At 41.1% G+C, this 72,089-nt stretch overlaps 1 pseudogene; it reads right to left on the bottom strand.

The window, feature by feature from the left end:
• Nucleotides 1–58,218: 58,218 nt before the first annotated feature.
• On the bottom strand, nt 58,219–58,336 carry LOC126428574 (5S ribosomal RNA; annotated as a pseudogene).
• Nucleotides 58,337–72,089: the final 13,753 nt, after the last annotated feature.

Below are 72,089 nucleotides of genomic sequence, written 5' to 3'. Positions count from 1 at the left end.
TTGTGTCATGCCATCTGAGCACATATATTTGCTAAGTTTTGGCCCTGTGATCTAAATTTACCTTTACTATAGTATCTGTGGTTCGCTAATTGAGTGCAAAACAAGAACATGCTTGGCGGTCCTAGGAAGATAACTGTAACTATAAAAATGTGACTTGATTTGAAAGTAAAGTAGAAATGTGATAAAGTCAGGCCAGAGTCCTGTTACCAGTCTTAATGATCAATTGATCACAAAACCTTGACATGGTGTTCTATAAGTAAAACAAGAAAATAAAGGTAATTATTTACCTAGACGTTCACAAGCAAGATGTACTAAAAATGTGAACTGTAGCACAGGAAACATAACGTTGCAAAGTCATTGGAACCAAATCTTCTAAGCTGACATGAACTTTAAGAAAAAAGTATGTTGGTGAAATAAATTAAAAAGTTAACATTTGTGGTAATGGTGACTGAGAATTAACTATGCTTAGTGAAAAGAGAGTATAATATTGAACATTAGCCATATATTAAATGGAATGCTGACTGCGATTATGAAGATGAACTTGATGACTTCCGATCGCGCTTATCGTGGTGAGAATATACGCCCCTTTCATCAAAGTAGTGCTATTTGCATTCGATATTTTAAGAGGTTTCACATTAAGATACATCACGTTCATCAAAATATTGGTTTGCTGTATCTGATATTTCCAAGTTTTTTTCCCATTGCTAAGACTTTTTCGAGAGTAGAATTTTAACTTCCACGTCAGTGCAGAAACTTCCTTAGCAGGTGCCTACGTAATTATTACATAACTGTCTTAAAAGGATTGTTTACAACCTTGATTTGCACACAAAAATCGACACTTTCAGTTCAGTCCTTCACCCCAGCATATGACTGATGCGTCTTCTTGGGACAAAGAAAAAAATGCGAGGCTAGATGCTCCAACATGCGTTTGGTGCTCTTAATGCTGAGAGATAAACTATGGATTTCTGACAGTTTTAGACACTCAGGCTTAGTGAGAGGACGTAACTTTCGTAGAAGACACATTGCTTGGGGGTTAGTAGGAGGAGTGTACAGTGAGTAATAAAACATTTTTTTCTCAAAACAGATTGGTTTTATTCATGATTCCAATATCCCATACTGTTCCCCACTCTTCCGTCCACAGAACACTATTTTTCAACATAATCCCTGTTCGACACTAGAGCCTTACGCCTATGTGCTCGCACGGTACCCCTGTACTGGTCGACGTCGGAGCCAACGTCTTGCTACATTAACAATCTCCTCATCATCCACGTAATGGTTTCAACGCAGTGCATTCTTTATTGGGCGAAACAAACGGAAGTCGGAAGGTTACATACGGGCGCAAACATTTGAGTACCCAAACTGGTGGACGAGTGTGTCAGCACCACCAAAAGAGACGCCCAGTTAAGCAATGAGATGTAAGATTGTAATCCGTCGATCACACCGAATGAAAGTCACTCACATTCCAACACTATAGGAGAACATGTGTGTGCGGGGCCAGCCGGCACCGGAGAGAGTTTTGCGGGACATTGTTGCGATGATAGCAGTCGCCTCGCCCAACGACCCACCGTGCTTTTGTTCACTGAAAGGTCTCTGTAGACATTCTGCATGCGCCTACCAATACCTGTGATGATACGGTATTTCGTCAAAAGAGCTCAAAGACAGCTCTATGTGTGGAACGCACCTCCATAACGGACTTCATTTTGAAAGCTACGTGCCGCGCGGGATTAGCCGAGCGGTCTCAGGCGCTGGAGTCATGGACTGTGCGGCTGGTCCCGGCTGAGGTTCGAGTCCTCCCTCGGGCATGGGTGTGTGTGTTTGTCTTTAGGATACTTTAAGTTATTAGTGTGTAAGCTTAGGGACTGATGACCTTAGCAGTTAAGTCCCATAAGATTTCATACACATTTGAACATTTTTTTGAAAGCCACGTATAGCGCCGCCACACACCGGAATTTCATAGAACTATAGGGGCTGAAGCGGGAAAAATGTGTTGTACTACTTACTGGAAGACCCTCATAGGGGACAAAAAAAGCACACTGTTTAAACCGTCATTTACGCTACTCGTCTGGAAGGGGAGCTGCAGACGTCTGTACTGTGCGTCCCAATCTTTATCCTCTGAATGAAATGGTGCAAATCTTGGTGCTGGAGACAGTTCTGGCTTGAAGAGCTCCTGTAGTATAAACTGCTACCGTTCGAAGAATGAACGCCGGCCGGAGTGGCCGAGCGGTTAAAGGCGCTACAGTCTGGAACCGCACGACCGCTACGGTCGCAGGTTCGAATCCTGCCTCGGGCATGGATGTGTGTGATGTCCTTAGGTTAGTTAGGTTTAAGTAGTTCTAAGTTCTAGGGGACTTATGACCACAGCAGTTGAGTCCCATAGTGCTCAGAGCCATTTTTTTTGAAGAATGAACACCGGTAGACATAAAACGGAGAATGAAGAATGTATGGGGAAGAATGGCAGTCGAAAACGGGGAAAACTGCGACATGCAGTAATGCTGCTTCATGAAAATGCCACCTCAAATGGGAGACAATCAAACACCCGCCCTGTAGTCCTGATCTCTCCCCAACGCGATTATCACATATTTGTTCCGATTAAAAAAGCCTTGAGGGACCGACGATTCCTGTTACACGAGGATATGCAGCAGACAGTTACGACTTCTTCACGCAGTAGGAAACGGTGTCTTACCAAACGGATGTCTTCAACCAGGTGCTACTGTGGAAGGATTGTATCAACTCCCACGGCGATTCTGACTGATTGGAATACCAATTCTGGACTAGACGGCCTTCGAAAGACACTTTTTGATCGCCCCTTATAGTGCATATATTCGCAACCGAAAGAGTGTCCGACTGAGATCCAATAAGCAGCCAAGTCACATATGGATAGGCGTGCCATCGTCTAAATTGCTGACTCCGGACAAAGACTTCGAGACCCACGGATATATGGGTCCAATCGGACTGTTTTCCAGGACACACTGTCTGTCGACGATAAGTTGGCCTATGGCCACAGGGTCCCGTGCAGAGCAGGGACATGGGAGATTTGTGAAAGGGCGTTGTAGAGATTTCATGGTCAAATGTAGTCCTTTTTTTATAGTACTGAACAGAAACTTAAATTCTTTTATAAACCCAACACAATGGGTAGAAAAGATATGGCATTTAAAATATTTATTAAATATTTAAAATCGTGTCTCGTGTTTTCCTTTAAGTTTCTGAATCACAATTGGCTTGCGTGTGCAAGACGGCTTCTCATTGCCCTCAGGAAAGAGATGTGTTAAATACACTCCTGGAAATTGAAATAAGAACACCGTGAATTCATTGTCCCAGGAAGGGGAAACTTTATTGACACATTCCTGGGGTCAGATACATCACATGATTACACTGACAGAACCACAGGCACATAGACACAGGCAACAGAGCATGCACAATGTCGGCACTAGTACAGTGTATATCCACCTTTCGCAGCAATGCAGGCTGCTATTCTCCCATGGAGACGATCGTAGAAATGCTGGATGTAGTCCTGTGGAACGGCTTGCCATGCCATTTCCACCTGGCGCCTCAGTTGGACCAGCGTTCGTGCTGGACGTGCAGACCGCGTGAGACGACGCTTCATCCAGTCCCAAACATGCTCAATGGGGGACAGATCCGGAGATCTTGCTGGCCAGGGTAGTTGACTTACACCTTCTAGAGCACGTTGGGTGGCACGGGATACATGCGGACGTGCATTGTCCTGTTGGAACAGCAAGTTCCCTTGCCGGTCTAGGAATGGTAGAACGATGGGTTCGATGACGGTTTGGATGTACCGTGCACTATTCAGTGTCCCCTCGACGATCACCAGTGGTGTACGGCCAGTGTAGGAGATCGCTCCCCACACCATGATGCCGGGTGTTGGCCCTGTGTGCCTCGGTCGTATGCAGTCCTGATTGTGGCGCTCACCTGCACGGCGCCAAACACGCATACGACCATCATTGGCACCAAGGCAGAAGCGACTCTCATCGCTGAAGACGACACGTCTCCATTCGTCCCTCCATTCACACCTGTCGCGACACCACTGGAGGCGGGCTGCACGATGTTGGGGCGTGAGCGGAAGACGGCCTAACGGTGTGCGGGACCGTAGCCCAGCTTCATGGAGACGGTTGCGAATGGTCCTCGCCGATACCCCAGGAGCAACAGTGTCCCTAATTTGCTGGGAAGTGGCGGTGCGGTCCCCTACGGCACTGCGTAGGATCCTACGGTCTTGGCGTGCATCCGTGCGTCGCTGCGGTCCGGTCCCAGGTCGACGGGCACGTGCACCTTCCGCCGACCACTGGCGACAGCATCGATGTACTGTGGAGACCTCACGCCCCACGTGTTGAGCAATTCGGCGGTACGTCCACCCGGCCTCCCGCATGCCCACTATACACCCTCGCTCAAAGTCCGTCAACTGCACATACGGTTCACGTCCACGCTGTCGCGGCATGCTACCAGTGTTAAAGACTGCGATGGAGCTCCGTATGCCACGGCAAACTGGCTGACACTGACGGCGGTGGTGCACAAATGCTGCGCAGCTAGCGCCATTCGACGGCCAACACCGCGGTTCCTGGTGTGTCCGCTGTGTCGTGCGTGTGATCATTGCTTGTACAGCCCTCTCGCAGTGTCCGGAGCAAGTATGGTGGGTCTGACACACCGGTGTCAATGTGTTCTTTTTTCCATTTCCAGGAGTGTATGTGTATAGGAGAACGTCTAAGCTAAGGTGACCATATTTCTTGGAGACAAAGCTGGAAGCAATTTTATAACTGCTCACAATCCTCCATAATTGTTATACATCATTAAAACTTAGAACGAAATGAATAGTGGGCACCAAATGATAATACAGCAAACATAATCCAAAACATAGGCACATTCAAAATTACTGTATAATTATAACACACTATAATTTTAAAAGTTCGTAAACACACTTGCTTAAGTAACTGAATAGCGATTTTAACACTCAGTTATTCACGCGATGAAATCATAGAATTCCGAACAACGGTATTTCAAATTGTTTTAAAAGTCTCTTCCTTCAAATGTCTCTACTTTCATTTGAGTTGTGATGTGTGTATCTTATTCATCAAAGAAAATACGCTTTCGACTGCTGCATATTTACTTGGACAAATAACACAAACTCCACAATTTTAAAAATATTTTCAAATATGCAGTGGGACATTTCTACCCAGTGCATATCAGTGCCAGTTGTTTTATGCTTTATTCCTCTATTTACTGAGATGTGGCAAACCGCTGCAAATTAACATGCTCTAGGTGCATGTCATTATCATTAATTTAGCATTGGTAACACATCTGTAAGTGATTCGTAGTGTTCTTGGACCTCATGCCATGTAGAAACATAGTGTAAAAGAAACCATTTGTAGTCTTAAAAAACATTAAATGATCCGTCCACTCTTTAATGTATATGCACTGCTATCGTGATTCACACACGGTTAACGTTTATATCCCCACAGGTTCAAGTTTCACTTAAAGCACTTCTTCTAACGTGTGGCATGAACCTAGCTTTTCGTTTTTCTGTCATATTGATTCTTAAGCCATGAAGTGTTTCTCAAATCTCTAAAACCGTAACAAACCTCTAAAACTGTAACACGTTGTCCTAACATCAATGCTAGCAGCAAAATACACTTGAAAGCTTTACGTTTACCGCTGAGCAAATCCACCTCATTAATACCAACTGCAACGTGAGTATTATTGAAGATCTCGAACTTGAATGCTTCGTTGAGAGGTGGCAGAAGCCCCCTCTCATATTTCTATCTTACTCTGAGTAATTCGATTTTCCTCTCTAATTGCATGCGGAGAAAAGTTGCTATTCCTTCACACGCGGACTTCCCACACAGTGTCTCTCGTCACCCAGGTGGTCCGGTGACAGGCGGGCGCTGCTGAGCTAGAAAGGGTTAAGCCGACGGGTGTGAGGGAGTCGAGTGAATGCTTTCCAGACGCCGACATTGTCATAATAGCGGCAGAGACATGCCCGCAGGGGCCTGAAGGAGCGGCTGAGCTAGAGATTCCGTTACTTCCCAGAAAGTTAGCGAAAACACTTTCTGGCGGGCTACCAGCGAGGCGTGGGAATTACTTGTGTCCCCAGGCAGTCTTGGCAGGCAAATTCCCACGTTTTCTGCAAAATCGTAACTGTGATTGGCTTGCTCAGGGCATAGCTCCGTGACGTAGCAAAATCGGCGCAGAAATTGGCGCCAAGAGTCTCCACTGGTGGAATGGTAGTGCTTCGGCAATAGAGTGGAATTTTCCACCGGTTTTCGAGTTGCTGATTAGAACGTTTAACCACGGCCACTATCGTGGGGGCGGGAACGTTCTGTGTTCAGTTTGTACGGGTGCTCTGGTGGGAGGTGGTTCTCGCCTTTCGGTCGGAGTAGGTTACAAGATTGAGCTCTCGCTGCTCTGGACAGCCTGCCTTCCGTTGGCTGTCTAATGTACTTTTATTTGATTGTAGCTATTTAACGAAGTTGCTGAGGTGTCGACTTCAACATAAATTTCCGAGTACAGTTGGCAATTGAGCGTTCTGCGTACAAGCGGGCTATGTTGTCTGTCTTGGGTAGTTTTGGCTAAAGTTGACTGTATCGGAGTTACTGTGTGACTTCGCTTGTTAAAATCAATCACTGTACCATCAGTGATTGTGTGGCGAGCCTTCTTCGTCTCCCTCAGAGGCGCATTTGTATTGATAGGAAGTCTTTAGTCTGGAACAACCAGACGAGGGCAATTTGTTTCGGGCTATACTCGCGACATTATCATCACTACGACGGGACGTCGAAGCATCCAGCCATCGCTTCCGGTACGCCAGATCGTGTCCTTGTAGTTAAGAAGACAGATTGGTACAATTAATGTTGAGTTGGCTGGGTGTTTCTCTTAAGATTTGCGTTGCAAGGAATTGGCTCCACATCCCACTCTGTCATAAATGCCACAACCTAGTTTATGGACAACTTCACCTTCACAGCATTTATTTGAGTATCCAATTTGATACAATTTGATGTATTGTAAATGTCTCATGTGTTTTGTTTATGATTTTGAGTTTGGTCATATTAACTCAAACTGTTATTTTGGACAGGACTTTCATTCTGTTAATCGGTGGAGCAACCATTTCATTTCTCACTACGTTACTGAAACTTTCCTCTATTTAATTAATGCCTACCAAATTAAATTATTGCAGGTGCCAAACTCTTTTCTACTCCACTTGCAGGGTCGATTACAGTCAGTTCGCGTTTCTTCTTAATCCATGTGCAACAGCAAAAGTCGGAGTTAGAATAGGGGGGGGGGGGGGGGGGGCGTAGAGCATCATTTCCATACGAAGATTCGAGAAGAATTTAGTGTTAAATACACTGCTAGCCCCGGCACCTCGCATCGTCAAATAGGCCGTGTGAACATATTTCGTAATACAATGCGTCATGGTACGCTTGATTAGGGATAAAATACGGAAATAAAGTGTAGACACTTGTTACAAATATAAAAAGCTATATGTCGAAATCTCACATGACAGAGAATTTGACTTGATTTCCAAAAAGCGGAACATTTAGGCGCCCCGGTAGAACCCAATGGGAACGAATCGGTACTGTCCCGGCCACATCGGCACGTCTGGGCACTTGTCTCTTGGTTTTTAGTACCTATGCACCAGTCCGCAATTAGTGAATTTTAATTGAACTTTTTTTACATTAATTTATTTCCAGTCACCTGAATTTCTCCAGACAAAAAAAAGGTCCGGAATAATCATGGACAGTTGTATAAAAACTCCCCAGGGCACACCACCCCGGCCCGACTCCTTCAGAACTACGACAAATGTGGGAATATCGAACGTACGACAGCGTACGCACAGCGTCGGCGGGGTAGTTGCTATAGCGCAGCACCATAAGAAGTGAGTTCTTGAGCGCAAGTAGGACTGTTTTGTTTCCCGGGTGACGTCGGATGCCAGGCCTAAGTGTTTGCCCGTGGGTGCTTTCGCTGCCTCTTAACGCTCTCAAGTGAAATCTTTGTCAGCTTATATCACTGTCTGAGCCCATAAATATAGGAGAAACGATATGTTACAAGCATAAATACTATTTTTTCCTTAATGTATGCCTAATTTTTTTTTGTTTTTGGTACAGGTAACCCACTATGGATGATCGAGCTGTCACCGTACCACGGCAACGTGCAATTACCGACGCTTCAAAAAATTCAGCTACAATACTGGCACAGGAACATCAGTGTTACGCAGTTACATGTTCACAAGTAGTTGTCAGATTAGATGGATATATCACATAAGCAAAGTACTGAATAGAAACGGAGAGAAAAGGAATTTGTGGCATAACTTAGCAAAAAGAAAAAGAAGGGATCTGTTGACTGGACACATTCTGAGACAAAAAATGGTTCAAATGGCTCTGAGCACTATGGGACTTAACTGCTGAGGTCATAAGTCCCCTAGAACTTAGAACCACTTAAACCTAACTAACCTAAGGACATCACACACATCCATGCCCGAGGCAGGATTCGAACCTGCGACCATAGCGGTCGCGCGGTTCCAGACTGTAGCGCCTAGAACTGCTCGGCCACTCCGGCCGGCACATTCTGAGACATCAAGAGATCACCAATTTACTGTTGGCGGAAAGTGGAAGGGGGTTACAAACTGTAGAGGGAGACCAAGAGATGAATAGAGTGAGCACGAAAAAAGAAAAAAGATGTAGGTTGCAGTAGTTGTTCGGAGATGAAGGTAGGGATAGGGTAGCGAGGAAAGCTGCAGCAAACTAGTCTTCAGACTGAATTTGTTCCTCTAACACAAACTGTTAAACTAGTGTTTTACAAAGATGTCCTTGAAAATCATAAACTCTTCTACATATATTTGATTTATAGAAACTGTAACATTAGAGCGATTCATCAGTCATTTAACTTCATCAATAATTATAGCGACGAATAAAGTAATATTCAAGAAAGAGGTATCGCCATAATGGATATATCTTCAGAGATTACAGGGTCGCTCGCCGTCTTCATACACGACACGGTACACGCGGCTTACTTGCACACATCTTCTATCACAGTATTAAGCGAACCAAAAATAAGCTGATCCACTAGTGCACTTAAGGTGTGAAATGAATTTATGTTTTGAACCAGTATACAGACTGAAGACTTCCGTCTCGTATTTAATAAAACAAATCATTTTTGGATGTGATTTGTGGTGCGGGTGTGTGTGAAGAAGTGACAGTCAATAGACGACCAAAATTGCCAGCATACTTGTTGCTGACTGCAAATTGATAATATAATAAAATCATTTGCGACGTGTAGCTAATCAGTCATGCTAGTGGGACTATCCAGAATTTTAAAAATTCTAGAAGTGTCGATACTGTGTGTTTGTTTAGAATGCAGTGTCAAAAAAAAAAAACAAAAAAAAAAAAAACACGAATAGAGGCATTAGTTTCTCTGCAGCTGAAACAGCCACGTCGGTCACACAAAAAATGGTGGTGAGATTTTTTTGGGACGAAAGGGGGAGAAGAGGGCGGGTGTGGCGTGTTTTTCATTGACCTACTCGTAGGAAGAACAGTTATGACCACAGAGTATTATTTTTCTTTGGTGAACAAGCTGACCCACATCTTAAGTACTAGAGAGCAGACGAGACCTAACGGACACATGATGATTCAGAAGTTGGGCCGATTGAGGTGGAAAGTGGCAGTGATGGCACATCATCATCACTGTTTGCAACTAGCACTGTCGGTTTTCTGTTTGGACCATTGAGGACTCCTTTGCACAAGGAACATTTTCGAGAAGACAATGAACTTATGGTTGTGTGTGAAAGTGGCCTATTGAACAACCTGAATAGTTTACGAGTTTTTGTTAGTGGCAAACAACTGAAGATGGCTGCAGTGCAGTGTATCAAATGGGCCATTACTTTTATCAACAAAATTTATTTACTTAGCGGTTACTATATATGGCAGTCAAATGAAAACGATACAGATGGAAGAAAGTAAGTGAGCTGTTTATTATTTCAAAAGTATTCGCCATAACTGTTAACACATTCATCCCACTGTGAGATAAGATGGTCTAAGATATTACGGAAAAATGTTCGCGGTTGCCTACAGAACCACGATCATACACACCTCTTCGTTCAAAGCAAACCGACGGCCACGAATGTCTTCCTTCAGAAATCCAAAAATATGGAAATCGCACGGAGAGAGAGGAGGGCGTGTAAGGGCTTCCCAGAGAAATTTCAGCAGCGTAGTGGAAACTACTCTGGCAACATGTCTCTGGGCGTCATCCCACAAGAGAATGATGCTGTCAATCAAGATTCCTGTGTGTTTGCAAAATGTCCACGTACCGCTGAACGTTAATTGTGATGCTGTGTTCCAAAAGTCAATGAGTAGCAGGCCCTTGCACTAAAAAAAGTCATCATGAATTTCTCGGAGCTGACATGCCTATTGTTTCGACTTTGCAGCAGAAGTATCGCTGATAAACACATACACTTCCCCATAAAGCCCCGATTTCTCCTCACACGACTTCCATATTTTTAATATCAAAAGGATGATCATCATTTGTCGCTGAAGTAGAAACCTTTATTTCTACTGCAAATCGGTTTCAATCACAGGGTGACCGTCATCAGTGCTAGTATTAAAATCCTGTGGACTCATAAATGCTAGGACTAAAACTGCAATATCTGCACATATCGATGAAAAGTACTTGTCAGACCGAAAGTACAAATGGTTCTTTTGTTATCAATACTGGTACCATGGTCGTGGTGCACGCGGCTCCTGATGGAATCCCCATTCCATATGTTTGGAGCCCTGAAGAAAGACATACGTGGTCGCCGATTTGCGTCGGTCGAAGAAGTGCACGCCGGGGTACATCGTGGTTCCGAAGGCAACCACAAATTTTTTCCATGAAGACACTGGCCGTTTTGTTTCACAGTGGGGTAAATGAATTAACTGCCCCTGTAATTACTTTTGACTTAATAAATAGTTTACTTATTTTTTAGAGTTCCGTACCTCAATGGGCGAAAGCGGAAGCCTTGTAGGATCTACTTTGTTGTCCGCCCATTTGTCTGTCTTTCTGTCAAACTGTTGAAAGCGCTTTTTCTCAGGAGCGGGTCAACGTATGAGGCTGAAATTTATGTCACATGCTAATGTCTTTATGCTCTTGGTGGCTTAGTAAACTTAAGCCTTTAAGTCACTGTAACCAAAAGATACTGCCATTTAGGTTACATGTTTTGATACTCGCAAACTCACTCATCAAAACCTATGAGGTACTTCCCGTTGGCCTAGAATCAAAAAATACAGCCGTTTATGTCACACATTTTGAAACTCGCTAACTGGCTCATTAAAACCTGCAGGGTACTGTCCGTTGTCCTAGAATCATAGAATACGGAAAGAAGAAAGGTTTCACAGTTCAACCAAAGGAAAAAAATCCCAAAATTGTTAATCTGTAATTACACCACACGAAAAACATTTGTTATCTCATATGCTATTCGACGTCAAACTTGAAATTAAAGCAATCGGTAGTTCTGCATTCAGGCTTGCTGGGTCCCAATAGCAAAAGTCGAACATTAGGGAAGAAATAAGTTTATTTCGCATACAAAACGATTCGGAATTTAGCCACCATCAGATACGCAGGAGCGATTACTGCACGTAGATATGGCGCTTTACGTACAACTTGGATCGCCATATACATATGCTGTAATCGCTCCTGGATATCTGATGATGCATAAATTTTGAAACGCGTCACACGAGGAATAAACTTATTTCTTTCCTGATGTTTGAGTTTTACCACTCGACACAGTCAACCTGAACACAGAACTACTGATTATTATAATAATGGTGGCCTGCTTGCTGCATGACTTTACGTCATATTTATATTATTGAAATTAAATATTCTCGAAAATCTTGGAATCCTTGGGACCGATTTCTTGTCGGTGTCACTATCGACGACAGGCAAGAATGGTCAAGATTCGCGATTCCCATCATGGACAGACTGTCTGTATACCAAAGACAATTAAGTTTGTACGAAACCCTCGGTGCCCAAGTCCTACTCGCATCAGACCGATTATTATCCATTTTGTCTCGTTTTCATTTGAGTGTCCCTCAATTAACGTTTTGTGAGCAGTCTCAACGTACATTGTTGTGTATGGGGTACCTATATACACGGTAAAATGAAATAAGGGAACTAATGTATTATCCTAGCACGGAGACACAGAAGCGGTAAAGGCATGGTGAATGGTAAATGGAAGGAGAATACGCGTTTGCTATTCGCGCCGCTAAAAGCCTGACTATGCTCTGGTGCATCATTTACTATGAGAGTATATTTGCTATACGCCCGGATGCTGCTGAAAAGGTATGCCAAGATACGCTGACGATCCGGATCATACAACCGTACCATTCGACAGTGGGCTTTTAACGTCTCTATTTCGACGACCGCCGTGGTGGATGAATGGCAGACTCTTTGGCAACAGGGAAGCGAGTAAGCGTCCCGGCGCACGGCCACAGGCCGACTGGCCCATTTATTTCATTTGTAAGGCTGCAATCGCGTTAGCGAAAGCTAACGGAAGGGTCGGTAATTGGGTGTGGCTGTGGAGGGTCCGCGGCCGCTGTCCCTTGCACACGCACGCTCGCACTCACGCACAAACGTACACACACACACACACACACACACACACACACACACGGCGGAATGGGTCGCCCCAGCAGCGCGCACACACACACACACACACAGCCCGGCGTTTGATTGCCCCCGCGTTGTGTTATTTGTCCGCCTGATTAATTGAATTCACTTTCGGATGCAAGGCGCGCCTTGCGGCCGGGGCTATGGAGCCGTGGCCTCCCCGCCAGATAGCGCTCGCATTCCTAGTGTCCCTGTAACGCCGACACCGGTGTCCCCGGGATGGGGCCAAGGAGAAGTTAACCAAATCTAGTTGCTTCACTAGAGATGCGGAATTCAGCTGCTAAATATATCTTAGTGAGAGAAATAAAAACTAAATTATACTTTTTATCATTCTTTTTGTCCGCCAATCTATATTTTTTTGTTCACTGACCATAACCGATTTCGAAATGCAATGAGCTTCACCCTGAGGCATTTAGTGTGATAATCGATGTATTACAAATTCACAAGTGTATCAGGACATCCTAAGGCAAAAGCCCTACCGAGGCGTGGTAAACTTGCGTCCCTGGTAAAACTGCCAACAAGGTTGCGCTTCACCCCTCCCTCCTCTCCCCAACTTCCTCTTCCTTTCTGTAATTTTCCCTTCAGAAATTTGACGAACTTTATAATTTAGGAAGTAGGAGGTTTAATAAAAGTGAAGCATTATAATGTATTATGGGTTATTCTAAAGTATTTCTGTTTGCTGATGGAGGCGAGGGATGTTGTGCGCAACATTGGCTGTGATTCAAATAGTACAGTTCATGTCTGAAGTTCACGGTTTGTAGAAAATAAACTAACGCTAAATCACAATAATACTCAGTTTTTACAATTTCTAACACCCAATTCAACAAAAACCGACGTTTAATTTCACAGAATGGGCATATGGTTCAAATGGCTCTGAGCACTATGGGACTCAACTGCTGAGGTCATTAGTCCCCTAGAACTTAGAACTAGTTAAACCTAACTAACCTAAGGACATCACAAACATCCATGCCCGAGGCAAGATTCGAACCTGCGACCGTAGCGGTCTTGCGGTTCCAGACTGCAGCGCCTTTAACCGCACGGCCACTTCGGCCGGCAATGGGCATATGATTAGTGAAGATGAACAGTTCAAATTTCTAAGTGTTCAGATAGATAGAAAACTGTCGTGGAAAGCCCACACTCAGGATCTTGTTCGAAGACTTAATGCTACCATTTTTACTATTCGAACGGTATATGAAGTAAGTGATCGCCTACTCTGCTTATTCTCATTCGCTTATGTCGTGTGGGGGTAAATCTTCCCATTCTAAAAGGATATATTTGGCCCAGAAACGGACGGGTCGGGCAATAAGTGGTGTAAATTCGCGGACTTCTTGTCGACCCCTGTCCACCAGCCTGCCTGTTGTGACATTGGCCTCTCATTAATGTGTTTCCTTTTTATGAAATTGAGATTAATCTGGGCCAATATTATCGATTCAGTGGATAGGTAACCAACCCCAGTTATTAATAATTAATGTTTGCCAGAGTCGGCACCCATAACCCACTTACGAGGGCCTATCTTTTCCCATGACGCAATCCATCGCGTAAAAAATTGAAATACGTGTCTGAGATTGTGGGGAGCGGTCTGTTCCTCTGTCAGTCCAGCACGACTGAAAGGCTTGTTAGCCCGACTTGGCACCTTGCAGAGTAAATTATATGATTTAGATGCTTGTAGATGCTGACATCCTTAGTTTTTGCCTTCAATAGAAACTATATAGTACCACCAACAGCTTTGTGTATTCACAAATAAAACTCTATAAGCAGTCACTATTGAATTTTTTTCAATTTTCGTTGTGCTTTTTGAAAAGACATCTCCATCTTGAGGTGGTGCGTTTTGGATTTATTTATTTATAATTTTCTTTGTATGTTCGTTCAGTATATGTTCGGAAACAAATAAAAAATCTGAATGTAAGTTTCGTAGAAAGAAGTTAACAAAATTTCTGAAAATAAGTTATACCAAAAATCTTGTCTCTTGTATTATGTCCACCCTGGGAGTCGTTTGCGAAACAAGACATACGAAGATGACAGTTTTTTAATTTTTTTCTTGCAATTAAAAACTAAAGCTATCTTGATATTTATGTGAAAAGTGATAATTTTTAATCTTATTTCCTATATATACTGTAACCTCCCCACAATAATTTTAAAGGAAAGACAATACTAATTAGAAATGCTAATGGACATTGCTCTAAGCGTAACCTGCCCACAATGAAATGTACTGACAATGGCAACAAAAATGTGAAATTCGCAATCTGACTCAAATATAAATTCTTCACCAAAAATTAAAGTCCATTCAGTGATAAGAAAATTCAATTAAACCGAAACATCGGTCTTTGGCCCTGTGTAAAACAATCAGAATTAGATTCTTACCTCAGTATAACTGGATGTCAAATTTCTGCTCTTATTTCAGCGCACGGCTTGGAGGAACTGCATTGCAAATAATAATATTCCTTTTTTCTGTGAATTTACTGAAATTTTTCTTCAAAAGAAGTGGAATGAAATGGGAAGTGCAACGAAATCTTTAGTTCAACAAAAAATAAAATTTTTTGGAAAATGCTTTTGAAATCAAAATTATTATTGGGGGACTTGTTAGAGATTGATTACAATAAATAAGTTTTACATTGTCTAATGATTATATTAATTAACAGTATACCTCATTCAGTAGCTTGACCAGTGTTGTCGCCAGACCACATCACGCAACCCCACTGGGCTGCCACCACTGACCGACCGCTCTGCATGACGACTATTAGCGTACTGCACTGCACGACTACTACTAGAGAGCTGCCCTCAACTAGACAGAGCTACAGACTCGCAACGACTGAAACGACTGACTCGCAACGACAGACAGACAGACTGAGAACCGCTCGCAACACTCGCGCGGTCAAGCGCATACTCTCTGGTCACAGATGCTACAATGCCTCGCCATCGCTGCTATGTTACATACGTGTTTCATAACCCTCCACTGGGGGGGCAAAAATTTGGCAGCGATGGTGAGTCATTTGGACTTGCCAAGCGCGGCAAAATTTTTCTTTAATTAACAAAATTCTACAACTTACAGAATATTTAAATGTTGTGCACACGCACTAAGTACAAAATATATCAGACAAAGACAAAATGTGAGTACAAAACATAGTAGCAAATCAGAAAAATGTATATACAAATTATTTGACAGATAACAAAGTGCACAGGCACTGAAAAAATTCTTTAGCATATTCAGAACAAATAAACAGACTGGCAAAAAATATTATGTTGACAAGTGACATGAGTGCACATGCACTGCAGTTGAGAACATATCAGTAATTGATGAAATGTATGTACAATTAGTAACAAATGGCATAAGTGCATTCGCATTAAAGTATTGAATATACAGAATAGTAGAAAACATATTGAAAAATGAGATAAGTGTACAGGCACTGAAGTTCAGTAGAAAACATATTAACACCTAACAGAAGTGCACATGCACTGTAGTTCAGAAAATAAAAAAATGTATATACAATATAAAAGACAAGAGTGTACATATACTGTACTTCAGAACAAATCGAAAAATGTCTTTAGCATTTTCGCAATAAATAAACATAATGGCAAAAAAATCATGTCCAAAGTGCACATGCACTGAAAAATGTCTTTAGCATTTTCACAACAAATAAACATAATGGCAAACATGATGTCGACCAGTGACATAAGTGTACTCGCACTGGAGTTCAGCGAATCGAAAAATGTATAACCTATGAACATAAATGATGTTACCAAAAATTTTTTTTTTCTTTATGTGACAAGAATCAGGATAGGAAAGGGAAGGATTGCATCATGGTTGTAGCACTTTAGATTGCACACAGCTGCTCTGAAAGTCCATATCTTTCCACAGAAGTACAACACCAAGTGACACAACTTGAAGTTCTTTTCCCATCAGAATTTATCAGTGTAGCCAAGACACTGAACTGTCGTAGTAATGTTCCATGTTTTCATTTTGGCAGTATATTAGGTACACCAAACAGTGGGACCATAATAACGTCTTCATTGCTCACGGTGGTGGACAGCATGTCGTGTCAACACCACGCTCTTACAAGGCACACCAACGTAGAATTAGTGCAAAAACCAAATATAGTGCTCCATGATCACTAGGATAAACAGGACAAATGGACATTGCAGTAATTCAGGGTAGTCAGCTTATGAGGTGAAGGACATCAAGTCACATAATATTGACAATTACAGTCTTCATGAGTAGTTTGTGGCATTCATAGCCTAGTTATTGAACATTTCTGTACCAAGTATGTAGTATTACAGAAAAATGTTCATTAATTGTTTTACATAGAATCAGTAGCCTTCTTTTCCTGGTTACAAAGTATTATGAAATAATCGCATTCTTTTCAGTTACAGAGTATAATTAAGAATCATTAACCTTCTCCTAATTACAGTTAATTAATCATTTGTCATTCCAATAATAATCATTAGCCTTTTCCTAATTACAGTTAATTAATCATTTGTCATTCCAATAATCATTAGCCTTTTCCTAATTACAGTTAATTAATCATTTGTCGTTAATTAATCATTTGTCTAATTACAGTTAATTAATCATTTGTCGTTAATTAATCATTTGTCATTCCAAAAGTAAGAATCATTAGTCTTCTCCTAATTACAAAGCATTATTAAACAGTCACATTCCTTTCTGGTTACAAAGTATCAACATTGGAAACAAGAGCTAATCAATGGCATAATTAATAACAATTCGTGGAGTGACATTAATTATTGGCACTCAGTGGCCAGCAAGTATTGAATATAATAAAACATAGTTCATCATTCAATATTATTCAGATCATTACGAAGTCATTATTAAAAATCAGTTAATTAGTCATAGCATTAATAATCGTGGGCATTATAAGTACTCTCATTACAATAAACAGTGTTTCTCATTCAGTAGTATTCAGATCATTACAAAGTCATTATTAAAATCAGTAAATTACAGTCATAGCATTAATAATCATGGGCATTATAAGTAGTCTCATTACAATAAACAGTGTTTCTCCTTCAGTAGTATTCAGATCATTACAAAGTCATTATTAAAATCAGTTAATTACAGTCAAATCATTAATAATCACAGGCATTATAAGTAGTCTCATTACAATAAGCAGTGGCAGTTATTAGCTAGTGACAAAGCATTATTTTAAATATATACTTTTTTTTGTCTCATTAAGAAGTCATTACTCAAGTGACATACTATTCAGAGCTAATCAGTATTATTCAGAATTTTCTCAAACTGGTATCACTACTTGGGACTGGTAATACATTTTTTTTTTTGTTAGCAATGCATTGCGTTGGGATCGTTAATTAATTGCTGAGGCATAACACTATTTGTTTTTGACCTATTGCTGCAAATGAGGATAAGTAACGTCATTCGTCATGAGTCAGCTGTAGCAAGGTCATGCAACAAGGCAGTATATGTGATCACATTTATAAATGATAAACACAAATGGGTAAAAAAATAAAATGCAAGTACTAGAACAGGTATAATAAGTAACAGGTTTAGTAAGTATCATGAAAGGCTTCTCCTGGAAAAAATACAAAATGGATTATTGACCTGAAAGAAGAAACGCACACTATGCTGAAAAGTAGTGAACTTCGAATTAACAGGTAGTGAAATGTGTATAAAAAATGTGTTCCATAGCTGTCCTTTCCAAAACTTTCTGTCATCCTACTATGCAATGTAACACCTGCTGTCAAAGCAAACTGCAACAAATACTTAAATAACTACATAGCATAAATACATAACTTCAACATTATCCTCATCTGTAAAGAAAAAAAAAAAACTTCATTATCCATATTATCATAACTTCATTATTATCATCACCTACAAAGAAAAACTTCATTATTCATAATAGCATATTCATCATCTTATTCATCAGTATTCATTATCATCTGCAAAATCACTTCATTACTCATTATACAACTATTCCTTATCTCTAGCATATTTCATCACTAAAACTAAGATGTGTAGTTCAGTCTGACAGCCTGCATCAATCACCTTGTATTCTGAAAGAAAAAATTAGTTAAGACTGCTATTCTGTGATGAGTATAGTATATTCTTGTTAATGTTTGTTAATCCTGATCCATTTACTTTTCCTCATAAAGTTATTGCATCTTCTATCGTTTATTCCGTAGGTGAAATTCCCATTTCTGTTGAATTTATCTCTTACACGCATCATTTCTTTCTGAAATTGATGAACAAAGATTAATGTCTTGCATTTAAATCCTATACCCACTAAATACTGACTGGTTTATGGTGACACAATTAACCATACAGCATAACATGACAGAAAACGTAGTATGTCAAAGACATTGACAGTGTTCAGATGCAAAAATGTACACAGAATAATACAATGCAGCATCAAAATGTAAAACAGTCACGATCTTGAGATGTCATAAAGCAAAAAATGTCAAAGTCAACTGGTGTGTGTTATATCCTAACTATTTCACAGTGCATACTAACAAAACTGGAATACAATCGTACATAAAAAGACAAATGTGACGTTCGTTGTGTTCAGCTCGTATGTAATGTAGTTAATAGAGGCGAGAATTAAAGACTTTAATGAAAAAAAAAATATAATGAAATTAACATGTCATTAGCTAACATTGCATAATTAGTCATAAAATATGTAAGTGTGTCTGAAAAAATATGCACGGTCTGATGTGTAACGACAAGAAGAGCGACCTGCTAACCTTACCTTGCCGGGCACTTGCCAAGAAAAATACGATAATCATCAGTAATTAGTCAGGTGAAATAATTGCATTAGTAAATGGCATCATAGTGTGTTGAATCATGAAGTGTCTTCATTCAATAAACGGTTTAATGTTTGAGATATGGTGGTTGCCTTTCGATTTTCTAGTTCTCAAAGTTTCGACGTGTACAACATTGGGGTGAGGGATGCTGCGAATCCGATATGGACCTGCGTATAGAAGTTCAAGTTTACTGCACTTACCTTTTAATTTGCTGGATAAATAGTGTGTACGTACTAGTATCTTCTGTCCAACGTGAAAGACGCGGCGTGTACAAACCTGTTTTTGCTGTCTTCTCCGGCGCTCTGCGGCACGTTTGATGTTGTTCAGCGCAATGTCAATTATTTCGTGGTGTCGTAATCGACGAGATGTAGGAAATGTTATTAATTCTTTAATTTTGTTAGGTGGTTCAGCATTTTTCAGTATAACAGACGGAGATAGCATAGTGGATTCATTTGGAATGGAATTAATTACATCTTGGAATGAGAATATGTGTGTGTCCCAATCAATATGTCTTTTGTGGCAGTATATTCGGCACAGTTTACCAATTTCTTTCATTAATCTTTCACAAGGGTTCGAAGAAGCGTGGTACTTGGATATATAGATCGGAGAAATGTTTCTGGCTCGTAACATGCGTGTCCATACGCTACTACGAAATTGAGATCCATTGTCAGAAATTACTTTCATTACATGCCCTACATGAGATAGAAAATGTTTTACAAATGCTTTCGAAACAGTTTTAGCAGTAGCTTTGCGTAATGGAGTGAAAGTAACAAATTTTGAAGTAAGCTCAACAGCGACAAATATGTAGCAAAAACCTCTGTTAGTCCTGGGAATCGGACCAAAAATATCTACAGCGGCCATATGTCTTAATTTAACAGGTACAATGGGATATAATGGAGGAATATGTGAAGTGGTGTCTGATTTAGCTTTCTGGCAAATTTTACAAGACGCTAAAACTCGTCGTATACGTTTCTCCATGTTAGTAAAATAACAGTTCTGTCTCAATACAAGAAAACATTTTCGTGCTCCGTAATGTGCGTAACTTAAATGAGTGTACCAAATTAGTTTGTTAACCAGTTCGTCAGGAATGCATAATAACCAATTGTTGCTGTCAGGATGAGAGCGGCGAAACAGAATGTCATTGCGCACTGTGTAGTGGTTCCTAATCGTAACATTATTCTTGTCTTGCCAAAGCTGTTTAATTTCTTTCCACACATTGTCTTTATTTTGCTCCTTTGCTATGTCCTGTAATGACGATGAAATAAAGTTTTCAAATGCAACTTGCTGAATGTACATGACACTGAAATTTGTTTTGCAGAAGTTGGTTGCTACGTCTTGCTGATTGTTGCTGAGAGAACGCGATAGTGCGTCTGCTATAACATTTTGCGTGCCGGGAATGTGAACAATCGTAAAATTAAATTCCTGTAAATAGAGTTTCCATCTGCTCAATCTGTCGTGAGTGAATTTAGCCGAAAGTAAAAATTGTATCGCTCTGTGGTCTGTGTAAACGGTGGTATGTCTGCCATAAAGAAAGTGCCGAAATCTCGTAAAAGCCCATACAACACATAATGTTTCAAGTTCTGTAACAGAATAATTTCGTTCAGCAGGTGACAGAATGCGACTTGCAAATGCGATGTTTTTAATTACTGTTGAACCATCTTCTTCTATTTCCTGGAAAATATGTACACCTAAAGCGGTGTTGGAACTGTCGGTGGCAATGGAAAAATTTCTAGTAAGATCTGGGTGCGATAAAAGTGGAGCATTCAACAGAGCCTGTTTCAGGTTCATGAATTCAGAATGAGCTTGCTTATCCCAAGACCAAATACTGTTTTTACCTGTTAATTGGCATAGTCTAGGCGTGTCTAAAGCGGAGTGATGAATAAATTTACGAAAAAAGTTAATTAAGCCCAAAAAACTGCGTAATTGTTTCTTCGTCGTAGGAACGGTAATGTCACGTAGAGCTTGAAGTTTTTCCGGATCAGGTGCAATGCCTTCTGCTGAAATTACGTGTCCAAGAAATTTTATAGAAGTTTTGCCAAAGTGCGATTTACTGAGATTAACTGTAAGTCCTTGTGCATGAAAAGTTTGTAACAGTTGTTCAAGAATCATATTGTGTTCGGACCAGTTGGCTTCTGCGATAAGAACGTCGTCTACATACGTCGTAATTCTGTCTTTAAGTTCTGTCGGAAGTATAGTGTTCAAACCGCGAATAAAAGCTGCAGAAGAAATAGTTAAGCCGAACGGTAGTTTGCAAAATTGATAACAGTCGCCGAAACAGAGAAAAGCTGTATATTTTCTGCAATTTGGATGAAGTTGAATTTGCCAAAATCCCGATTTCAAATCTAGTGTAGAATAAATAGCTGTACCGTGAAATTTCTGTAGAAGTTCCTCTAATGTCTGTGGTCGGTCTGTTTCATTAATAATAATGTCATTAATGTGACGTGAATCAAGTACAAGGCGAAGTGAGCCATCTTTCTTCTTAACAATATGCAGCGGGTTTATGTACGGACTAACTGCTGGTTCTATAATTCCTTGATCAAGCATATCTTGCAGCTCTTTTTTAACCTGTTCTCTGTGAATATATGGAATGGGATAATGCTTTGCTTTAAATGTGTCGTGCGGTTTGACTTGAAATTCATACATAAAACCGGACATAGTACCAGGAATGTTGTCAAAAACTGGAGCTTGCTGTAAAAGAATTTTGTGTAACTGCGTGCGTTCGTCGTCTGTATTTGCACTGCTCTCTTTAACTTTATCAAAAATCAATTGCATTACGTCGTAGTCAGCTTCGTCTGGAGTGTTATAGTTGTGTACGTACCTCTTCTGGCATGTATCCGTGAACAATGTGGGATTACAGTCTATGTTACGTGTTGCGGAAATGACCTCTGTGCGGTTAATTGTTTGTTCTTCCGCAGATAATGAGTGCTGAAATTCTAAAGCAAGTTGTACATTTTCATCCTTTAACATTAAATAAGAATTCTGAAAATCAATAACTGCGTCGTGTTGTACCAGAAAATTCGTACCTAAAATTACGTCTGTTGTCAATAAAGGAACAATCCAAAAATTTGAGTGGAAAGTATGACCTCCAATACAAAATGATAAATGCGTGTGTAATTTAACGTCTACACCTTTACTCGATACTGCTCCTTTCACTTTTGTTTTGCCTAAAGGTAATGTCGGATACGTATTCTCTTTGTTGCACTCGTTGAAAGTCTCCTCATTTATTACTGATATAGGTGAGCCGGAATCAATTACTGCTGAGAATTTCGATGAACCAATTTTAATTTCGATAACAGGATGTGAAATGGTTTTCTGAATAACTGGTCTTTCCTGCAAGAGAGTGTCTCTGATATCGTCAAAAGTAATTACATTTTCGTGAACAACATTTTGCGTGTCTGAATTATTGCTTACGTTACTGGAATATGCAGTCTGTGCTGTATCTGGTTAAAAATTCTATCGTACATGCTGTTATTTACGGGAGAATGTTGTGGCACATCCACTATATGAACTGTTCTGTTATTTCTTACTGACGTGTTACGCTATAGATGACACCTATTGTCTGTTTCATTCGTGATAATATGTTGTTGCTAATGTTCTTGCTGCTCATAATATCGACTGTTATTAAATGTACGCTGAAAATTGTGCTCGTTATTTTTACGTCTGTCAAGATAGTAATTTCTATACGGCGTATTGCTATGCGAGTTGAAATAGTGTGTTGTCTGTACGTAGTTATTTCTTTGCTGCCATGCGTTACTATTTGTTGGGGCTGGGACTATACGTGCACGCGGCGAAACATTAAAGTTTGGTTGACCTTGCAGACTGCATTGTTGGTTAGGTATGCTAAGCGGCTTACTTTCATGCTGCTGTAGCGAAAAACATCTATTGTTAGCAAAATGTGGTTTGCTATTGCTGATAATTTTACACATACTGATGATTACGATTTTTATCTGTTCTTTAAGTTCTTGTGATTCTGGAGTGCCTAATGAAAATTGTCACATTCGGTAAAAGATTTGTCATATCCGGTTTCATTACATACGTTTCTTAATTCTACAAAGAGCAATAGTTAAAGAGCAGTTTTGATAGATATAAAGGATAGTAGAAGAAAAGGCAGCAGTGCAGAAAACTAAAGATGAAACAGCACTACTACAGCTCGGGGCCCTATGCTCGCTACGGCACATATTCATTAAAGCGTAATGAATCCCCTGAGGTCATTTACGCACTGCAAATAAATTTTAGCTTTTGTGTTACAGGCAATAGCGGTAAAATTTCAAAGGCAAATTGCTGTATCCGTGCTAATTCAAGTTTCTGCATTACAGGTAATACTGATGAGAGTACAATAGCAAATTGTCGTAACAGGTTCAAAGCTCGTTTCTCCATTACAGGTAATAGCGCTGAAAGTACAAAAATAAGTTGTCGTATACAGTACAAATCGTGTATCTGTGCTCTGCCATTATTAAATTCTTTACATTTTCTTGCGGATAAAAATTGCTCATAATCTATGTTCTCGTCACCGAATTTGAGAACACGTTCAGGTTTGTACGTGAATCTGTTTGTCTGTGTCGTTTCGTACTTCAAGTTACGTAGCTTTTCAGATTTTAAGTCGCGTGGTTGTTGTAAATTGCTCACATTATACACGCTGCGTGACTCTGACAAATGCTCGCAACGTGGCGGTTTCTGTGACGTATTGGTAACTGAAATAGTTTTCAACTCTGTTACTGTAACACTTTCGTCAATTTGGTTGATCTGTCGAGCAAATTTCTCGTCAACTTCCGTATTCGGAGTGTGTGAAACTTCCACTGACTCTAAATTAACTTCGTCGCGAATCTGTACTGCGTTTTTAAGGCATTGTTCGGTGACTGCAATAATCTCGTTTTTATGTGATTCTGTTGTGCCTACACGTGTGCTACTTAATTCTTGTGCAACAGTGCCAACTTCTTTATTACTGTTTTTAGCACAAGCCTCAGTATCCTCACGTAATTGTTCTTTAATGTCCTGGCATTGCACGGTAATAGCTGTATTCTCTTCACTAACTTGTCTGCTCCGTCCGTTAAGGTTGTCTTGTTTTTCGTTCGTCAGTTTGAAACTTTCATTAATTGTTTCGCTAAGTTGTTTGTAATGGTTGTCGACACTTTCATCTAGTTGTTTGAAATAATTATTCATCATTTCATTCCGCTGTTTGTACTGTTCCCTAAGTTGTTTGAAATCTTCACTCTGTTGTCTGAAATTGTTGTCTGTTTTCTCACTCTGTTGTTTGATATTTACGTCATTATTGTCAAGTTTTTCATTAATTTTATTAAATTTTTCGTCCCGTTCACTAAGTTGTTTGCTCATTTGTCGCAACAAAGCCATAATTGGATTCGACTCAAATAAATCTGTCCTACTTTGTGTGATCTGTTCATTTTCATTAGACAAATTTGTCTGTACATTACTTGAGTTTTCCGAATCGGGTGTGTTAAGCTGGGCAGCGCTCATTACAATAGAGCGTTCTTCGTCATCAATTGTCGTCAAGTTAACACAAGACACAATCGAGTTCGTTTGTTCATCATTAAGGTCTACATCATTACTAATTGTTGGAACGCACTGATTGTCAGTGAACGCAGGATTGTCATCATTACACTGCGTGTCACTAGTATTATTGGTGAAGTTATTTAATTCGCTTATTTCGTTCATAATACCTCGCGATACACTATTCACAGTCTTTCGCGGCATTTTTACAATAGTCAAAATTTTTCACAAAATAAATAAGCACAATGCAAAAGCAACACAAATACAACAGAGCAACGAATTGCCGTTGACCTGTAGAAAGAAAGTCACAAGTTAATAAAAGCGTTGCACTAAATCCTAATTATATCTAAGCAAATAAGAGCAGATATCTGACTGTTGCTCAAAAGACTCTCAACGAAATTCGATCCTGGACTGGGTGTCGCCAAGTGTAACCTCCCCACAATAATTTTAAAGGAAAGACAATACTAATTAGAAATGCTAATGGACATTGCTCTAAGCGTAACCTGCCCACAATGAAATGTACTGACAATGGCAACAAAAATGTGAAATTCGCAATCTGACTCAAATATAAATTCTTCACCAAAAATTAAAGTCCATTCAGTGATAAGAAAATTCAATTAAACCGAAACATCGGTCTTTGGCCCTGTGTAAAACAATCAGAATTAGATTCTTACCTCAGTATAACTGGATGTCAAATTTCTGCTCTTATTTCAGCGCACGGCTTGGAGGAACTGCATTGCAAATAATAATATTCCTTTTTTCTGTGAATTTACTGAAATTTTTCTTCAAAAGAAGTGGAATGAAATGGGAAGTGCAACGAAATCTTTAGTTCAACAAAAAATAAAATTTTTTGGAAAATGCTTTTGAAATCAAAATTATTATTGGGGGACTTGTTAGAGATTGATTACAATAAATAAGTTTTACATTGTCTAATGATTATATTAATTAACAGTATACCTCATTCAGTAGCTTGACCAGTGTTGTCGCCAGACCACATCACGCAACCCCACTGGGCTGCCACCACTGACCGACCGCTCTGCATGACGACTATTAGCGTACTGCACTGCACGACTACTACTAGAGAGCTGCCCTCAACTAGACAGAGCTACAGACTCGCAACGACTGAAACGACTGACTCGCAACGACAGACAGACAGACTGAGAACCGCTCGCAACACTCGCGCGGTCAAGCGCATACTCTCTGGTCACAGATGCTACAATGCCTCGCCATCGCTGCTATGTTACATACGTGTTTCAATACAAAACCTACTACCGTATTTTTTAAAAGTAGTGCAGATATATAATGTAATTCCTGGACTTTTGCTAATTGAGATTTATTACCGTGTTTACATGTAGTTGTGAGACTAAAGTGAATACCACTATTTATCAAACGCTGGTAAACGTTACATAATAGTTTGCATATGCAATCAGCCTTCATACAAAGCGTATATTTGTGTACTACAATGTTGCGTTGCTTGTGGGCGCGCCCACATGTTACCGAGGTTGTTTCGAGTACGCACATCCTCCGTACTGTCCCGATCTTTCCCCGTGCGACTTCCATCTTTTTGGAGACGTGAAGAAAGAAATTCGTGGCCGTCGATTTGTTTTGGACGAAGATGTGGGCGTCACACTCACTCTTCCGGAAGAAACTACAAACATTTATGCATGAAGACATTGATCGTCTTGTCTCACAGTGGGATAAATGTGTTAATAGTTATGGCGATTCTTTTTGAAATGATAAATAGCTCACTTGCGTGTTTTTCACCTGTCCCGTTGTATCTGCCTATCTCTTATAGTTTTCAGATAGTCAACTCATTTTCGGTTATGTCATTTAGCGTACTCGAAACAGTCTTGGCAATATGTGGGCGGGCCCACAAGCAACGCAGCATTTTAGTACACAATTACACACTTTGTCGTAACTGTTTCCCGTCTTTTGATAAACAGTTGCGGAATTTGATTTATAAAACAAAAGCACACAATAGATAACATTTCCGACTGCACAAAGAGAACGATACCATCTCACCAGCTGTTCAGCATGTATTAAGCATCAGCCTTGTGAACTTAGCAAGCAAAATAGTCAGTTATTACAAGTAATCTTTTCTGGAGAGAAATACGAGTCCATTATTCATACGAAACAATTTTATATTCAAATTACTTTGAGCTAAATGCAAACGCGCCATCACACATCGTATACACGCAGACGGAAAAATAAAAATCGCATCACCGAAGGATTTGTGCGACATAAAAGTTGGTAGGCGTGTTTCTACATCCGAAAGATGATGTATATTCGAATTTCCCGCCAGTTGTACAAGACTGGCGTTAGTAACGACACTATGAGGATGCAAATCAGGTTTGCCTGAAATACAGGTTGTAACGACCGTGAAAGTTAGTTATCCTGACTGGACTTCATGACTTGATGTTATTCAAGAATGCCTTTAAGGCGACAAAGACACGACTGTGAAGAATTCACTAAGATTGGAGGTCGTGTAATAGATCTATTGGAAACAGATATTCCTTCTGCAATTTTGCACAAAAACTTGGCAGAAATATAACCACTATGCATGACTACTGGCAGCGGCGGTCACAGGAATGCAAAGTCGCACGAAGACCGGGAACCTGTGATGTTACAAAATAAGAGTGATGTTGTTATTCAATGGAAAGTTGGAAATTGAGATTTAACTAACTGTTTTATCAATCACAATTGGCGTAAGAATCATGGATTGACCATTGTCATAAAATATTGCATTATGAGATGTGAATAGTTTTTACTTGCGGTTTCGCGTGGCTTGAGGCAGTCACAACTAGCGTGCTATTGATTAAGAAGTTGCGTTATCGTCTAATTACTTCATGATCGTAGATACGATCATACCCGGTTGTGAAGTTATTGTTATGACAAAAAAATTTCCTAAGGGACCAGAAAGTTCTTAAGGGCGCAAAAACAACTGTAACATCACACAAAAGAGAAATTCAATATTAAAGCTGATGCAAGAAGACGATAAAACAGTTTTCTTTTTATCAAGGTAACACGCACATTGGACTGCTGATCTTGGAGTCTGTAATATTAGCAAAATGCATAATTAAAATGAAAATAATACTGAGGAGATAATAGAAATGAGCACTGCTAAATGATTCAGTCTTCCCAGCACAAATATTTATTATAACTAAAACATATATCGTACCTTAAGCTTAATACTACAATGACGGTAGATTTTTATGTCCATATCATGTCCATTGAGCGCTCTTTTATATAGCCATTGTCCTCTTGAGTCGCTCGTGCTTCGTCACGGTAAGTTACAACAGTTCTTCTTCCTACACTTCACTCAAACTTAAACATAACACGTTTTTATACATTTAGTAAAAAATTAGATCAGACTGCCACAGATCTGCGTCCGTCTTACTTGAGAAAAACAGTAAAAGTCTTTTTTAGCGCTCAAGGCTTCATTTGTTCTCCAGCGAACAAAATAGTGAAGGATCGCATATCCATCCGTACTTTTCTGTTTATATTGCCGCCCAAAGACGACGAATTACATTATCTAGAAAATTCCACCGTCGCCATGCGACGCCTTATTGTATATTAATCATTCTTTATAAACAAGTATTTGCCTTCTGGCTGAATTTGCTGTTTTAATTAAGCCAAAAATAGCGAATATCACATTGCCTCCCATGAGGAGAGAGGGAATGCCGAAGGATTACCTCGATCCTCATGTCCTCATGAGATATTCGTGATTTTTGGTGTGACATTTACATAACGTTACTGGCGTACAAAGTACATAAATTGAAATCACATTTATAAACATATATCAGATATTTATCATTTTTCAAAATAAAGTTTTTCATTCTTTGTTCATCAGTCACTTCATTCCATAATACCAAGATTAACATTTATGTGCATATTTAAGTTTGGTCCATATTTGCTTATAACAATAAGTGAACGTTCATTTCGCACTTCAGGGGATAGAATTCAGGAATTACTTTCTCTTGAGCTTAACAACTAATACATAAGTACAGTGAGTGCTTATTTTCACTAAACTAGAGTGGACAATGTTCGAGCATCTGTTGACTCCTTGTGGTTCAATTACAGTTTAATAACGTAGCACTACACTTCGTGATGCTTTCACTTTCTGTGTTAGCTGTCTACGGCGTTCATCATGCAGTACATCTGTCCTTTCCACTGTGGTGCCAGGAATTCAAGTGGCTTCCCGGGTTTTTATTTACAATATGAAACAGAAGAAGTGGAAAATTATTAGTATGACTTACAAGCTACTGGATACATTTGTTAAGGATCGGGACTGGTCTGGAGTTTAGGGTCTTCCTATAGTGCACATTCATTTTCTTTGTCCATCAAGAGACAGGATTATAATTCATTTTAGCAGTGTTCAGGAGTGCCGGTATTAATGGCTTTAAGGTCTGAGTAATCTAACAATCTACTTCTCACTGATCTTAACTTCAACTCAAGAAAATCGCTTAATTTACATATGAAGATGTAGTCACACAAGTGTACAAATGTCTTTCCTCCAGTATGTACGATGGAAGTCATGGCGGTTAGCAGTTTAAAGTTTGGATTGTTTCGTCACCCACACGTCAGCCACTCACAGCGGCTGCACAGTGTTGCGTGAGCTCCAACACTCAGTATCCGTTCGCGCTCAGGCTGTAACAGAGCTGCTGGTCGTCGAGTGCTCCTTTTTTTTTTGTGAACTTCGTATCACACGAGTGCATCGATACAAACACCTCGCGCGCGTTTTCCATCGGAGGAGCCAGACACTGAAGCTGCCTCCATACTTCTCTGTCAACTGCCTCCCATGAGGCTCACAGGTAAGTGACGACGAATGTTTTAGCTGTCGCTGCACTTAGAACAACACTGAACTTTGCGTTGCACCTGTTGTCGTAGCCTTGACTTCTTTTTACACTTGCAGTACAGCACTACCACTAATATACAGTGAACAGTTACTTTTATTATGCACGTCGCACTTTAGTGTGCATCTTCACACAGCATTCGTGCTTAGTTCGTTCGCCGATGGAGTTCATTTACAAAACAATCAATTTTGCACGTTTCCTCCACTGGTATAGAAAGACTTATATTCTACTATTTACAAAATATCACTTACGAGCTAATATTTACAATTAATGGTCACTCCTTTTGTTAAGTCCAGTGAACAACTGCTTTATGAATGGACTCTTTATATCTCAAGATTTGCTTTCACTAGTGAACCTAAAAATATTCTTTCAAACTTTGTTTTAAGTGCTCATCTCCTCATTATGAAAACTACAGGTTTCGCAACACTCGTTGCATTTATTCTTTAGTGCACCCAAGATCATTTTCTACTGCCACGCAGCATATCTACTACTTAACGAGTACACATTTAACGCTGAAACTTTTTTTTTTTTTTGTACTTTCCTTTGTGCTTGCCAAATTTTTTTTATATTTGAGGGCAGACTGGATAACAATAGTTCTCCCTCTTCGCTTCATGTACTCAGCAATCGTTCTCTGTTAAAAAAAATAGGGTAACGCGTGTCTACTAATTTTTTGCATGAATGGAATTACCGACAGTTCACTGGGTTTACGCAACCGGTCCATAACAAACATTACCAAAGCTAGCGAAGTTCATCACGCTACGTGTCTCATTTCTCATAAGCACTGCTTTGCTTCGAAGCACACGTGCCTTTTACAAGTCGACCCTTGGTCTGGGTTAATGAACCAGGATCAAAAGGAACGGGCACAAGGAAAATGGATTTCATAAGAGGAGTGTCTTAGGAGACATTTTTGCAATAAAATCTGCATGTAAATAAAATTATCTTAATAAACATAGGCACATATATAAACTTCAACCTCCTTCCTTACAGCATGCTTTGCTACTTCTACGTCTTACTCAGGTTATAGTCAATATTAAGTTTAAATATCACTGCATTGCTTGTTCTTTAGATTAGCCTTCAATTAGGGTATTGAATGGTCGCTAGATTACACTACAGATCTTCTGAAGATCTTTACTTGGACTTATTTATGATACAGGGGGCTTGCTGTGTGGTTATTTAGTACCTCGATTCTACTGAAATCAATTCGTCAGCTAACATTCCTTATATACTCTTTACATTGGGCTCAGATCACAGGGAAATAGTTTACTTTCATAGCAATTAGTGGCCTCGTGGAGTACTTACGCTACGTTATTGATGCTTCATGGTTTGCCTCTATTTGTACTGTATTTCACCTAACTTAGTTTACTACAGCTTATTGTCTCCTTGCGTGAACACATGTGGGTTACCACTTGTTTTTCCATTTAACAGCACGCTTTAACTGAACTTTAAGCTATTTCTTCTACTCCTGTCCACTGTCTGGACTGTTTGAACATGTACCCTTTTTTTTTAAGCAGGTAATTTGGGCTTTTACTACAGAACTTCAAGTACTTACATTACTAAAAATAAATCTATAAATATTCTTGTACCTTGAGAGAAGTGCTTATTTACGCATCCTCCTCCATTTCTCACCTTTACATATTTTATTTAGCTCCGGGCAATCACCTCGCAAGCACTTTTTTTCTTATTACTAACTTAAAATTAAATTGAAATTCTTGGTGCAACCTCAATTTCCTGCTTCAGCTTGTTGAAGAAATATCAGTTCAATGTCCATCACTATAAACAATTTTTCCATACATAGCATTTAATACTTAAAGTTTACATGTAGTAGCCGTTACCATGTAGTCAGTGCGCTGTTCAACACAATACTTATCATTAACAGTTCACACAAGGAAATTTCCAGTACGCAAGAGGCAGGAAACCGAAACAGATTTTACCTGCAGTTGAGGCTGTGTCTGTAAACTAACTCTCTGTTTCAATGGACCAATCGCTCCCGATATGGAGCAGCCCTGAATCGGCAATGATAAAACTTTTGAAACAGAAGACACCTGTCTGAAGAGACATGGTGAGATGACATTGATGTTTGCTCCTGTATCAACAACTGCTGTGAAGGGAATGTTGGCAATAGAAATCTTAATCGCAGCCTGGACCTGTTCATCATAAATGTTGTTAATATCTTGAGCTTCTTTGTCACGTGCAAGGTCATCTCGTAAGTCGGTCTCATGGTCGTACCGTATCGCATTAGCATACTCAGAGTATTTGTTAGTACCCCCACTGGAACCGGCAGCGACCTCTAGGAGGCTGAAAGGTGCTGCCTCTAATTTTCCGCAGGATGTTTAACCTGTTTGTCATTCATGGCCTTAAGTGTTTGTTCCGTTTCATATTGGTGCTGGTTATGTGGTACAAATGCCGGTGTAGAGGGGTAAAATCCACTGGGTGCATTCACTTGTGAATAAAATACTTGAGAAGGCTGATGTCGCCCGATCTTTTGGTTGCCGGCAAAACCATTTCCTTGTGAAGGAAAGTTCGCATTTGGTGCCATTTGAAAATTGTTCCGCGGTCCTCTATCCTGTGAATAGTTGTTCTTATGTTGTGCTGGGTGGCCTCCGCCTTGCCCATGCCACTTGCTATATTTCGACCTATAACTTTGATTGTACACTGGCCCATTTGAAAAATTACCACTAGTTTGTGGAGAATTTCCATACTGCTCAGGCGCAGAATTAAAGGGTGGGTTTCCGTACTGATGTTGTACCTGGTGGTTGTAAATTGGGTGGTATCTCTGCTGATTACTGTAATTGGTTTTCTGCTTCCGTTTAAAGTTATTGCCGTTTGCGTTTTGATAACCGCTGGCAGGTTGGTAACAGCGGTCGCAGTAGCTCGCTCTCTCCTTGGGCGCATTGTTGTCCGCGTGCGATGCATTCTGCTGGCTGCCAGGGAAGAATTTGCCGCTGCCAACCTTGGAGCGCACATCCTCGCTAATTAAATCTAAGGAATCCAGCATAGAAAGGAATACATCCGTGTCTTCTTCGGACACATTTACTAATTTCTCTCTAATAGACACAGGGAGTTTGCTTTTGAGAATCATAATTACGTCCTTGGAAGAAATCGGAGAATCCCAGAATTTAATTTTTGCTAGATACTTCTCAAAGTATCGCCGGAGACTTCCATGCTTCTCATTGAAAATTTCCGCACCATACACCTCCTTCCTTAATCTTTGCTGTACCCCATTACTCCAAAATTTTGCCAAGAATATTTTCTCAAACTCTTCATAATTCCTACACGTGTCTACCATTTCCGTTCCCCATAATGCTGCATCACCAGAAATTAAGCCAGTGACGAACTGAATACGCTGTCTGTCTGTCCAGCTCCTGGGAAATATGCCGGAAAAATTCTTTAGGAACACGATGGGGTGTATTTCTCGCTTCTGCGGATGAAAAACAGGAAAAGTGCGATGCTTAATCACAGTTTCCTCTTGCATTAAACTCACAATTGTGGGCGGATCATTTAGTTTCCCTACTCGGGACTCAACAGGACTGTTGTTTTGCATGTAATCAGGCGGTGAACGATAAGGAGTTGACTGACATTCGTCACCGTCTAAAGAGTTGTTCCCTATAGTTTGCGTATGTGTGTGCGGATTTTCTACCCAGTTTCTCAGCATTCTGACTTCGTCCACTACTTGCTGCTTCCACTCGGGAAGATCCCGTGTAAGTGTCCTCCGAATCTGTCCCAATTCAGAAAGTACTGTGTCTCCCGACTTACCAGGAGCAGCTAAGATTTCATAAGTTACATCCTTGACAGTCTCCCTAAGCTCCTCCCTGACCTTCTTTTCGATAAAAATATCTTTACCCTTTATCCATTCACTGTAGTGTTCCGACAATGCCTCCGCGTGTGCTTTCACGGTGCTCTTAACCTGTTCTTCGATATTGATTGAGTCTATCTGCCTCGACAGATCCTCTACTACACCTTCAATGTCAGATACTGCATTTCTAACTGAGTTTATTTCTTTGGTAGCTGCCTGAATTTTTGTGTTTAACGTTCCAGATACTTCAGCTATTTCACTTTTCACCTGTTTCTGCATTTTCTGAATTTGATCACTGATCTTAGTTTGCACCTCACCCAAATGGGTATTTAATTCAGCCGTAATTTCTTTATGCAGATCTGTTTTGATTGTGCCTAGCTCTGTTTTTAATGATTCGCTTACAGCATCTAGTCGGGCGTTAACATTTTCATTTTGTGTTTTTATAGTCTCATTTTGTGTTTTTATATTCTCATTTACTGCGTCAAACTGTTGTTTCAGCATTTCCATTAACGCACCGAGGTCATTTGTAGCTGCAGCGGGACGAGTTTGGACTTCAAGGTCACTTTCCCCTGTTACAGCCATGGTTAGTTCAGTTTCCACACGGGAACCTACCGTTCGCGATCGTAAAGGGTATGGAATACTATTAACGTCTTCACTCCCGTCTCCTGTTGTCACCTGTCTCTGTTTACTATCTGCCATTTTCGTCAGTAAATCAGGTGCTACACAAGGCTTTCGTCGTTTGTCAGTGACGTGGTGAGTCCGCTAAGAGCACCGCCCTCGCGTGAGCAACAAATGAAATTCTATCTGGCAAGAAGACAAGATGGAACCTAACCGTTTCAGACAAATGAATGAAGATGCTCTTCACTGCAAATTGCGCACACTATCCACCATGTTGAAAATGCAATACAGGTATACTAACAATGGGGAGAAATAATTTCTATTATCAGACTACGAAGAATTTTACTTTGAAAGATAAAATAAAGCAGATTTTCTATAGCGGGAAGGAGATAGAAAGGATGTGGATCGACTTGGAAAAGTAACGTTGCTACTGAAGCACTACACTGCGTATGCAAAATTCTGACTTACTTTTTGATGGCTTGAATACCGCTATGTTGTCTCAGCAAATTCACGTCTCTTTTCTCTTCTTTTCTCTCGGTAATTAAACTGCATTATTGACCGTTATTCTCACAGAGAGACGATGTGTACATGAAACGACAGAACATTTATTAACACAAGCACATAGAAAATTTTCCAAGAATTTGAACTAATTTTTGGTCAAGTCCCTGTTCGGGCGCCAAGTGTGATGTTACAAAATAGAAGTGATGTTGCTATTCAATGGAAAGTTGGAAATTGAGATTTAACTAACTGTTTTATCAATCACAATTGGCGTAAGAATCATGGATTGACCATTGTCATAAAATATTGCATTATGAGATGTGAATAGTTTTTACTTGCGGTTTCGCGTGGCTTGAGGCAGTCACAACTAGCGTGCTGTTGAATAAGAAATTGCGTTATGGTCTTTCTAATTACTTCATGATCGTAGATACGGTCATACCCGGTTGTGAAGTTATTGTTATGACAAAAAAAATTTCCTAAGGGACCAGAAAGTTCTTAAGGGCGCAAAAACAACTGTAACATCACACAAAAGAGAAATTCAATATTAAAGCTGATGCAAGAAGACGATAAAACAGTTTTCTTTTTATCAAGGTAACACGCACATTGGACTGCTGATCTTGGAGTCTGTAATATTAGCAAAATGCATAATTAAAATGAAAATAATACTGAGGAGATAATAGAAATGAGCACTGCTAAATGATTCAGTCTTCCCAGAACAAATATTTATTATAACTAAAACATATATCGTACCTTAAGCTTAATACTACAATGACGGTAGATTTTTATGTCCATATCATGTCCATTGAGCGCTCTTTTATATAGCCATTGTCCTCTTGAGTCGCTCGTGCTTCGTCACGGTAAGTTACAACAGTTCTTCTTCCTACACTTCACTCAAACTTAAACATAACACGTTTTTATACATTTAGTAAAAAATTAGATCAGACTGCCACAGATCTGCGTCCGTCTTACTTGAGAAAAACAGTAAAAGTCTTTTTTAGCGCTCAAGGCTTCATTTGTTCTCCAGCGAACAAAATAGTGAAGGATCGCATATCCATCCGTACTTTTCTGTTTATATTGCCGCCCAAAGACGACGAATTACATTATCTAGAAAATTCCACCGTCGCCATGCGACGCCTTATTATATATTAATCATTCTTTATAAACAAGTATTTGCCTTCTGGCTGAATTTGCTGTTTTAATTAAGCCAAAAATAGCGAATATCACAAACCGGAAGGCCACGTGACATTACCGAGGACGAAGACCTTTGTTTTCCGAGTATGGCTCTGCTGCATCATACTGCATCTGCAGCAGCAATCTGAGCAGCAGTTGGTACCGCAGTGGCACAACGAACTGTTACAAATCGGTTGTATGTATGTATATATGTATGTATTGAACTGGGGACCTAGAAGCGATGGAGAGGCTTCGTCTCCGCCGTAGCCCCAAGTGGTACACAACCCCACAACGGCCACAGCAGTCTACTCACCACAAATTATTATTTGCTTATTACTTTTTTTGGTGCGAATACATGGAAATGAATGAGAGAGTGTAAGCGGAACATACGTTAAAACTTAATGTCATTTTTATGTAGAACCTTCTGAAATTGAACCGTGGGAAAACTGTGTTGCACCACGATGCTGATGATGTATGTAGATGTGTGCTTGCTTTTGTAAGAGAGCAGCCAGAATAATAAGCTGAATTTAAAAAATATTTTGCAGTGCGTTCTATTTTATTAAACAACATATTAGAAATTGAAATTGGAATGAAGTAAATTACTATCTGATTAGTGGTTGCTTAGGCAAGTTTTGCCGCGAGAATAATCTGGAAGGCTCATTCTGACTGATCATTCAGATCAATAGCCAGTCAGAACGAAGCAGTTCCCGCGCGCAGATAATTAGATAGTCAGAGAGGATGGGAGCATCGAGAGAGTCGCTCGCTAACCTGCTTCGGGGTAACACCATGCTAGATGTCTCCGCGAAAATAGTATGTAAAATGAAGAGCTAGTGAGATCATTTCAAATAGAACGTGTCGTGAAAATTTTGAGGAAAGTGTGATGTTTCGGAACTGAGGTGTGATCTTTTGGTCCTCGAGACCATTCCGCGTGACATATTCCGTGTTCTATATGGAATACTTTGGCGAGCACTTCTAACATAGAAGACCACTGAGACGACCGAATGTTCAACTCACTAATAGTGGTGGTTCAGTGACTATTAGATCGCAAAATTAATCGGGACGGACTGGTAGGAATTCTGGCTGCTCTTGTATGTGAAATATGTTGGATAAACAGTGAACTTCAAATGATAGAGCATTTGCATTATTAAATACGGACTTGATAGTCATTTCATGTGCTTCCTTTTGAATAAAAAAGACGTTAATAGAATTTTCAAATGCTTACTGCAATTAAACTGCATTCTCCTACCTCCCGAATTTCGTGAAAATGAACTTCCAGCAACTGATTTGCAGCTTGAGTTACGCGGCCTCTGTGTGGTAGGTATTAGGTAGTGGTTTCATCAACGCTGCTTTACACTGCCTAGCGTGTATCTACTAATGCAGTGTGGAGGGACGTCCGAAGGAAGATATACAGAGGTACGTGAACTGTTCGATGAAAATGACTGAGAGAGAGAGAAAGGAGACGAAAGAACGACAGAACGACCCCGCCCAGCAGCAAGGCATCTCTCCTCTCTCCGCGAGAGTGCGAGCTAGCGGCCACTCGACCTCGAGCCTCTGCTTTAAATACTTTGCGTGAGTACCTAAGATCAACCACTTGCCTTTGGTGAGAGACCCAGCTCAGTTCGACAGTTGTCTGTCCTACTAAAACACCGGTAACGTTATGTGCTTGACCAACACAAAAGTCAGAGTGCGCAGGGGAAACGAAAAATCTCTTACGCTACATGAAAAGCTCTCTGTCTGCTCGTGCATGCCTAATATACGTACGACTTACATTAAAAAAGATACGAATACTAAAATATAACACAAAAATCTTGTTACACATTGTTACTGATCGTGGGTGTCACACAGCAGAAATCTTCCAGCAAGATTTCTGCATTTTACATCCGATTACGTATTGATAAAGCTTCTCTCATATCGAGATTTTCTTCTTTCGTTTTTCGTACTGTACATTATTACGGCAGGCCAAATAACTTAACTGAATACCACACAACACTTCAGTGTGACACAGGTACATGAGGCTATTTTTCAACATTGTCACAAAGCAACTGTAAACAACAGACGGAGCTTGCTACCGACCATTAAACTCCTCCACGGTACAAATCCGCTCCTTGGTCACGGAGCCATTTGAGAATCGCTGCATGAGCGTCATCATAGTCGTGAAATCTGCGATTGCTGTGAATGAGTTCCTTAATTGCCTGGACATTGTCCCCTGTTATCGGTGTCGACGGTCTTCCCCCCCCCCCCCCCCCCCCCTCGATCAGCATCACTCATGCTTATACCCCCTTGGTCAGACTATGACAGTATTTCACTAAAACTGGATTCAGAATTGCATTTGGCCCATTTACGCCCAGAATCCCGTGGTGAATCTGTGTTCACTTTAGACGTTTAGCTCACAAGAATCGTACTGTCCTACGTAATTGAAATTTGGAGTACGTTTCCAGTTGCTGTGTGCCATTTCGCTTCCATACCTGAAATGCGTGTGTAATCCGTACCGCAGCAGAACTTTGACTGCAGGAAACCCAGAACATGTAGACCTACTCTCTTCTAGCTATGAGCCACTACTGTTGCGCAATGGTAGCGTAGGACGAAACGTGTAACTCAAATGTTGAAGTTCTCTCGTTCAGTATTGCATATGTTTTGTTGTTCACACCCAGTGCTGTAGAGGTATTTACCTATGAGATCTGTCTTGCTTATGGAACCGAAGTTCTGCTTATGAAGACTTACATCGATCAGCTAAAACATTATGAGCACTGCCCACCACGACGTTGGATGCTGCCTGCTGGCGTCGTGGGTACGAGACGCGCTAACAAAAGTATGTAAGCGGAGCTGACGTGGACGGGGATCACCTAAGCGAAGATACGGGCTGCAAATGGGGAAATCCATTGAGATAAGCGACTTTGACAAAGGACAGATTATTATTACGCAGAGCCTGTGAACGAGTATCTCGGAAACGGCGAAACTGGTAGAATGTTCATAGTTTACGGAAAGAGATAGAAAGACAATGAAACTACCACTAGGTGCTAAAGGGCTGGACTTCCACGACCCTACACAGAGGCTTTTCTGCTCTGTAAAGTAGGAGGGATGGTGATATTTGGCATCTCTGCCGAAAGAGCGCAATGCTAGTGCACGCACAAGTGTTTCGGAGCACATCATTCATCGTACATTGTTGAACATGTAGACCCAAAAACATCGTCAAATACGATTGCCGTAGGCACGGGACCAATTAAGTTCGACTGTCGATTAATGGAAAACTGTCCGCCCTTCGGGCGAATCACGTTTTTGCTACACTAGGTCGATGATCATATTCGACCATCGATCAAAGGAAAAGTGTCGGCTCTTCAGGCTATCAGGTTTTTGCTACACTAGGTCGATGATCGTCTCCACTAACGCCGTCATCGAGGTGAGCACCGGCTGCAAACGTGCAGCGCCCCAAGGACGCAGGCTGGTGGGAGCAATATTTCGCTATGGGAGACATTCCCCTGCGCTTGTGTGGGACCTGTTGTAGTAATCGAAGACACGTTGACAGCTGCGAACCACTGCATCCCTTCATATTTGATGCCTTGCCCGAAGGCGATGTCATCTCTCAGCGGTATAATTGTGCGTGTCTCGGAGCCATAACCGTGCTGCCGGCCGCGGTGGTCTAGCGGTTCTAGGCGCTCAGTCCGGAACCGCGCGACTGCTACGGTCGCAAGTTCGAATCCTGCCTCGGGCATGGATGTGTGTGATGTCCTTAGGTTATTTAGGTTTATGTAGTTCTAAGTTCTAGGGGACTGATGACCACAGCAGTTAAGTCCCATAGTGCTCAGAGTCATTTGAACCAATTGAACCATAACCGTGCTATAGTCGTTTGAGGAGCAATACAGTGACCTCACGTTGATGTCTCGGCCACCAAATTCACCTGATGTAAATCCTATGGAACCCATCAGGGTTGCTATTGAGCGCCATCACCGCGTACGCAAATCAGCGGCCGGTTATTTACGCAAATTACGTGACTTGTCAGTAGACGTCTAATGTCACGTACCTCCACAAATCTTCCATCAAACTATCGGATCCCTGATACGCAGAATCAGTGATGTATTTCGTTCCAAAGACAGACAAATAAGCTATTGCGCAGATGGTCGTAATTTTTTGGCTCGTCAGTGTATTTCAAAGTTTTGCCTGCTTTATCTAAGTGGTACTTTTCAAAGTCTTGACATGTAATGTTGTAAAACATCGTGTTAACGACGGTACGTATAGGAGAAACTGTTTGCTGAAAAACTAGTTTTTCTCTTGTAAAGGAAGTCTTACCAGCTAACGGAATACAAAAAAGTAGAGTTATTTCTGCTATGCTATTCCTGTTTCAATTTTTTTCCTTTATTCAGCATTATTTTTCAGTATTATTTTTCAATTGTGTTGTTAACAAGCTTTCGTCGACAAACACTGTTTAGAAAGAGGTAATTTTAATTATCCTTTAATCTTACGTCAGAATGTTTCGGTTTTATGAGACACTGTCAGGCATTTTCTTTTGTGAATTTCCATGTCGACTGTTGTTATCTTACTGTTAAGTTCAGACGTTAAGAACCTAATTTCACTATTTCTTGTGAGGTCCGATAGAGTGGCTGTGTGATAACACACACATTTTTGCAAACAATCCTATCGGAGGAACATCCATAGCTGAGCATTATAGCAGAGGTTAAAAATACCGCTTCACTTGTAAGATTATTGATATTTATAACACGACTGGCTTCTGGCTCTTACATGCCCATCGTCAGGTGTTGTACAGAAGAAAAAGCCGGCTGGACAAAATGCGTAGACAGCAACGACTGAACGACAACGGCGTAGAGCAAATAAAACTAGGTTCCGTTACTTGTCCTATTTTCCCATAAAACTCTTGTGGAATGTAGATCGCGTTGTATGGTAAAATACTGCACCAACTTTTCGACCGTCATTACAGGTGGCCTGCATGCAGGTATGTACTAAAATATGTTCACTGAGACGTACGAACATACAAGAATGTCCTTGTTTTACTATTTACGGAAATAAATCGCTATCAGCTGATGTTAAGTTTATTTCGTGTGCCATGACCGTTTTGTCAATAAAATATGTAGCGAGAGCTTTCTCGTGGGTACAGCTTCTAGAATAGTTTCTCCGTTTTGTGACGTGTGTAGTAATAGAACAATAGAACCACACAAAATGCTTGGCCGCAGCTGCCGACTATGGTTTGTACCCAACAGCTATACCGTGAGTATCATAGAATAAATTTATTACTTTGCCTTCCAGGAAGGACCCGCAACATCTGCATGCGAGAGCATTTTGTTGGTTGCCTTTTTTACGGTTCTGCCGAGAGCATGCCGTAACGGTATCGCGTAATTGGAATCCATTTGGTGAGCGTGTTTGTGTTATTCAGTTTCCTCTGCGGTCATGAAGGTCGAAAAGTAGTGTCCCAGCAACACGGAACCATTGTGTATATTTCTGTGCCATTTCCGAAAAAAGAACAGCAAATGACGTCGGCTACATTTGCGGTTAGCGTTTTGAAATCGTAATGGAATTCGTTTGCCCTGTTTCCGCCAGTATCCTTGTGGTGAATGTATTGACTGTATTGCTAAACGACATTAGCAGAGAATAAGTAAAAAAAGCTGATATTGTTTGATTCAATTCGGTTACCGAATAACAGCCCTGAAATAATAAACCGCAGCATACTCAAATTCTGTTCCTAGAACTGTATCTGTCGAGTCTTTGTCTCCCTGTTAGTTCAGCTCGTTACATACCTAAATTGCGCCTTTGCTGTTCTGGCGTCCGACGTTCGTGGGAAAAAAAACTCGATATCTGACTCTCTCTTTGATACGAGAACTGTTGCTATTTGTGCGTTTTATTCTTCATCGCAATCACTGGGAGCGGTGGCTACAGGTGACGGTGAGAAAATGTTTCATGTTGACGTCAAATCATTAGGCAATTGGAAAGCCGCCATCTTTGTCAATCAGTTTTTTCATCCGCAGAGTGTGGTGTAAGTGCATGTTTGTCACGTGCAGCCGCGAGAAATTTGTACTGACACACACGGCACCAGAGCAGATAAATTAATCTATTTTTGCCAAGACAAGACTGCGACAGTAGTCACAAGTGTCTTCCTGTGCGGGAGTCACAGCAATTGTGCGAGAGCAGGACGTAGGCACACGGGCGCATATGGAAGTTTGAGTCGCTTATGGAGGCGTGCTCTGATAGCTGAGGCAGTTAAGGCGACCGTTAGCGTAAAGCGGGAAATCCGGGTTCGAATCCCGGTCCGTAACAAACATTCATTGTCACCAATATATTGTGCAACTGGAGTCTGATCATATTCGTAACTGCGATTACGTATCGTAATCTAAACCTATATATATTCTTCGTAAACTACTTACTTTACTTTACTTTTTCGTGTCCGGAAACTACAATTTGTTTGCCCTGTATTGGCTGTAGCCAGCTGTTGCTATTTGTCGAGGGTGCATCTGTCGGGGCAGGCAGGGCATTGTAGAAGATGTTCCATGTCCTGTCGAGTGCCGCAGTCGCATTTGTCGTCATTTTCGTCCAACAAACTCCATTTGATCAGATTAGATTTCACAGGAGCCACCCCAGTTCTGATGCGGTTAAGCATTCTCCAGGTTTTCCAATCACCAGAAACGCCGCTTGGTGGGTCCTCTCTTAGCGGATAGTAGATGGGTGGCTCATCTAAGGTGCGACTTAGGAAACGGCGTCTAGATTTGAGTCTGCTGGGGCCACACTCTAGGCCAAATATTGAGTGACGGGCATCAAAGGTTTGTTTTAGCTTCTCGGTATGTTCATGGGCTTTCCTACGTGAGTCAGGGTTGGTGAAACCTGCGGCCCTGTGAAGATTTTCTATGGGGGTTGGTTTCACGCGGCCTGTCACTATCCTGCATGTTTCATTCAACCTAATATCTACCTTTTTGCGTGGGCGGATCTGCACCATACCAGGGCAGGCATATTCGGCAGTTGAGAAGCACAAAGCTTGGGCTGAAGTTCTGACCACGGTAGGTTTGACACCCCATTTGTTGTTGGTTGTATTTGGGGGGAAGGAGACCAGACAGCGAGGTCATCGGTCTCATCGGATTAGGGAAGGAAGTCGGCCGTGCCCTTTGAAAGGAACCATCCCGGCATTTGCCTGGAGCGATTTAGGGAAATAACGGAAAACCTACATCAGGATGGCCGGACGTGGGATTGAACCGTCATCCTTACGAATGCGAGTCCAGTGTGCTAATCACTGCGCCACCTCGCTCGGTCCCCATTTGTTATTGGACAGCTTTCTTATTACGGAATTTCGTGCTTCTACTTTTTTGCGTGTTTTCTCGCAATGATATTTGTATGTCAATGTTCTGTCCAGCACGACGCCAAGGTAGGTGGGAGTATCTGTGTGTTCTAGTAATGTCCCATCCCAGGTAACGTTGAGCCTGTACTTCGCCTGCCTCGAGTTCAGATGGAATGCACTCACTTGAGTTTTGCAGGGATTGGGTTCTAGAGAATTATTTTTGTAGTAGGTTGACATTGTAGAAAGGGCGGTTTCTATATGGTGTGTGGAGGAGGGTACCTCTTGCACTCTGCCATTATGCTACTACCTGTTTCTGATGATCTGCATGAAGACCGGTGTCGAGCTCGACCGAACGAGGTGGCGCTGTCGTAAAACGCTGGACTCGCATTTGGGAGGACGTCGGTTCAAATCCGCGTCGGGTCACCAACACTTAGGTTTTCCGAGATTTCTCTGAATAGCTTAAGGCACATGTCAGAGTGATTCCTTCTAAAGGGCACAGCCTGTTTCCTTCTCCTCCTTATCTCTATCAGAGATCCGCTGTGTCCCTAATGACTTCGTCGTCGACGGGACCTTACAATCTGATCTTCCACGCTCACTTCTGATTTTTGGAATCTGATCTCTCTATTATTTTTTTCTGATTAGTCTTTTCGCAAGATATGTGTAAGAGGAAGAAATATATCGTTGACTCCTCCAGAAATGTAAACTCTCAGAATTTCAACAGTAAACCATACCGTTGTAGGGACTGCCATCTGAATTAGATAAGTATATCTGCGACACTTTTGTGATTATTAATTGAACTAGCTTCCCTTCTTTGGGTCTCCTCTATCAAACCTGTCTGGTACAGGTTTCAGAATGTCCAGCAATACTCAAATGTCGGTCAGCGAGGGTTTCTTAAGCCACCTCCTACGTGGGTGAACTACAGTTCTTGATTATTATTCCAGTGAATCTGTCTGACTACTGCCTTCCCTACGATTTTCTTTGTGTGTTCCTACCACTTTAAATCGGCGCATGCTAGCTCTCCCAGATATTTAATGAACGTGACTTTTATAGTGATGCTTCGGTGGTCGTGTATAAGTAACGGCTTTTTCCACCTATTTACACACAATACGTTGCATTTGCTTAGGTTGAGACTCAAATGCTAATTCCTACAAGCGTCGATACTCTGCAGGACTTACTGCATTTCTTCCCACGTTCATCTAGCATAACGATTTCGCTATGCTCAACAGCGTCATCTACATATAGTCGAACGAAGCTTCCGACGTTACCCATGTGATATTTTATATACACTGATCAGCCAAACCATTATGACCACTACCCACCCCCGATACTAAGCACCAACTTGTGACGCTGCAGGCACACAACATGTTAAGGAAAGTACAGGGTGTACATAAAGTTCGGGAACACTTCCAATTATTTATTGCACAAGAACCAAACATTGTACAGATGTCGTACATATGTCATTTTGCAGAGCAACCCTGAAAGTTTTTTTTTCATGTATACCATCATAGTGTTATTTGGTAATTTGCCGATAGTCAGCGCTAGTCGCAAACATGGCGAGTTCAGGTGCGGAGCGAGCTTTCTGTGTGTTGGAATTCGACAAAAACAAGTGTGCTGCAGCTGTTCAACGGATGTTTGAAACCAAGTGCTGTAAGAAGCCACCAACAAGGAAGGCTATCTGGCACAACAAATTGGTTACAACGGGTTGCTTGTGCCCGGTAGAGAGAAGCGGACGTCCCAGTGCGAGTGAACTGAATCTGGACTATGGACTATTGCTCTGAGCACTGTGGGACTTAACATCTGAGGTCTTCAGTCTCCTAGAACTTAGAACTACTACATCACACACATCCATGCCCGAAGCAGGATTCGAACTTGCGACCGTAGCAGTCGCGCGGTTCCCGACTGAAGCGCCTAGAACCGCGTGGCCACCGCGGCCCGCAACTGAATGTGGAGCGCGTACGAGAGACATTCTTAAGGAGTCTAAAGAAATCGGTGCTTCGTGCATCCTATGAACTCTAAATGGCTCCTCTGATCCTCTGAGAGTGTGGAACGTCATGCGACAGAAGCTGTCTTTGAAACCATTGAAATTGGAGCTAGTGCAGAAGGTCAATGACGACGACAAAGACAAGCGGTTTGAGTTTGTTCACTGTTGCAACAATTGAATGAGGATGAGGATGGCGTTGCTGATCGCTTAATTTTTAGCGACGAAGCCACTTTTCACAGTAATGAGAAAGTGACAAGCGTAATTGTCAAATCTGAGGTACAAAGCATCCACAAGAAAGCACTGAATTTGAGCGTGATTCCCCAAAGGTAAGTGTTTTTTGTGCCTTGTCACGTCGAAAACTGTACGGTCCATTCTTCTTTGCAGAGAGCACTGCCACTGGATATTCCTACTTGGACATGTTGCAACAATGGCTGATGCCTCGAATGCAATCGGACTCTCTGCTCATCTTTCAGCAAGTTGTTGCTCCAACCCATTTTCATCGTGAATCGTGGGTACCTGAACACGGAGCTTCCGCATCGATGGGTCGGCCGTGCTATAGAAACGGACAGCTGTTTCATGAAATGGGTTCCCCGATCTCGAGATCCCTTCCGTGTGACTTTTTTCTGTGGGGACACATTAAAGATTTGGTGTACGAGGATTATTTAGAAAGTAAGGAACGATCGGTCGCGAAATGGAAACAACAGTGAAATTCCGATGACGTTTTGCACAGATGTGTTGGTCAGTATCTCTAGAATGCTTCTCGATATGGAAACCACAGTGAAAATCCGATGAAGTTTTGCACAGATGTGTTGGTCAGTATCGTGATAGTGAACTCACGTAGATGTCTTCACCACAATATTTGCCGTATATGTGGGGGGAGGGGAGGTAAATTCCTTGACGGCAGGCTGTTCCGAAGTTCTAACACACATCTCTTGTCGAGCTGTCTGCCACTCACCCCCCCGATGCAACACAGCTGAGAGGCTGTCGGACGCCAGCTCTCCGAGATCGCAGGTGGAGTACAGACGAAGGAGAGAGAAGAAATAGGCATGTCGCTGGATATGACCCTCGCGTATAATAGGGTTAAGAAATAAGAAGGTGGCAGTTACGTACCGAAATAAGCATTCTAGGAACACTCGTCGTAGCACATAAAGATATCTAGAATAATAGTGTCTCCCGCCAAGTACGAGGGCCTGGTGAGACATTTCGCCTGAAACTATGCAGCCAACATTACAGAACTGTCGTGCGTTTTATTCTTCAACACAATTCTCAGCCGCATTCTGCAGGGGCAATGAAGATGCTCCTGCATCGTTTTCAATTGGAAATGTTTGATTACCCACAATACAGCCCGCGATTGTCTCCATCTGAGTTTCATCTCTGCTCACATGAACCGCTGGCTATGAAGACAACATTTTGGCACAGACAACGAGCTGTAGGCCAGCGTAGAGAATTGGCGGAAAGCACTGGCGGCTGCCTTCTATAACGAGGGTATTGGAAAGTTGGTACAACGCTACGACAAGTGTCTAAGTCGGATCGGCGCCTATGGACAAAAGCAGCTGGAATTTGTAGCTAACTGTTGCAAATAAAACAGTTTAGATATTCACTGTGGTTTCCATTTCGCGACCTATCGTTCCTTACTTTCCGAATAGCCCTCGTATGTACCGCCACTACTACTTGATTATCAGAGCTCCGAGAGAGAATACGGGAAGCGACTGCCACAGTCGACGATGCCATGTTGGGACGGGTATGGCAAGAATTCGATTACCGTATTGACATCTGCCGGGTCGCTCATGGTTCGCATATCTAATGTTTGTTTTTCTCCCCTAAATGCGATATGTATGACATCTGTACAATGTTTAGTTCTTGTGAAATAAATAATTGAAAGGTTTCTGGACTTTATGTACAACCTATATATAAGCGGAACAGATACGAATGGGGAGTCATTACAGAGACGATAATGGGGAAATCCACTGAAATAACATGTTTTGACATGGATTAGATTAATATGGTCTGGCGTCTGGAACGAAGCTGCTCCGCTGTTCGTGTGCCTGTAGTGAGGATCTATGGAAAGCGGTTGAAGGGCGGTGAAACACCGTGTAGGCAACAATGTGTTGGACGTCCGCACCTCGTCACAGAATGTGGAGGTTAGAACTTTGTCCGCTCCGTAGAGCAGGATAGGCTACTGGTGCAAGAACGAGTGTTTTGTAGCACACTGTTGAGAGCATAACGTCGAACATTAGTCTCTGCAGCAGACAACATTTGCGTGTTCCTACACTGAGACAAACATATCGTCAATCGCAATCTCAGTGGGCATGTATCATCGAAACTGGACAGTAAACAAATGGAAAAGTGTCTCCTGATCGGGTGGATCACATTTATTGTCACACCCAGTCGATGATCTTGTCCATATAGTCTGTCATCCAAGCAAACTGCTGTTCGAAATATGGACAGCACCACAGACGCAGGCTGCTGGGGACAGTATTATGCTGTGGGCGATATTCATCAGGGATTCCATGGGAAGCGTGGTAGTACTAGAAAGCAGCATGTCAGCTGTGGACTACGTGACCATTACTGCGGAACACCTGAAAGCATCCATGTTTCATGTCTTCCCCGACGGCAGTGGCATGTGCCAGCAGGATAACTATCGTTATCACAAAGCCAATATCGCTCTGCAGTGGTTTGAGCGACGTGATAGTGAACTCACGTAGACGTCTTCACCACAATATTTGCCGTATATGTGCCCGATGCAACACAGCTGAGAGACTGTCGGACGCCAGCTCTCCGAGGTCGCAGGTGGAGTACAGGCGAAGGAGAGAGAAGAAATAGGCACGTCGCTGGATACGACCCTCGTGTATAATAGGGTTAAGAAATAAGAAGGTGGCAGTTACATACCGAAATAAGCAGAACATTGTAAAATAGAAATCTTAATAGTTGATAAAGTTAAAAGTAAAGCTCAAACAGCTCAGTTCCACCAACCTCGCTGGTGAAGATAGGATTTCTCAAGCACGAAGAGAAGAAGGAGAAATGCTCACTGTGGGCGGGTGGGCATTTTGTTGGTGAAATGTAAGGCCAGGATGGCTTGCCATGAAGGGCAAAGAATACGGGACGTAGAATGTCGTCGACGTACCACTGTGCTGCCGCAGGTGGTAACCGGAGTTTCTGTTATGAAAACAAATGGCTCCCCAGATCAACACTCCCGGCTGTGCGGCCACATGGCGGACGACAGTCAGTTTGGTATCCCACCGTTGTCTGGGGCGTCTCCAGACACGGCGTTACTGGTCGTCAGGGCGCAGACCGAAGCGGGACTCATCACTAAAGAGAATTCTCCTCCTGTCAATGAATTCCAGGCTGAAGTAGTGTCTGGAGAAACCCCGGAAAGTGGTTGGATACCAACCTGACTGTCGCCCGCCATACGGCTCGACAGCTGGGAGTGATGGCCTGGAGTGTCATTTCTTTTTCATAATAGATCACGACCCCCCCCCCCCCCCCCCCCCCCCCCATGAACCATGGACCTTGCCGTTGGTGGGGAGGATTGCGTGCCTCAACGATACAGATGGCCGTACCGTAGGTGCAACCACAACGGAGGGGTATCTCTTGAGAGGCCAGACAAACGTGTGGTTCCTGAAGAGGGGCAGCAGCCTTTTCAGTAGTTTCAGGGGCAACAGTCTGGATGATTGACTGATCTGGCCTTGTAACACTAACCAAAATGGCCTTGCTGGTACTGCGAACGGCTGAAAGCAAAGGGAAACTACAGACGTAATTTTTCTCGAGGGCATGCAGCTTTACTGTATGATTAAATGATGATGGCGTCCTCTTGGGTAAAATATTCCGGAGGTAAAATAGTCCCCTATTCGGATCTCCGGGCGGGGACTATTCAAGAGGACGTCGTTATCAGGAGAAAGAAAACTGGCGTTCTACGGATCGGAGCGTGGAATGTCAGATCCCTCAATCGGGTAGGTAGGTTAGAAAATTTAAAAAGGGAAATGGATAGGTTAAAGTTAGATATAGTGGGAATTAGTGAAGTTCGGTGGCAGAAGGAACAAGACTTTTGGTCAGGTGAGTACAGGGTTATAAATACAAAATCAAATAGGGGTAATGCAGGAGTAGGTTTAATAATGAATAAAACAAATAGGAGTACGGGTAAGCTACTACAAACAGCATTGTGAACGCATTCTTGTGGCCAAGGTAGACACGAAGCCCACGCCTACTACAGTAGTACAAGTTTATATGCCAACTAGCTCTGCAGATGATGAAGAAATTGATGAAATGTATGATGAGATAAAAGAAATTATTCAGGTAGTGAAGGGAGACGAAAATTTAATAGCCATGGGTGACTCGAATTCGAGAGTAGGAAAAGGGAGAGAAGGAAACATAGTAGGTGAATATGGATTGGGGCTAAGAAATGAAAGAGGAAGCCGTCTGGTAGAATTTTGCGCAGAGGGTAACTTAATCATAGCTAACACTTGGTTCAAGAATCATGAAAGAAGGTTGTATACGTGGAAGAACCCTGGAGATACTAAAAGGTATCAGACAGATTATATAATGATAAGACAGAGATTTAGGAACCAGGTTTTAAATTGCAAGATATTTCCAGGGACAGATGTGGACTCCGACCAAAATCTATTGGTTATGAACTGTAGATTAAAACTGAAGAAACTGCAAAAAGGTGGAAATTTAAGGAGATGGGACCTGGATAAACTGAAAGAACGAGAGGTTGTACAGAGATTCAGGGAGAGCATAAGGGAACAACTGACAGGAATGGGTGAAAGAAATACAGTAGAAGAAGAATGGGTAGCTTTGAGGGTTGAAATAGTGAAGGCAGCAGAGGATCAAATAGGTAAAAAGACGAGGGCTAGTAGAAACCCTTGGGTAACAGAAGAAATATTGAATTTAATTGGTGAAAGGAGAAAATATAAAAATGCAGTAAATGAAGCAGGCAAAAAGGAATACAAACGTCTCAAAAATGACATCGACGGGAAGTGCAAAATGGCTAAGCAGGGATAGCTTGAGGACAAATGTAAGGATGTAGAGGCTTATCTCACTAGGGGTAAGATAGATACAGCCTACAGGAAAATAAGAGACCTTTGGAGAAAGGAGAACTACTTGCATGAATATCAAGAGCTCAGGTGGAAACCCAGTTCTAAGCAAAAAAGGGAAAGGAGAAAGGTGGAAGGAGTATATAGAGGGTCTATACAAGGACGATGTACTTGAGGACAATATTATGGAATTGGTAGATGAAGATGAAATGGGAGATATGAGCACCGAAAGACCTGAGTCGAAACAAGGCCCCGGGAGTAGACAACATTCCATTAGAGCTACTGGCAGCTTTGGGAGAGCCAGTCCTGACAAAACTCTACCATCTGGTGAGCAAGATGTATGAGACAGGCGAAATACCCTCAGACGTCAAGAAGAATATAATAATTCCAATCCCAAAGAAAGCAGGTGTTGATAGACGTGAAAATTACTAAACTATTAGTTTAATAAGTAACAGCTGCAAAATACTAACGCGAATTCTTTACAGACGAATGGAAAAACTGATAGAAGCCGACGTCGGGGAAGATCAGTTTGGATTCCGTAGAAATGTTGGAACACGTGAGGCAATACTGACCCTACGACTTATCTTAGAAGAAACATTACGGGAAGGCAAACCTACGTTTCTAGCATTTGCAGACTTAGAGAAAGCTTTTGACAATGTTGACTGGCTTTCAAATTCTAAAGGTGGCAGGGGTAAAATACTGGGAGCGAAAGGCTATTTACAATTTGTACAAAAAGCAGATGGCAATCATACGAGTCGAAGGGTATGAAAGGGAAGCAGTGGTTGGGAAGGGAGTGAGACAGGGTTGCAGCCTATCCCCGATGTTATTCAATCTGTACATTGAGCAAGCAATAAAGGAAACAAAAGAAATGTTCGGAGTAGGTATTAAAATCCATGGAGAAGAAATAAAAACTTTGAGGTTCGCCGATGACGTAATTCTGTCAGAGACAGCAAAGAACTTGGAAGAGCAGTTGAGCGGAATGGACAGTGTTTGAAAGGAGGGTATAAGATGAACAGCAACAAAAGCAAAACGAGGATCTTAAGTCGGGTGATGCTGAGGGAATTACATTAGGAAATGAGACACTTAAAGTAGTAAAGGAGTGTTGCTATTTGGGGAGCAAAATAACTGATTTATGGTCGAAGTAGAGAGGATATAAAATGTAGACTGTCAATGGCAAGGAAATCGTTTCTGAAGAAGAGAAATTTGTTAACATCGAGTACAGATTTAAATGTCAGGAAGTCGTTTCTGAAGGTATTTGTATGGAGTGTAGCCATGTGTGCAAGTGAAACGTGGACGATAAATAGTTTAGACAAGAAGAGAAATGTGGTGCTACAGAAGAATGCTGAAGATTAGAAGGGTAGATCAGATGATTAATGAGGAGGTATTGAATAGAAATGGGGAGAAGAGGAGTTCGTGGCACAGCCTGACTAGAAGAAGGGATCGGTTGGAAGGACATGTTCTGAGTCATCAAGGGATCACCAATTTAGTACTGGAGGGCAGCGTGGAGGGCAAAAATCGTAGAGGGAGACCAAGAGATGAATACACTAAGCAGATTCAGAAGGATGTAGGCTGCAGTAGGTACTGGGATATGAAGAAGCTTGCACAGGATAGAGTAGCATGGAGAGCTGCATTAAACCAGTCTCAGGACTGAAGACCACAACAATAACAATAGATCCCGTTTGATTGTCATCTATGCCACCCTTAGAGCACAGTGATACGTTGACGTTATTCTACGACCTGTTTTGCTGCCCTTCACGACAAGGGCAGCGTCTTCCAAACATCTCTGGCTTTGGATAACCTAACGCGCCAATTGGACAGAATTTGGCACGATGTACCTCAGGACGACATCTAGCAACTCTGTCAATCAACGCCATGCTGAATAACTGCTTGCTAGAGGACCAGAGGTGGACCAACGCATTACTGCCTTGTTCGATTTCTGAAGCACTTCCTCTTGGATAAATCATCCATGTTTTATCAAACTGTAATCATTTTTGTGTCTGTACATCTACATCACATTTGGATAATTCCTTCGTCACATTACTTTTTATCTCTTACATTGGTTTGTATATTTAAATATAAGCGCATTTAGAAAAAAAGTAAGGATATTGGACGTCAAATGACTTCATAGCACGTGTAATTGTGGATTGTCTATAATTCTGGTAAATTTAATTGAAAAGTTTTCATTAAACAGCCAGTACTTTGGATCCATTTAAGTTATAGTCAATCAGAATTAGCGTGACTTCAATGTACAATTCAGCTACTGTCCAATGTATTGTTTATGATCTTGTGGTTTACCAGTTGTGTACTTTTTTTCATAATAATTGCTTATAGCGACGTGCAAAGATTGGGGCGGAAGATACCTATGTTTCGTTTCTAGAGGAAGGCATGCCTGCAGTCGACCACTCGTTCTTTACTGGCTTGGTCATTAGCTCCCCTCTCGAAATTTTGCAAGGCCATTATGTACTGATTTCTCGCTCTCTCCCGAAACCAACATCGCAAAATTGCGCTCCGCCCCTGATACGGTTACTTTGTCGTCCCAAGCCAGGAGTCATCCAGGCTTGTAAACTCATACCTCTGTATTGAAGTATCACAGTCACACTTACTCAACAAATTCTAAAGAGTACCCTTACAGTTCACGAACGAAAGGGGACGCTACATACAAAGAAAGGAACCATTTCCAATTAGGTGGCAAAAAGTATTCCTCAAGATTTCGTGACCAACTGTGCTATACGACTTTCCTTTACGTACAGTCAAGTTATAAGTTATTAAAACATGCTACCTACTCATAGAAAGAAATGCTGCAGTATAGCGTAGAAGATAGCTGAAAGAAATACTCAATGTGATGAGTAGAAGTGATGCTGTATTGTAGTCAGAGATAATAACTGCACTGAAGAAACAGCGATTTGCTGGTATAACGGTAGCCGAGCGGTTCTAGGCGCTTCAGTCTGGAACCGCGCGGTCGATACGGTCACAGGTTTGAATCGTTCCTCGGGCATGGATGTGTGTGATGTCCTTAGGTTAGTAAAGTTTAAGTAGTTCTAAGTTCTAGGGAACTGATGACCTCAGATGTTAAGTCACATAGTGTTCAGAGCCATTTGAACCATATTTTTGTATAACGGTCTTCTGGACATTACGAAACGCAGGACATGGTTCTTAACAGGGCGCGTGATCCCCACACTTTACCAATGAGCTCTCATGATGCCCATAAGATTGGTCAGGAGTTCTTGTGGTAGGACGATGCATTCGTCGACCAGTTCCGTTCACAGCCGCTAGATGGTCGTTGGTGCATGTGGACCTGCTGCAATGCTGCTCCCCAACGCAACTAACAGGTGCTCGATGGGATTTAAATAGGGAGAAACGGCAGGCCACTCCATCCGCCGAATGTTTTATCGTTACAAAGGCCCTTCCAACTGCGCATTTTCGTCCATAAAAATGAATCAGGCTAGAGTGCACCCTTGAAAAGTCGCTCTTGGTGAAGGAGTACAGTCTCACAATGAAGCTGACAGGTGAGAGCATCGAGTTCAAAGATTAGGAGGTCAGTACGCCCATACAACATTATGCCCCATGCAGCATTATGGCTCACAAGACCATAAAATCTGGACCAACAAAGCGATCATGTTCGACAGTATTCATGGGTGCATTTCTCGCTGCCACCTGTCGCCATATGAGGCGCTGTCGAACATCATTTAGGCTTGATCTGTTTTTATGGATGACAACGCACAGTCGCATGAGAATAGCGGAGGTGCAGAAGCTCTTGGAACCAGAGGACTTCCGGCAAACGGAACGATCTTCCCGTTGCCTCGACTTCAGCCCCATCGAGCAGCTGTTGGATGCGTTGGGGAGAGGTATTGGAGCAGGACCACATGTACCAACGACTGTCCACCACTTGGCAACGGCGCTGGTTGAAGGATGGAACGCCCTGCCACGAGAACTCCTTACCAGCCTTGTGGCCTCTATGGAAGAGCGCTGTAGAACATGCAGTGCTATCCCTAGTGATCGCACACCATATTTACATCCATGTCCCGCCTTCTGTAATGTCCAATTACTGTCTCGAATCGCAGTAATTTCATTGTAATCATCTTTGAAGAAAAGTGTCATTGCACATTTCTTTTAGTTACTGTCTGTACCATACCCTAGCAGTTCTTTCTATATATGGTCCAAATTTGATAGTGCTACTTTACATGATAGCTACACATCATGCGGAAGTTACTTTCGTCCTTTAAGTTTTGCACGCCAGTGTAGTTAGTGAGTTCCCTGAATTCTATCGACTACTGTGAGGCTCCATACCGTTTATCTCTGTACAGAGTGGGACGATGATTTTCGTCAACGATTGGCGGAAAATAATGGTGAAGAATATACTATGGCGAGCTGAAAAGTAATGCCTCCGAATTTTTTATATGGGAAAACACTTAAAGCCTTCTAAATAAAACAAACGTTATTAACACTCTATATCTTTATTCTTCATGTCTACTTATTTATTTCTCAACACAATCACCTTGGGGACGGAAACGCTTCCTCCAATCGACAGTCCACTTTACTGTACAATGCCTGACATTGTTGACGGAGTTATAACTTCACATCTGGTTGCAACGCTTCATTACTGTCTATACGAAGTTCTTGAAGACGTTTCGGAAGCAGATGAAAATCTATTGGGGTCAAGTCGGGACTGTACTGGGTATGATCGATGACAGTCAAACCAAGGCGTCGGATTCTTTCAGATATCGCAGCGGTCGTGTATGATTGTCATGCTAAAGGAGAGGGTGCCCATGTATGGACGACCCCTTTGAATTCGTGAAACTCGATTACAGCATGCAGTTTCTGACGCACCGACACAGTTACGTTACACAATGCTATGTTACACAAAGCAGTTCGTAGCCCTCTAGCGGCAGAGGGCTGTAAGTATGTAGACTTGAAAAAATAAGATGAAGAAAGTTAGTTGCTTTTGTTTAAAGAGATTTGCTGTTTAGCACGTTCTCGCACAACAGACACAGGTCACACCAATATTCAAGAAAGGTAGTAGGAGTAATCAACTGAATTACAAGCCCATATCGTTAACGTCAATATGGAGCAGGATTTTGGAACATTTATTGTGTTCGAACATTATGAATTACCTCGAAGAAAACGGTCTATTGACACACAGTCTCCGTGCGGGAGTAGCCGAGCGGTCTTGGGCGCTGCGGTCATGGACTGTGCGGCTGGTCCCGGCGGAGGTTCGAGTTCTCCCTCGGGCATAGGTGTGTGTGTTTGTCCTTAGAATAATTTAGGTTAAGTAGTGCGTAAGCTTAGGGGCTGATGACCTTAGTAGTTAAGTCCCACATAATTTCACACACATTTTTTTTTTTTTTACACACACACAGTCAACATGGGTTTAGAAAACATCGTTACTGTGAAACACAACTAGCTCTTTATTCACATGAAGTGTTGAGTGCTATTGACAAGGGATTTCGGATCGATTCCGTATTTCTGGATTTCCGGAAAGCTTTTGTCACTGTACCACACAAGCAGCTCTTAGTGAAGTTGCATGCTTATGGAATGTCGTCTCAGTTATGTGACTGGATTTGTAATTTCCTGTCAGAGAGATCATAGTTCGTATTTATTGGCGGGAAGTCGTCGAGTAAAACAGAAGTGATTTCTGGCGTTCCCCAAGGTTATGTTATAGGCCCTTTGCTATTCCTTATCTATATAAACGATTTGGGAGACAATCTGAACAGCCGTCTTCGATTGTTTGCAGATGACGCTGTCGTTTATCGACTAGTAAAGTCATGAGAAGATCAAAACAAACTGCAAAACGATTTAGAAAAGGTATCTGAATGGTGCGAAAAGTGTCAGTTGACCCTAAATAACGAAAATTGTGAGGTCATGCACATGAGTGCTAAAAGGAACTCGTTAAACTTCGGTTACACGATAAATCCGTCTAATCTAAAAGCCGTAAATTGAACTAAATACTTAAGTATTACAGTTACGAATTACCATTATGAAAAACTTAAATTGGAACGAACACATAGAAAACGTTGTGGGGAAGGCTAACCAAAGACTGCGTTTTATTGGCAGGTCACTTGGAAAATGTTACAGATCTACTAATACTAAGGAGACTGCCTATACCACGCTTGTCCGTCGTCTTTTAGAATACTGCTGCGCGGTGTGGGATCCTTACCAGGTAGGACTGACGGAGTACATCGAAAAAGTTCAAAGAAAGGCAGCACGTTTTGTATTATGGCGAAATATGGGAGAGAATCTCATTGAAATGATACAGGATTTGGGCTGGACATCATTAAAAGAAAGGCGTTCTTCGTTGCGATGGAATCTTCTCACGAAATTCCAATCGCCAACTTTCTCCTCCGAATGCGAAAATATTTTGTTGACACCGACCTACATAGGAAGGAACGATCACCACGATAAAATAAGGGAAATCGGAGCTCGTACAGAAAGATATAGGTGTTCATTCTTTCCGCGCGCTATACGAGATTGGAATAATAGAGAATTGTGAAGCTGGTTCGATGAACCCTCTGCCAGGCGCTTAAATGTGATTTGAAGAGTATCCATGTAGATGTAGATATAGATGTAGAAACACGAAACTGGGGAGTCTAGGTGTAGCAACGGTTAAATATTTATGGTTAACTCATTGTAGCTAATTTCGTGGTTTGAGCCTTACAGAGAATGCATCCAATTTCTGCCACAGAATTGCTCTCACTACAAATCGTGCAGCAAGAAGAGCGACTCGAGTTATTGCTGACAGGTCCGCGTCATTACTAGCGAGTTGGGGAAGAGGGGCGATTAATTATGAATTCTGCCTCATCCGGCGAACTAGCATCAAAGTTCCCTCCGCTCCGTTAGCCGTGACAGCGTAAATAAATCCGGAAACTGGAGGCGGCGACCCGCATCCCAGAGGCGGGCCGAGCCGGGCCGGGCGTGAGCAGCGCCGAGTGTTCCGGCGGTGACTGAAACGAGTTTCCAACTCCTCGGCAACTTCGCCGACCGCCAGACTGTCTCACCTGTCGTCGGGCAGCCAGCGCGTCTCGCCGAGCAGAGGTCGGCGGCGCGCGCCGGAATATGCGGTTCGGCGAGTTGCGTCTGCTCCAGAACGGAGGCAGAGCGAACGCGGGCGCGAGATTTGCCACGCGACTAGCTGTCCCGACATCAGACGCCATTAAGAGGAAACGCGTTTACTGCGACTTCTCCGTAAGTCTAGCCGCAAGGATGTGTGTTAGAAGGTCTCTAATTCTTAAAACAGTAATACAAAAGTTGCTGTTAAGTTATTGTGGGTTCTGAGACAAGCCCTCCCGTCACCCTCTCCAAATAAATTACTTCATGGTTCAGTGTGAAGGAAGGAATACATGGCGTTCGGTCGGTGGTGTTAATACCATATTGCAACTAGTACACGAACTTTCGCCAGTCAAAAAATGTTCAAATGTGTGTGAAATCTTACGGGACTTAACTGCTGAGGTCATCAGTCCCTAAGCTTACACACTACTTAACCTAAATTATCCTAAGGACAAACACACACACCCATGCCTGAGGGAGGACTCGAACCTCCGACGGGACCAGTCGCACAGTCCATGACTGCAGCGCTGTAGACCGCTCGCTTTCGCCAGTCAAAAAATAACAAATATTCTTACAGTCAGTTGAAACAGATAACACTGCAAATGCAACAAAATACACTTCATTCGAACAAAATTATCATTAAAACTCCTCGAACATTACTCAGTATAATATATTAAAACATAACCAATAGGCTACAAACATGCACCCAAAAGCCTCTTACTTTCTATATGTTTCTAATTTATTTAATTACTAGCTCTTTCGGAAGAGTGATGAAAATACTAAGTAGGTTATTACTTACAATAAACTGCTAGTCATGCACTTCAGAAGCGGTGTATATTCGTATTCAGATTATCAATGCACTCCGTCTTCGGGCCACAAGTGGCCCATCGGGACCATCCGACCGCCGTGTCATCCTCAACTGAGGATGGGAAAGGAGGGGCGTGGGGTCAGTCCTCTCTCCCAGTCGTTATGATGGTTTTCTTTGACCAGAACTGCTACTATTCGGTCGAGTAGGTCCTCAATTGGCATAACGAGGCTGAGTGCACCCCGTAAGATGGCAACAGCGCATGGCGGCCCGGATGGTCACCCATCCAAGTGCCGGCCACGCCCGACAGCGCTTAACTTCGGTGATCTGACGAGAACCGATGAATCCACTGCGGCAAGGCTGTTGCCAGATTGTCAATAATGTGAAGGAATTTCATATGCTCATAAATGGAGATCTGAAAAAACCTAAGAATCTAAGAAACTTTCACTGTTATCTTAATCAACACTATTTTTTAATTAGTAGTAATTATCACAATAATAAAAGAAATCTCCCTAATTGTCACTATTAACAACATCTTTATTTGTGTATTTTTGCTGGTATGTAACATCCATAAATGCGGTAATAATATTTAATACGCAAAATGTAACGTTCTTTAAAAAAATGAAATAATAAGCTTTTGTATTACGTTAAATGAATGTGTGATATATGGAATGAGTCCTGAACTCGAATAACTGTGTAGAGTATCGTAAGTGCAAATGGCCTGCTTACTCAGTCTTACTGTTAGCAAAACTTAATACGAATCGATTGGGCAATGCAACTCCCCATACCAATAAAGAAATACAGTCACTGCAAAACATATTCAACCCCTTAGTCACTGGATCACTTCAAAACTGATATGTTTGGTCCCTGTGCACATAACAAGAAATTAAATTGTCTTACCTCTAAAACAGCAACGGTGGATCGCGATATATTCTGGTCTCTCATGGAAAACAAAAATATGCTAGCTGCAGGCTCAGCAGTGTACAATGCTGGCCCTAATACCGGAAATGCAGATAAAATTCTTTTGGCTGATAAACGAGAACAGGGAGGCAGTACTGATTGTGTGAATCACTAACACCGATTTTTTTAGTAAAATTATATTGAAAGTTGAGTTTTCTTTTCAAAAACATATGACAATTGAAGTTACATTACATACAATTGATTCACAAATAATGAGATTTAAACAGCAAGTATTATGTAACCTCATTAAAACAACATAAATGTAAATCATCAAGTTAAATATAGCTCTGTTAACAAATCTTAGAAACATTACAAAGTGAAATATCTAACTAGTCTTTTTATCAAAACATCCTGGAGTTACTCAACAATTACATATTATCAGCCAACTCATCTATACTAACAAGTTGGCAAAAATAGAAATCATAATTATTTAGCATCTTTACCTTGCTTACATGAAGACTTCTACTTCCAAGTTCAACAAATCTGACATAGCTAAATTAATCTAACTCTTGGTGTCTTCACACAGCATATCACAAAAACTGCTTAATATATCGTCTTTCCCTCACAGACAACTACCTACAACTGAGCGCCAAGCACTCTCTTACTGTAACACTAGCAGTGTCTCTGGGTTTGCCATATAAAGCCTACAAAAGATGTACATCGTTTATAAAATCAGATTCGGGTGCCACATACAAATGTGCCCCCAATACACTCCTTTCAAAAAGTTAAATATAGTTCCGATTTATTTCCTTCACCAATATAACCAAATGTGAAACGAAGCTGTGATGTGAAAACACATTAGTTACACTCCGCATATGCATTTCTTTTGACTACCAACTCCCGCTTCTTTTCCTCTTCTATCTGATGTCCAATCTCTCTATCGACCTCTCGGTAGTTACAAGACCAACCGTCGTTCAGTGCTGCCATCCAGCGAGAAAACTGCAGTCATTGGCCCGACATACGTGTGTCTTATTCTATTCCCAACAGTTTTACATGCTTTTAGTCCCCATTCTTTTGATTGGTTGCATCGGGCGTCTAACTCTTACAATCTTCTGTTGTCTGTACACGAAATTGACAATTTTTCACAAATTCTATAATTTATCTGTTTCTACACGTTCCCCCTCAGCTGCTTCTTCCTATGTCTAGTTAACTATTCCCAGAGATATTCAGTCTTCTTGTAATTTTTTCATGCATTTGTTTCTTCGCCTGTCCTAGTGTCTGTTATTTCGATACCTAACTTAATGTCTATCATGCTATTACAAAGCTATAATTGAATTACTGTGCCCAAGAAAAGTCAGTTTCAGGGTTTCTTAATTGCAAGCCACTAAATGTACTGCGGTGGTCTGTAAACAAGAGCTTTCTACTTCGAACGGCGTAAGCCACTGTGCTAAACGTCACAACGTCACTCCATTCGTGTAAAGTCAACTGTTGCGCTGTTGCTACAGCACGGGTACCGTGCAGCACAGCAGAATTCATATAGTATAGTTCGCGCAGGATACCATGGCTGATGTGCAGTGACCAGTTGTCGTCCAAAGCGCTGGGCGAGTTCATTCGTTTGTTTGGAAGGGGAGGCCCATAAATGTTTTCCACCTTTCGGCCGCGCACCGATGCCAGAATCGAGGCACGCACCATGCAGTCTTTCTGAAACTATTTTACAGAAACTATACTTATAGCTTATAGCTTTATATGTCAGGTCCATGATTTCGTTAATCGTCATAGTTACTGTGATACCTGTGTGAAGGTAAGACACTGTGCGAAGTTCGGAAAAGAGAGCAATGGGAAACAGAGGTGGCTATGATTTTTCATTTGGTGCATATTACGTAATATGTTGTTGCACATGAAATGTAGCTAACATATTGAATTTTTATGTAGACTTGGGTAGAAGTATCTATCTGTTACCAATCTCGAGAAAATTGATCTGATTTAGCACACTCTTTTGCGATCGCGTCAGGCCAGATATAAAGCCAGAGTGAAGTATCCACAACTTTCCTCATATTTCATAAGCGGGTTCAGATATCGAAATGAGGTTTTGGCAAATGACAGCACGCAAAGAGCAGAGTATTTTACCATACTGTTATTATGCACAACTTCATTATCTACGGTGTTATTCCAATAACTACAGAGATTTTCGGTGAAAGAATTTAATTTTTAGGGGCCACCGATAGCTGGTGAAACGGGAAATGCTATTGGTTTTGGAACAACGTAAGTGAAGACATTATAAGTTTATTTTATACTGAGGATGTGCTTTTTCGTAAGCTACTGACCTTACTTTCCTTCAGTTTCTCACTTACTAAACTTAATAAACTGCTATTTCAGAATTCTCTCGCAATTCTGACTCTACATGTCAGTGAAGTGAGACAGTGTAAACTCCGCAAATTTTGACAAGGTAACCAGAGAAATGTGTAGGGTTTACTGAAAATTCGCCACTCATGACGCTTTTGTGTAAGTTACAAATGGTTTACAGGCCAGGCAAAAACAAATAGCCGCATTTTCGGTGAAATTCGTTTTAGATTCTAACGAAAGCAGAGGTGACAGTAAATCTTTTTGAATGGTCTCCTTGCAAGAGTGGACGTGGAGGGTCGCCACTTAATATTACCAGAAAATGTGAGTGTAGGCTTCAGTTCAGACTGGCACTATCCCCTCCAGAGCTCGGCAATTCCCCTACAGTGCGGCTCTCCCCACGCTTTCCCATCTCATTGTGCATCAAGTACCCATGACATTTTTCACGCACAACAAAGTGATTTGTAGGTGCTTTATTTCGTCATAGGAAACAGTATCTGATTTCACAAAATATTCCAGAGGTGAAAGGGAAAGCCAAAAGTTACTATGAAAGGAGAATGATAAGTTATTAGACGCAAGGCCGAAGCGTTGATTAAATAGCTTGTGCACAGTCACGCCAGACACAGTGGTTGCACTAACAAGGAAAGTGGCTACCTACAGTTTGCGTAGGTATTCCATTCAATGTCAGCCTTTATATCGGCTTGTTTTGCAATTTCTTTAATAACAGGCAAAAGTGGGATAAGCATTCAGGTTTGCGAAAAAAACCATGAACTATCAGTTTTTGGAAACTCACTTACTTAACTTGTAAAATCTTTCCTTCTATAAAGGAAAATGTTGGAGCATCTACTTTAAAGTCCCTTAAAGGATGGAAGTAGGAAGATCAAGATTTATAATCCCTTCTATGACATGGTCTTAAAACTCGACTTTGAGAAACATTGTCATGGTTATCACACTCCTTCATCACAATCGTCACAAAAGCAGCATTCCGACATTGATCGGACGCTGTTTAGTGAAGCTGTGGGAAACGTAAATCTGAATGGTCTGATAAGGATTTGAATTGCAATCCTCTCTAATTCATGTCCACTCTCTCAGAGCTGTTTATCCTTGCTAAGGGTGTTCTTGTGTTCTCCTCAATTTTCATTTTCGTCCAGTTCCCATTTTCCTTTCTGAGACGTATTCTGACGTTTTAGTGTAGATTACCTGGTTTGCATCAAATTATGTACCATCTAGGTTGTCCCTTATAATCAACATTTGTAATTTCTTACTTCCACCCAAAAGCATTGTGTCGTCTGCAGACTTCAGACTTTTCATTTGTCCTCTATAAACGTTTAAACTGAAAATTTCCTTTATATTCTTTCATTTCTTCAACGAAAAAGATAAATATCAGTGGTACCGACAGAAAAAAAGAAAGGAAGAAAGTGATATAAAATTACTACTTTATCATCGCAACACTAGCCTTTAAACACAAACACAAGAAATTACGAATACCAGGAAACTTTGCAGTTTGAGTTTTATCCAGTATGTCTCTCATTTTTCATTTTAGCTCTACCTGGTATTGCTTCTATACGTTTGAACTCAAATATTCTGCTTAGTTATATTAAGTGGCTCCTTCACAGAAACGCCTCTTCGTCCAAATCAATGGGCGATTCCAACTCTTCGATCCGAAGTGGTGGCCATCTTGCCTGCCTAACGTCTGCCGACCCGAGCACTTCAACGATTCTCATTGCTCTCTCTTTATTGCATAGCATGGCACCACGGTCTCTGCACACCACGGGTGCAGGGTATGTTCTTCATAATCAGACATGTGTGACTGTATACATTGCCATTAAGTTTTTGCCGGGAAAGACAAACGTGGAAGCAAAAATCTCATTAATAACTGTGCTTGTGTGGACTGCAGGATCCGCTAACTTTTTCAGTAGCACAATAAAGAGAATAAAGAAGGGGGAAAAACATAGCTATAAGTACTTTGCAACACTTCCGTACTTTGAAAAGATGTCGAAGATGGAGGATAATATTTAATTTTTGGGTAATATTGCCGAAACGATTGTCAGGGCACTGACACTTAATTTACATGTGACACATATTCTTTATTTTATACTTTCAGTGTCGAAGTAAGCAATGGTATATATACACTATGTATTTACCCTTCTTTTCTTTTATGACATTTCCTTCTGGCATTGGGTGACTTTTTTTTTCAGTACTCTACTCAACTCGGCATATTTTGAACGTCTATGTCTGTCGAACTGTTGGTTATGCTGACATAACCTGTTAATATAGTTATTTGCAGAGTCGCTGGTTGTAGTTTACATGTTATATGAGGTATGGACTTGTGCGTCGAGGTTCAGCCATCGAACTCCAAATGGTGCTCGTTCACAACGGAGACCCCGACCACTGCCATTGTCCCCTCCCCTACCACGACGACTGCCCAGGTACTGGCCAAGTTACTTTGCGTGCACTCTACATTGCGTCACATGTCAGGTGAGCCTTTAAGTTTATCCTTTTATGCACACTAAAAGATACACAAACGCACACTAGGCCTTCGTCCATTTCGCTGGTACATTTTATTTTTGACTTGGATACATCATCATAGAAACAAATTAAAAATTTTTCCAATCCCCTTGGTTTCGGGCAAGGTTTTTGGCTCTGAGGCTAATGCCACAATTGGTAATGCAGTCCCTCTGCCTTATTCTCGATGTGCTGGTTTATGGCTGAGAACAACCGAATCTACAACAGGCCTGATTTATTACAGAGTGCCATACGTTACGATACTGACTGAAAACAAAATAAGTACATTGTAGTTGACAGACACTCGTTTCTCATATGTGTATGTCAGAGATATTTTATTTCGTTTGTTAATTTTAGCGGAATGTGAAACCATTTCGGTATGTGTTTCAAGAAAGAGTACTGTCAGCTCTACTATTATTTCAGTACCCTCATTAATAGTTTCATTGCTTCAAACCATAATTTCCGTTTTTGCGTGATTATTTATTGGTTTTTGGGAGCGTATTTCCATACAGAAATTCTGCAGCGTTTTGAGAGCTTTGTTCCCATTTATAATGTCGTTCAAGTCATTTGCATTGTCAGTTCTGTACCACGCAGTGTTGAAGGTAAGTTTGTAGCACTTACGTCCGTTATCGATTACGATACTTTCATGTAAACTCTACGTTTCCTATCGATACTGAAATATCTGTTACGTATACCCCTTGACTTGAAAAGTAAGGAAATAATTTTCTTATTCTGTAATTTCATGTAACCCGAAATAATTTGTATGTCTTTTCTAAAGCTATTCTTCCATAGTGTAAATTTACTAAATTATTATATTATGGTTGGTTCATGCTACGGCACTGTAGAATTGTGTAAAATGTAACAGATTGAGGGAAGTCTCTCTGCAACGAAATGGTTTACTCGGTGGTGGAAAAGGCGGTTGTAGCACGAGAAGTTTTTGTGACAGAGATACTCAGTGGCCAGCATCCAACAAGCTAACATCTCGAATGGTTAACGACGTAAGAATTGTAGCAAGGGTGGAATAATTATGCCTCAGATGAGGATTTATATTTGCAATTATCTCATGGGATTTATGGGTTTGCTCTGAATTGTGAAATTCCGATACCAAGAAAATAACCATTTATTGTGACATAAAGAAACGTAGGAAGAATGCGACCTTGCAAATCAACAGCAGTGTTGCACAGTTACTGTAGTAGTCACTGAATAAGAAGCCACCAGCTGATAAACTAATGGCTTTATTTGATACGTTTCGGTAGAACCCATCATCAGACTATCTGCAAACAAGTAAATACATATCAAATAACAAAACAATCTAACTATGTAGTGCCACATCTTTAGTTTTGACGATCTTGTAGCTTCTCACTCTTGTATATTTTTTCCATAGTTACATTTCCAGTTATTTATTATGTAGTTACTGGTTTGCAGACAAACTGATGATAGGTATTTTACAGAGCATATTACACCAAGAAGTATGATTGCAGCAGACAACTTTATTCTTTTGTCACAGATCACCAAGGCCACCACATTCAGGACAGTAATGTTTAGTCATGTAAGCACATGGCTGAATCAGTGAGTTACTAAGTTTTCGAATTACGGGTTATCTGTCTTAACTTGGTGCCGTGAACAGTGATTTATCCTCAGTCGTTTATCTATATAGGTTCTTCAAATGGTTCAAATGGCTCTAATCACTATGGGATTTAACATCTGAGCTCATCAGTCCCCTAGACTTAGAACTACTTAAACCTAACTAACCTAAGGACATCACACACATCCATGCCCGAGGCAGGATTCGAACCTACGACCGTAGCAGCAGCGCGGTTCCAGATTGAAGCGCCTAGAACCGCTCGGCCACCGCGGCCAGCATGTAGGTTATTCTTCTAGTTTCTGAAATGTTCTGAGTACTTCCGAATTTAATGAACTGCAGAATCAATACTGTTTAAAATATCTACTAACTTTCGGAATTCGAACGAATAGGTATGTGTATTTTTCGTAATTGATTAGTTAATCTTTTGCGTGAATGGCTCCTTGTGGCTGTCTAAGTGACTATCTTAAAGTAAAGCAAAAGAATAAGTGTCTGAATACACTTAATCGAAGTGCTTCATTTCAACTGTTAAAAGCAATGCAAAGCACATAAAATTTGCGTAGTAGGACAGTGGTTACAAAAACTAAGTATAGGTCATAACGGTTCAAAGCAAATTCTTGTTTGTATTACAGGTTCGTAATGGTGTTTTTGCTTGTGTATTTATGTCTATATGTGTGTTATCACTGTGTCTTGTTAGAAATTTTTGTCTAAAAACCAGTTAATAAACGGAATAATTTCTGAGTTGTCTACGTCGAATCTGTGGTTTAATAAGCCTACTGCGAAAGTATATATAAAGTTCAGTAGTTATTCCAGAAACATTTATGCATTTATTATTACAGCTGGAATTAACTGAGCAAAACTGTACAGATTTATAGTATCCAACATCACTCGTGTTCTGTTTAAAGCAAAGGCTCATCTGCATCCCAAGGAAAAGATGAGTGTTAAGGTAGTTAAAATAACAGCTTGGTAACAATTTCAGAATAACCGTGTTTCAGAATTGAAGTATTAGAGCCACCTCATGTCTAAATGATCTGTATTCCCCGTGTGTTGAGTGGCACAGTGTACGGTGCATTGTCTGTCACACTTTAAAGCGGATGGTCTACGTTGGTGTGAAGTAGTTTGTTGGGACTAAATGTAAAACCAGATAATAGGCCTATTAATGAATAGTTATTCTGCTATTACATGCTAGGATGTACTGCTGTTTTACTATCCAACTTCCCAAACTGATTTGTAATTAAAGTTTAATACAACTGTTAGTTTACTTTGTCAGCAATATATTTACTTGAAATTACGTTTTTAAATTAAGCTGACAACCGTATTCATTTACATAGCCATAACTTCCATATAATATCGTAGTTTCGATTCCCGCTAGGGTAACCATTGCTTCCTTTCAAGACGTAATTTTTCCGGTGACGTATTATAGAGCGATTACTTTCCGTTAACACGCGATCACGGTTCAAGTTTTGATGCTGGTAAAGAGGTAACATTATAGGGAACTTACTCTCATTGTAAAAACCTATAGTGTCATAAGTTCTCAGTCAACTATTCCAGTATTCATCGCTCACCCATGCTTTGGACCTAATTACAACACTAAAGAAGACCAAAAATATCTTTTGGGACCAGCTGCGAAAACAGAAAGTCCAAACTAAGCGGGATAGAGAGAGACAGTTAAGAACAAAGAGCTGTTTTGACCTATATTGCTTTGTTATAACGACAGATCGGAAATTTAGGCTTTATAAATCATTAAAACAAGCAAGCAAAAAGTCAATATAAATAACTAAAAAGAGCAATAAAAGGCAGTACACAAAAATTGACATTACGTATATTTATTTACTACGCTGCACTATTCAATCACACAATCAGCACATTTATGTTAAAATTGTGTTGGATTATTTTTTAACCCTCAAGGGGGTGTTCTGTTTTTCCGTAACACGAGCGGGTGCAGAGTGTATTTTGTATACATATAAAGAATAGCTGTCTTTATGTTACCAAGGTAAACATGTATGAGCAAAATCACAGTTTAATTTTAATTTAAGTAACCGACAATAAAATAAAATTACGTTATATGAGCTAAATCATACTATAAACCTTCATTACATCACTCTTTTACTGCGTACAGGTGTTACTCTACAATAATGAACCACTCGAAGCATTAAATAGCGCAGTTGCAGAAGATCACAGCCAAATGCTCATTCGATTGCTAATTATCTCGTAAACAACTGCATCGGCATGGAATCGTCCCACTAGCTCGAAATCTGGGTCATTTTCTTGCACGGATCGTAAACTTTTTCCTGATCTAGCGATTATTGTATATTACTGCTGCTCAACTGAAGATATGACAGCAGAAATTAGCACTGAGTTAGCTGAGGCAATATTGAAGGAATAGGTATGGGCTTGCAGTTGTAAAACAACATTGGAAAGGTTTTTGGGGGACGGCGCACTTTGCATAGGCTCGCCCACTCAGTAAATTTAGAGTTTTAAACAAAATACTAATTGTACTTGTCAGAAAATATATATTGAAAATATATTTCTTCACTTCCGTGCTTTATTTGTTTACTGGTTGCACATGACAACCGAATGCTTCTTTTTTTGAATTTGCTGAAGTCATGTTGAGTCTGCAGCTAGATAATACATTTACCATGTGAGTAAATGACCTCTCAACATCTTAAGAGGTAATTGGCGTTAATCTAAAACACTGAACTATTGCAGCGTCCATTTCTATTACAACAGAATTGTCACCTTGCACAATTTTATCAGCATTGGGGTTTTTCGAAACAACCATTTTACACTCTTTCGTAACTAATGAATGTTACTTCCTTGGCACACTATATTTGCACTGCGTCATCCACGATATTGTGATTGACTTTGCCAGATTCTTGAAGGTGGTAGATTACTTGTGGCAGGAAAGCGAACTCGGATGCAATGAAAGTTGAGCCAGTTCTCACTTCCGAAGCTCCGAGAAGTTTCTTTGCTTCTACAGTTGAAGATGCTCCATTCTCCACTGCGATGACCACCTTAGTTATACTTCGAGTATTTGAAGTGACGTAAACTGCTGCGCAAATCCATGTCCACTAACTCATTGGTTGAGGGGCAGATGTATATCTAGCGCTATGTCTTTAAATGTCTGAATTCTTTCACAAAGATCTTCCTCATACTGCAAATCAATATATTGACACTGGAAATAAGCTTCGTGTCTCAGTTGAGAGCCTGCAGTAATCTTTAGGTCGCTTGGAGCATGTTTGGAAATAGCAATCTGAAAGTTCCTTTTCCATTTTTGGTGCCAAGTCTGAGAGAAAAAGAAAAACGTTGTCGTATAGAATGCAATGAGCACAGTAACTGTAATGAATTGTTCAATAACTGTGTCATAGTTGAATTGTTAACTTCTCACTGACACTTTGTTGTAAGCAAGAATGCGTTTATTGTTTCGCCTTCTGAAGGATCTAATTTAGAACGATGGCAATGGCATTAGTAACTGCCCATAGAGTCAGTTGACTTGTCGACTGAAATGCTGATCTTTTTATTGTTTACTTAATTTTTAGTTATTGAATTATTGTAATTATACCATCGTAACACTTTCTTAAGTAGCCTGGATCCAGGGTTCGATTCCCGGCCGGATTGGGGATTTTCCCTGCCCGGGGACTAGGTGCCTGTGTTGTCCTCATAATGTCATCATCATCATCATCATCATCCGCGACAGTGGCTAGATTGGACTGTGAAAAAATTAGTGTGTGTAAAAATTGGGACGCTGTACAGGCGCTGCTGATCGCGCAGTTGAGCGCCCCACAAACCAAACATCATCATCATCATCATCATCATCACTTAAGTAACACTATAGCAAGCGTTACTCACTGGGGACAGATTCGTCCGTATAAGTCTCAAAAATTGTCTTGATGTAGAATTCTGTAGTTTCTACAAAGGGATTCCGACTCCATGAAAATTGCGATTTTCGACTCGATTTACCAGTTGGCGTTCGAAGCAAACAAATCTTCTTCCAGTAGAGTTGTAAAGTACATTATTGTGTTTAGTTGTACAGATAAGTTGAAAAATACATTACTTCTTTTAGTACTTTAGTGACTGTTCACATATTTTGCACAGAAATATTTTACCATCAGTGGAAAATACGTATTATGTAACTCTGCAATTTACTGCGTAAAGGAACACCGGATTTCGGCACGTTTCCAGCTACCTTTCTAGCTGCCTTGCACAACAATATGGCAATGCAAACTGATTGAAAGAGAAATTTAAAACAATAATGCAGTCACGTTTTAGCCCCGGTGTTCATTGCTGCTTTTAAAAGAGATGTGATCCGACTGGAAGCAAAGTATAAACAACCGATTGTTACAACCCTAACGCATTGTCACTCTTTCTATGGTGACAGTCATTGTTGCTTTCAATAGTACAGTAACAAATAATAAAAGGGGAAAAAGTCATTTATTTCTGCATTTAGGCATTTATGTTAAAAGCAGAAAAAGGCAACTTAAAAAGATGTAGATAATACTGATTCACATTCAAACTGATGATAAATTTAACAAATTTAAAAAGATGTTCAATTTTCGGTCTCTGGTTATAGTATTTAAAGAACCAAGACGATTTCTCCAGCAAATACCACGCTGGAGGAGAAACAGCGTCCGACCTAAGAAAGGTTGTATATTTCAACTAATGTAGTTTTGACTATTGGTACAAATAATTAGAACTGGACACAGTCACTAAGTACTTACAGGTCGCAGTATTTGATTATGTATATTGCAAATATCCTATCTATCAACCTGTTGGCGAGGCACGTAGCAAACTTTGGTTCCTTGGAATTCGTTACCAAAGCAATTAAAAATTCTGTTTTGTACACTCTCTAGTGGAATACTGTTCTAACACAATGGATTCACACTAGTTGGGACCAATGATGGATATAACGTCTCGATATAGAACAGCAGTTCCGATAATCTTCAGCACAAGATTCATCGAGATATTCGTAGGAATGTTGAGATTACTAAATCGTCAAGCCCTCGAAAGGGGAGGCCACGTATCTCCCAAAATCTATCACTAAAATGTTTTGAAACGGTTTTCGATGGTGCATTTAGAGATCTCCTGCAAAGATGTACATCATACTAGTGACACAGGAAACTTAAAATTCTTATTGATTTAATAACTGATTGCAAAGAATTATGTGAGTAGTCGCTTCCCTCTCTCATTACACGAAATCGCAAGAAACTTTGGCACATGAGACTACTGAATGTAATTTCTAAGATGTTACAAAGAATCCCTTAGTTTAGTGAAAGCACGCTATATTCATGTACAACAAAAACAATCTTACCAATATTTGATGTAGCACGTGAGGAGAAGTTAGTAAACGGGGCAGAATGCTCCAGATTTCTGGATGTACAAACTGATGAAAACTGGAACTGGATAAAACGCATTACGGAGCTACTCAAACAATTAAGTTCAGTTACTTTCTTTCTTCGTATAATTGATAGTCTTGGAAACAAACAAAAAAAATCAGTCTTCTAGCATATTTTGCCTATTTACACTCAGTACTGTCTTGCAGAATAATTTTCTGTGGTAAGCCAACACTTAGAAAGAAACTACTGACTGCACAAAAGCGAGCAATAAGAATAATATGTGATGTTCACCAGTGGTTGTCATGTAGGCGCGTCTTCATGGAGTTGGGCGTTTTTCCTGCACAATCAATATATATATTCCTTAATAAGCTTCATCATACACAACGCATCACAATTTGAAGAGATATGATGTCCATATTTGCAACACTACAAGGAAAAATTACCTTTGTTCCTCACTGTTAAGGCTGTCAAAGACTTAGAAAGGAATTCAATATGCATTAACAAATATTTTTCATCATTTTTCCAAATAACACTATGATGTCTGACAACTAGCAAAGGAAGTTTTAAATTCAACGTAAAATCATTTCCTTTGGACAGTTTCTTCTATTCCATGGATGATTTGTTAGTTCAAAACTTCCAGTTTGTAAAAAAAACATTTAGTATGGCTTCAGGAGTCGGAGTGAAAAATAATATTTTCATTAATGTTAACACCAATCATATGTACATATCCTATAAACTGAGTCGTTACAAATCATTTCGCTAACATAAATCGTTCATGTGGTGCGAACATATAACTGACTAACTAGCAGATTACGCAAAAGATGTCGACTGTTGTACCAGTGCTCCAAAAAATATATATATAAGTCTTCACCGAGCAAAATGCAAGACATCAAATAGTTCTAGAATGAGGTATCATGTGGTGAAGTCTTCAGCTCATAAAACGTCCTTCCATTGTTCTATAGAGCGAAGGCGCTTTTTTTTGCTCTACTCTAAGCTGTATCTTAGGTTCACCCTCTAGATCGGTGACTTCCAGGCAATAAAACGACCACGAAACACCAGTTAAATCACCTTCGATAATTGATTCCGCCACTGATCTCTATACTGGATATACCATGACCAACGACAGCTCGAGCCAAACCGGGAATCGAAACCAAGTCTGTCTTAGCGTGAGCGCCCCCCCCCCCCCCTCCCCCCCATTACTGTTCTCGATAAGCAGCAGTTTCGGGTTTGGTTCTCGATACGACAGGCATTTACATTGATCCCATTTTCATTACATTGGAGTTTAGCATTAGTGATCTGAAGTAGGGAGGTCTGGACTGGGCTACACTCAGTCTCGTGAGATCAGCAGACGGCTGCTTGAATGAAGAGGCAGTGGTATCAACAGGATTCATCTACTGGCAACAACGAGTGGACAGATTGGTGACATGATGATCACATGTCCCACGGCAATCACTCGTACTG

This window comes from Schistocerca serialis, chromosome 1 (genome assembly GCF_023864345.2).
Source record: "Schistocerca serialis cubense isolate TAMUIC-IGC-003099 chromosome 1, iqSchSeri2.2, whole genome shotgun sequence".
NCBI lineage: Eukaryota > Metazoa > Arthropoda > Insecta > Orthoptera > Acrididae > Schistocerca > Schistocerca serialis.
This window is presented reverse-complemented; position numbering and strand designations above follow the sequence as displayed.